The sequence below is a fragment of the Prunus avium genome, chromosome 1 (genome assembly GCF_965620075.1).
Source record: "Prunus avium chromosome 1, drPruAviu1.hap1.1, whole genome shotgun sequence".
NCBI classification, from domain to species: Eukaryota; Viridiplantae; Streptophyta; class Magnoliopsida; order Rosales; family Rosaceae; genus Prunus; species Prunus avium.
Window position 1 is genome coordinate 16816605 of NC_142284.1, and position 70516 is coordinate 16887120.

At 37.7% G+C, this 70516-nt stretch overlaps 7 protein-coding genes across 12 annotated transcripts in view; 4 read left to right on the forward strand and 3 right to left on the reverse strand.

The window, feature by feature from the left end:
• The first annotated feature begins 21730 nt into the window (after window positions 1-21730).
• On the forward strand, window positions 21731-26326 carry LOC110769284 (mitochondrial import inner membrane translocase subunit PAM16 like 2). Its single transcript, XM_021973226.2, has 4 exons — window positions 21731-21889; window positions 23662-23749; window positions 25767-25900; window positions 25989-26326. The coding sequence occupies exons 1-4, from the start codon at window positions 21887-21889 to the stop codon at window positions 26118-26120; spliced, it is 357 nt and encodes a 118-aa protein (XP_021828918.1). The 5' UTR covers window positions 21731-21886; the 3' UTR covers window positions 26121-26326.
• An 823-nt stretch (window positions 26327-27149) lies between these two features.
• On the reverse strand, window positions 27150-29318 carry LOC110769285 (uncharacterized). Of its 2 annotated transcripts, none has more exons than XM_021973228.2 (3): window positions 29036-29318; window positions 28371-28758; window positions 27150-27595 (listed from the first exon to the last, which is right to left on the reverse strand). In XM_021973228.2, exons 2-3 carry the CDS (start codon window positions 28725-28727, stop codon window positions 27566-27568), a joined length of 387 nt encoding a protein of 128 aa, XP_021828920.1. In that variant the 5' UTR covers window positions 28728-28758; window positions 29036-29318; the 3' UTR covers window positions 27150-27565. The 2 variants fall into 2 exon arrangements, with proteins under 2 accessions (XP_021828920.1, XP_021828919.1); XM_021973227.2 differs by having other exon boundaries at window positions 28371-28744; window positions 29036-29314.
• A 5219-nt stretch (window positions 29319-34537) lies between these two features.
• On the forward strand, window positions 34538-43458 carry LOC110769281 (ENTH/VHS family protein). 3 transcript variants are annotated; one of them, XM_021973224.2, is made up of 14 exons: window positions 34538-34764; window positions 35256-35382; window positions 35645-35696; window positions 35863-35942; window positions 36024-36102; window positions 36341-36424; window positions 36604-36749; window positions 37798-38181; window positions 38622-38663; window positions 39326-39418; window positions 39511-39695; window positions 40621-40841; window positions 41532-42477; window positions 42603-43458. In XM_021973224.2, the coding sequence occupies exons 2-14, from the start codon at window positions 35348-35350 to the stop codon at window positions 43088-43090; spliced, it is 2835 nt and encodes a 944-aa protein (XP_021828916.2). In that variant the 5' UTR covers window positions 34538-34764; window positions 35256-35347; the 3' UTR covers window positions 43091-43458. The 3 variants fall into 3 exon arrangements, with proteins under 3 accessions (XP_021828916.2, XP_021828915.2, XP_021828917.2); XM_021973223.2 differs by having other exon boundaries at window positions 34538-34760; XM_021973225.2 differs by having other exon boundaries at window positions 34539-34760; window positions 40624-40841.
• Window positions 43459-43874: 416 nt separating this feature from the next.
• Window positions 43875-50514, reverse strand: LOC110769286 (uncharacterized). Of its 3 annotated transcripts, none has more exons than XM_021973232.2 (8): window positions 50031-50514; window positions 48765-48976; window positions 48190-48459; window positions 47089-47211; window positions 46098-46248; window positions 45529-45749; window positions 44446-44482; window positions 43875-44350 (listed from the first exon to the last, which is right to left on the reverse strand). In XM_021973232.2, exons 1-8 carry the CDS (start codon window positions 50386-50388, stop codon window positions 44232-44234), a joined length of 1491 nt encoding a protein of 496 aa, XP_021828924.2. In that variant the 5' UTR covers window positions 50389-50514; the 3' UTR covers window positions 43875-44231. The 3 variants fall into 3 exon arrangements, with proteins under 3 accessions (XP_021828924.2, XP_021828925.2, XP_021828923.2); XM_021973233.2 differs by having other exon boundaries at window positions 45529-45626; window positions 48190-48471; XM_021973231.2 differs by having other exon boundaries at window positions 48190-48471; window positions 50031-50512.
• Window positions 50515-58594: 8080 nt separating this feature from the next.
• Window positions 58595-60933, forward strand: LOC148297428 (protein FAR1-RELATED SEQUENCE 5-like). Its single transcript, XM_088247008.1, has 2 exons — window positions 58595-60714; window positions 60795-60933. The coding sequence occupies exons 1-2, from the start codon at window positions 58595-58597 to the stop codon at window positions 60931-60933; spliced, it is 2259 nt and encodes a 752-aa protein (XP_088103134.1).
• Window positions 60934-66936: 6003 nt separating this feature from the next.
• LOC148297429 (uncharacterized) lies at window positions 66937-67302 on the reverse strand. The gene has a single exon (XM_088247010.1). The coding sequence runs from the start codon at window positions 67300-67302 to the stop codon at window positions 66937-66939; it is 366 nt and encodes a 121-aa protein (XP_088103136.1).
• A 2543-nt stretch (window positions 67303-69845) lies between these two features.
• Window positions 69846-70516, forward strand: part of LOC148297430 (putative F-box protein At1g67623) — a 714-nt gene continuing 43 nt past the window's right edge. The window contains exon 1 of the mRNA XM_088247011.1: window positions 69846-70516. This exon is cut by the window's right edge and continues 43 nt beyond it. Coding sequence (XP_088103137.1) covers window positions 69846-70516 — 671 coding nt within the window.

The window sequence follows — 70516 nt, forward strand, 5'->3', positions numbered from 1 at the left end:
ACGTTTGTTATTATTATTATTATTATTATTATTTTAAATAAAATGAAACTTGAATTGGGAGCACAAAGGCGGGATTTCTGAAAAGAAAGTGTGTGGTCCCTGATGCCTTGGTTCCTGGGAAGTCACGGGTGAAAGGGGTGATGTTTCAAAGTCTTTTAGTCAACGATTATATGCTCTTACATTGTGAGTTCCTTGGACTTTGTTGTATCCATATCCTTCATTTCTTACTCACCTTACACCCTTAGCCCCATTACAACCTATAATAAAGACCTAAATTGATCCTAAATGTCATGTGGTTGATTTGCACACATTTTTCAGCTTTTAAGTGTTTAGCATCCTTCTTGAGATCATATTCATGCATGTTTTTCATCTTGCTAATTTTGAGTTAAGTCCCGTATGGTTTAACTCTATTCTCATATTTATTATTGAGTGATGCATTGTAACCCTCTTCCGAGTGATTCATTTGTGAGAGGACAACTTTGGTGAGATTTGAAGTTACATTTGTGCTTGGTATGATTTTTGAAGTTGTGTGAAAACTGAAATTGGAGAATGAGTTCCATTTGGCCATCACACTACTACACTTGAGCATGTTGTGTTATGAATTTTGCCGCCTTGTGAATAATGTGTAAACTGAGTTTTTCTTGTGAAAACTTTTGAGTCGTTTGCATGAGTTGCTCTCTCCTTAGAAAGTGTTCGGAAAGTTTTGTTTCGAGTCTTGTTTTAATTTCTGTTTTGCTCGAGGACTAGCAAAAGATAAGTTTGGGAAGTTTGTTCGGTTCATTTTTACACATGATTTTTCATGTTATTCACCCACTATTTTGAGTTAGTTCTTGACATTTTATAGCTTTTTACTTCTTTTTTGTGTTTTAATAGGTTTTACCTTGGTTTGTATGAAAATGAGCTAAAAGTGCATTATTTGATATAAATTCTGTTTTTGTTCATTTTCGTAGGTCAACTTCGTGGCCTTGGATCAGCATGTTCCGGTCCTTGGATGAGGTGATGATCTTCATAAGACTTGTTCCAATGGATGTTAACTACAACATATCCAAATTTGAGCTCCATTGGGCAAGTGTAGCCTATCCAGCTGATCGGACAATTGACGCTGGCTCTGGATGTTTGTTTTGGCCCAGTTTTCACCCCCACTTAATAGCATTTTATTTCTACTTGTTACCACACCTTTTGGTAACAATGGATTGCATTTGAGTGGCATTTCCTGAGTCAATTGGAGCCTTGGATTATACCTTAAAACAAGGTTTCATCATTTGCAAGGGGACAATGGGCAATAGCTTTAGAGAAAGAATAAGTTTTATACTAAAAGAAAAGCTGGAAAGGAGGAGAGAGGGAAGTCAAAAGGGATTGCAATCAGATTTGGGGGAGTTTTTGCAACGGGAGAGAGGGTATTCCACCATTCTACACAATTGAGAGCAGATTTTGGAGCTTGGAGCTAGGAGAAAGACAAGGTGCAGTCAAGAAAAGTGGAGAAGAAGACTTCCACCATTGATGATCTTGAAGCTTTCATCATTTTCTGAAAATCTGTAAACTCTTTCTAATTTCATTTTGAATTTGTGTTTGAAATGATTATGAGGAACTAAACTCCATAGCTAGGGCTTAGGTTGAAGCCCTAAACATGATTACCTTATTGTTTTGATGCTTGAGTGTATGAATTTCTAGATGTTGTTGATGAACCCCATTCACTAATTGAATTTTATGATATGTGTTTGCTTCCTTTGCTTAATCACCTTAGGTTGTATGCATGTAGCTAAAGTTGAGAAGTTGTGTAAGATAACCAAGAACACAATTTCTAATTAGCAACAAATGATTGAACTTGTTTAAGTGAGCATCATGTGAATTGGTTTCTTGACAACAATTGATGAATTCCAATTCACCAAATTAATCTATCCTTGATGTGTGTTTTCCTTGATTGATTACCTTTGAAAGCATGCTTCTTGAGGTTGTTGGGATTATGTGTATCTTCATGTTTTCCTAAGCAATAGATGGATGGAGTAAGAACCATCCATGTGAATTGGTTTCTTGAATACCTAATGTAAACACCATGCTATTAGGGTTCTTGTGATGTTCATATTCTCTTTGAACTTAATGGGTTTTCCTTGCAATCGAATCGAAGTACGAACCATACCTAGGTTCGGTTATGAGGAGGGCACAAGTATTGTAGCACGAACCATGCACTTTACGTATATTAGAGAGAATCAATGCGTCTTGAGCCACGACCCATGGTCTTGATTGCGAACATCTTCATCAATACATTTAGAGTTCATCACTTGAGTATCCATGAACATGGGTAGAATTGTTTAGGGTGGATTCCGAAACCCTAGTGTTTGTTACATTTTAATTTCACATTTTGATAATTCATCTCTGCCATTCACATTTAAATTCAAAGTCCATTTACTTTCATGCAATAGAAATAGGTCACTTGAACCAAATCAAAAAACCCCCCCAATGTGTGTGTGAGTTGCGTGTTTGACACGTTTTGTGTCTTTGTCACTGAATTTTGTTTGTTTTGTAATTGTTTTGGACTTTTGGTCCGCGTTGTGTTCTTGCATTTTCTGTGCTGATTCCAACCGTATAAAGAACGTGAATTTTGGATAAACGGTTGGAAAGTTATAGGTCAAAAACTGGACAGAGGTCGAAACTGAAAAACAGAGAAACGAATCTGTCCAAATGGTGATAAACGGGTGATAGAAAGTGCTGTTTGTGTTTTTCTTTATTTTCTTGTGTTGTTTCATTTCTTTTATCTTCCTTACTTCATTTTTAGTTTCCAATTTGTATTGTGTTTGTGTGTTGTGTAAAATTAGTGTTCTTTACGTACTCAAATTAGAACTTATAGGAAACCGACAAGTTCTTCGTGGGATCGACCCCGTACTTACATAATCTATACTTCATTAGATTCGTGCACTTGCGGGTATTTTTAATTGGTTGTTTGCACATTAATTTGTGTCCTTTTAGGAATGCAACAATTTTTGGCGCCGTTGCCGGGGAACTGGCACGGTTGCTTATTTGTTTTGTTTGAGTATGTTTAGAGTACTTAGTTTTATTTTTGTTTATTGATTGTTGTTTCATTTTATCTTGATTTATTTTTGTTTCTTTTTCTTACAGGAACATCCGAGGAGTCACCTCCACCATCTCCAATGGCAGCCGCAACTGAAATTGTGGAACTTACTATGTAAGAATACTCCAATAAATTTGTGATGGAAGAAGCAAATGTTTTTGGCTCATTTCATAATGAATTGCCTATGAATGAATATTTCCGACAAACATACAATTCGGAGTGGAGAAATAATTCAAACTTCTGGTGGACCGACAATCCAAATTTTCAACAAGGGTCATATCAACCATATCAAGGCCAACATAATACTTGTCCACCTTATGGTCAACCCCAATATTATAATCCACCACCACTTAGTCAATCTCACCAACCACCTCAAGGACCAACTTTGGAAGAAATTGTTGCTTCAATGGTTAGACACACAGATAGTTTCATCATGCAGAGGAATGACACCCATATGCAGAGGAATGATACCCACATGCAGAAAATGGTTAAGGCCATTGCCAATCTAGAAAATCAAGTGGGGCAAATTGTCACATCTTTGAGTCAAAGGGAAGCTAGGATAATGTCTAGCCAAACAGTGATACAAAATGGGCGTGAGCATGTTCAAGCAGTTACCTTGAGAACTGGTAAGGTAATTGGTGAAATTGATGATTCTAAAAATTTGATTCACAATGTTGATGAAATGCAGGTTGAGCAAGTGATTGGGCCTAAGGAAAATGATGAAATCAACAAGGGGGAAGATAAACAAGCAGCATCTTCACCTGAGTGGATCCCAAAGCATGAACTTGCAAGAAGGGCAAGAAAGGAGAAGGTAAGTCGTGAACCTACTGATGAAGATATCTTACATGCTCCTTTTCCTCACAGGTTGATGAGTTCTAGGAAAAATCAACATGCCAAGGACATATTGGAAACTTTCAAGCAAGTGCAAGTCAATATTCCTTCCTTGGATGCAAACAAGCTCAAGGAATGCGAAACTGTTGCATTAACGGAAGAGGTTTCTGCTGTTTTGCAAAGGAAGCTTCCTCCCAATTTGCAAGATCCAGGAAGTTTCACAATTCCTTGTATAGTTGGTGATAAATTATTTGAGGAACCTTTAATTGATTTCGGTGCTTCAATTAATCTAATGCCATATTCTGTTTTTGAAGTACTAAAGGAAGACAAGCTGAACATCCATGTTCCAAGCACCAATCATATGTTCAATGTCACTCCTTCTACTCAAATGAGAAGGCCACCCGACCCTAAATTTGTGCCTCCTCCATCTAATCCACGTATTGAAGAGCGCTTAAAATTGCTTTTGAAACCTACTCATGTGCATAAAAAGAAAAGAATACGAAATGGGTTGATTAGATGGCAAAGGGATTTGAAGAAACTTCATGTTCGGCACAAGGAGGCGATTGAGCCAAAACCCCCCAAGTGACCCAAGTATGTTGGAAGTCCGGCAAAAGACTTTAAACTTAGCGCTTCTTGGGAGGCAACCCAAGGTGAATAGAAGAAGTTTGTTGTCGTCCTAATCGCTTCAAAGTGGAGTTTCTCTAGACTCAAACTTACTTTTATTTTACTTTATTTATTTATTTTCCTTTTGAGTTAGGATTTCAATCTCCAACCAAGGTAATTTCGATTTTCTTGTTGTTTCTCTTTGTTTTTCTTACTTTTACTTTCCTTTACTTGTTTGTGTTTCTATTTTGTTGTTAAGTTTGGGAAGTAAATTGCTTCATGATTGCACACACTGAACTTTGGCTCAAATGTTTATTTCATTCCATACATGTGATTCCAAACACAAACTTGAAAAAAAAAAAAAAAAAAAAACATAAATTTCTCAATCACATGTTCATTGTTGCATTTTGCACCACCTGAGGCTTCTGCTAATTGCCTCTGTCTGTTCTTGCTTGTAGAACCTGCAAAAGCTCTACATGATCTTCATTCCTCTTTTGCAGCATCTCTACATGCTGGCTGGCACTGTAGAGCCGCTTCTGCAGGTCCGCCACCAGAGCTTTCAGGGCCGCCACCTCCTCACTCAGTGCCCCACACTCTCGTGTTCTCGCCAGTAGGCGCATGCCCAAATTTGTGGCCGAGACCGCGTTGAGCACGGTTAGATTGTGGGACTCGTCCACTGCCATCTGGTCAGACCTCTGCGCCACATGCAGGTGATCTGCAACTGTCAGTCTGCTGACAGTCATGCCCTCCGGCATTACTGCCCTTCGCGGCACCACCTCAGAGAAGTTTGAGGCCGAGCCATGGTGGTATGAGGAGTTTGGGAAGATAGGGTTTGGAGGAGCCCTTATCTGGGAATTTGGTGGTGCTAGTGACAGCTCAAGGTTGAGATCATCAAGGTGAGTACATGTGGATGCCATTGTTTTGTTTTTGGATGTTTTTGATGGTTTTCCTTGAGTTTGCAGAAAGAATTGCAGGGTACTCTTCCGCTTGCAGAGGCGTGGCTTAAATAGACATATGCAGATGAGAGGGAGAGCCAACGCCATTTCGGATTTCCCGGGCATGCTCGACCTAATCGCTTCAAGGGGGAGCACATTAACTTTCACTTTACTTTTCTTTTTTCCGTGTTTTTCTAGTGTTTTGTGTTTTTGCCTTTCCCTTTCGGCTATCACCTTTGTCTTATTTTAGTTAGGGAAGTGTGTTTTCCCTTTCGGCTGTCGTCTTTGTTTTGTTTGGGAAGTGTGCTTCTTTTTCTTTTGCAACTTCATTTTCTTTTATTTCTGAAAAAAAAAAAAAAAAACAAAAACAACAACAACAAACAAATACACGGAAAGGGCAAAGACAACCAGGCACACCACTAATACATTAGAAATTATTCTTTCACAGTGCTCGGTGTCTCGGCCATTGGACCTTTGAGTTTAGCCCTATGGCTATCCTCTTCCGGGGCTTCACGCACAGCCTCTTGGGGCTCATCACTCGAGCTCCCAAAGATCGCACTCTTAGCTTGAGCATACCTACTCTCGCGATCGGTTTTCTTGCGTTTACCCGGTTGGTCCAGGTCCTCCAGCTGCTTTCTCATGTCATGGGCGTAAACACTTACCATCTTTGAGAGATTTTGGTTCTCTTCCCGCAACGCCTCTAGCTGGTGTCGATTCGCCTCCACTATCCTTGCCCTTTCCCTTTTTAAACTTTTAATAATACTCTGGCACTCTTCCACCATACTTCGCTCCGCCGCCAACTGACCTCTTAGCACCTCCACTTCATGGGACTTCGCAAGTAGGCGATGACCCACACTTGCGACTGTTGCGGTGCTTTGCACGCTTAGTGCCAGAGCATCGCTCACGACCCGGTTGTCATCCCTTGATCCCAGCACCCGTATATCCTTGGGAGTTACTAGATTTCTAGCAACTCCAAGGGCAACATCGTTGTCCAGCAGTATCGAGTCATTCACTGTCACGTGCCCCCGTGCAGAGGCAAAGTAGGGCATCCACACTGGTGCCACTGCTTGGCCCCGAGTCTGAGTCGGTGGAGCTAGGTTGAGATCCAGCGAGAATGGGTAGGAAGAAGCCATTTGAACTTTCTTTTCTTTTGTTCTTTCTTTTCTCTGTTGTGTGTTTCTGCGTTTGTGTGTTTTTCCCCAACTCTTTCTCTTCTTCTTTTATAGAGTTAGTTTCTACGTAACCCTAGACACGGCGCTTCTGCGTTTTGCGCGGCCCTTACGGCCTATCCCCTTAGGTCACCTCACCTGGTCCCCAACCCCTTTAATTACAGTTCTGCCTTTCAGCACTTTTGAGAAACAAAAGTCGTCACACCTTCCTATGAAGCCAATAATTCTGGCTTGGGACCGAGAGAGAGACCGCTGCTTGTCGACACGTCTCTCACTTTGTTTCCCGTGACTCACAGGTGCCGAGACTTCAGGGCCCACTTTTTTCTATTTTACTGAGTCCTCGCTCTTTGTGCTTCTGACTTGGTTTCTCTGTTTTTTATTTTTTTTATTTTTTTATTTACTTTCTTCGCTTTTGGGCTTTCGTTTGGGTTGGGCTTTCATTTGGTTTGTGCATTTCATTGGGCTGGATTTCTGCATGTGTAAGATTGTTGTTAGGGCTTACTGTTTGGTTTTGTTTGGTGTTGTTTTGTTTTGTTTTGTTTTGCAACCGTGTTGTAGTTGTTTTTCTTTTTTGTTTTTGTATTTACTTGCTCTTTCCCTTTATTTCTTGTTATAACGTTGTTAATGCCTGAATTCTTTAACATTGAGGACAATGTTTATTTCTAAGTTTGGGAAGGGATAGCAAGTCTTTTTCGTTTCGCTTAAATTCTTGCTTTAATTTGTTCTGTTTTCTTTTCAGTTTTGAGTCTTTTTTGTTTTCAAGTCACTTTCCGGACATATATGATGAGATTGTGATGAATGTTTACATGACTTGATTGAAGATGTTAAAAAAATAAAAAAAATAAAAAAATAATAATTTGTTATTCACTAAATGGCATCGTTCTAGCATGATATGTTTGAAACCCTCTATGCACTTGCCATTTGTTTCATAATTCTCCAGTTGAGGGACTTGCATGATCCAAAGAATTGTATCAAGCATGAATTAGACTTGTATAACCATATAATGTGAGCTTTGAGCCTTGTGCTTCAATTCATGAGTGTTATACACATATTCTTACTTTTCTTGTCATCTGAGTTGTTGTCTGATCTCATTATTCATTGATTTGGTTGAGCACTTAAAAGTTACTCATTTTTGTGCAATTTGATTACATGACATTTGAGAAATGATATTAAGGCCCTCTTTGGACCGTTTGTGCCTTTCAAGCTAACCCTATGCATGCTTAAGCATGATTTTCCATTGTTAACCACCTTGAGCCTATATGTATGCCTTTTCTTTCAAGTAACCAATTATTACTTCTAGCCTTAGCCTGAAAAACAAGAATTCACCTTTCTAAGGAACTCGTGAGCTTTAATTTAGATGTGTTTTTCATGCTAAGTTTGGGAAGGGTTATTACATTCTTTAAAAAAAAAAAAAAAAAAAAAAAAAAGTACTTCACTCAAAGGGTGAAAGAAAAGAGAAAAGTCGTGGTTAAGTGGCAATGGTTTCAATTTCAATTCCATGTTTCTTGGTTGTTCAAATGGAAGGAAGGAGTGTGAATCATAATTAGTGGAGGTATAAGGCTTTGTGGTCTATTTGATCACCAAAAACTGAGTGAAAATCTCAAGCGTGATGTTTCAAAGTCTTTTAGTCAACGATTATATGCTCTTACATTGTGAGTTCCTTGGACTTTGTTGTATCCATATCCTTCATTTCTTACTCACCTTACACCCTTAGCCCCATTACAACCTATAATAAAGACCTAAATTGATCCTAAATGTCATGTGGTTGATTTGCACACATTTTTCAGCTTTTAAGTGTTTAGCATCCTTCTTGAGATCATATTCATGCATGTTTTTCATCTTGCTAATTTTGAGTTAAGTCCCGTATGGTTTAACTCTATTCTCATATTTATTATTGAGTGATGCATTGTAACCCTCTTCCGAGTGATTCATTTGTGAGAGGACAACTTTGGTGAGATTTGAAGTTACATTTGTGCTTGGTATGATTTTTGAAGTTGTGTGAAAACTGAAATTGGAGAATGAGTTCCATTTGGCCATCACACTACTACACTTGAGCATGTTGTGTTATGAATTTTGCCGCCTTGTGAATAATGTGTAAACTGAGTTTTTCTTGTGAAAACTTTTGAGTCGTTTGCATGAGTTGCTCTCTCCTTAGAAAGTGTTCGGAAAGTTTTGTTTCGAGTCTTGTTTTAATTTCTGTTTTGCTCGAGGACTAGCAAAAGATAAGTTTGGGAAGTTTGTTCGGTTCATTTTTACACATGATTTTTCATGTTATTCACCCACTATTTTGAGTTAGTTCTTGACATTTTATAGCTTTTTACTTCTTTTTTGTGTTTTAATAGGTTTTACCTTGGTTTGTATGAAAATGAGCTAAAAGTGCATTATTTGATATAAATTCTGTTTTTGTTCATTTTCGTAGGTCAACTTCGTGGCCTTGGATCAGCATGTTCCGGTCCTTGGATGAGGTGATGATCTTCATAAGACTTGTTCCAATGGATGTTAACTACAACATATCCAAATTTGAGCTCCATTGGGCAAGTGTAGCCTATCCAGCTGATCGGACAATTGACGCTGGCTCTGGATGTTTGTTTTGGCCCAGTTTTCACCCCCACTTAATAGCATTTTATTTCTACTTGTTACCACACCTTTTGGTAACAATGGATTGCATTTGAGTGGCATTTCCTGAGTCAATTGGAGCCTTGGATTATACCTTAAAACAAGGTTTCATCATTTGCAAGGGGACAATGGGCAATAGCTTTAGAGAAAGAATAAGTTTTATACTAAAAGAAAAGCTGGAAAGGAGGAGAGAGGGAAGTCAAAAGGGATTGCAATCAGATTTGGGGGAGTTTTTGCAACGGGAGAGAGGGTATTCCACCATTCTACACAATTGAGAGCAGATTTTGGAGCTTGGAGCTAGGAGAAAGACAAGGTGCAGTCAAGAAAAGTGGAGAAGAAGACTTCCACCATTGATGATCTTGAAGCTTTCATCATTTTCTGAAAATCTGTAAACTCTTTCTAATTTCATTTTGAATTTGTGTTTGAAATGATTATGAGGAACTAAACTCCATAGCTAGGGCTTAGGTTGAAGCCCTAAACATGATTACCTTATTGTTTTGATGCTTGAGTGTATGAATTTCTAGATGTTGTTGATGAACCCCATTCACTAATTGAATTTTATGATATGTGTTTGCTTCCTTTGCTTAATCACCTTAGGTTGTATGCATGTAGCTAAAGTTGAGAAGTTGTGTAAGATAACCAAGAACACAATTTCTAATTAGCAACAAATGATTGAACTTGTTTAAGTGAGCATCATGTGAATTGGTTTCTTGACAACAATTGATGAATTCCAATTCACCAAATTAATCTATCCTTGATGTGTGTTTTCCTTGATTGATTACCTTTGAAAGCATGCTTCTTGAGGTTGTTGGGATTATGTGTATCTTCATGTTTTCCTAAGCAATAGATGGATGGAGTAAGAACCATCCATGTGAATTGGTTTCTTGAATACCTAATGTAAACACCATGCTATTAGGGTTCTTGTGATGTTCATATTCTCTTTGAACTTAATGGGTTTTCCTTGCAATCGAATCGAAGTACGAACCATACCTAGGTTCGGTTATGAGGAGGGCACAAGTATTGTAGCACGAACCATGCACTTTACGTATATTAGAGAGAATCAATGCGTCTTGAGCCACGACCCATGGTCTTGATTGCGAACATCTTCATCAATACATTTAGAGTTCATCACTTGAGTATCCATGAACATGGGTAGAATTGTTTAGGGTGGATTCCGAAACCCTAGTGTTTGTTACATTTTAATTTCACATTTTGATAATTCATCTCTGCCATTCACATTTAAATTCAAAGTCCATTTACTTTCATGCAATAGAAATAGGTCACTTGAACCAAATCAAAAAACCCCCCCAATGTGTGTGTGAGTTGCGTGTTTGACACGTTTTGTGTCTTTGTCACTGAATTTTGTTTGTTTTGTAATTGTTTTGGACTTTTGGTCCGCGTTGTGTTCTTGCATTTTCTGTGCTGATTCCAACCGTATAAAGAACGTGAATTTTGGATAAACGGTTGGAAAGTTATAGGTCAAAAACTGGACAGAGGTCGAAACTGAAAAACAGAGAAACGAATCTGTCCAAATGGTGATAAACGGGTGATAGAAAGTGCTGTTTGTGTTTTTCTTTATTTTCTTGTGTTGTTTCATTTCTTTTATCTTCCTTACTTCATTTTTAGTTTCCAATTTGTATTGTGTTTGTGTGTTGTGTAAAATTAGTGTTCTTTACGTACTCAAATTAGAACTTATAGGAAACCGACAAGTTCTTCGTGGGATCGACCCCGTACTTACATAATCTATACTTCATTAGATTCGTGCACTTGCGGGTATTTTTAATTGGTTGTTTGCACATTAATTTGTGTCCTTTTAGGAATGCAACAACCAGCTAGAAGTATTGCGGGACGAGAATAAAAACCTATCAAAGATGGTAGAGTTGTATTCTCGCGACATGCGAAAGCAGCTGGAGGACCTAGACCGACCGGGTAAACGCAAGCAAGCAGATCGTGAGAGTAGTTACGCTCAAGCTAAGATTGCGATCTTTGGGAGCTCAAGTGATGAGCCCCAAGAAGCTGTGCGTGAAGCCCCGGAAGAGGACAGCCAGAGGGCCAAACTCAAAGCTCCAATGGTCGAGACACCAAGCACCGAGAAGAAATGATTTCCTACTGCATTATTGTTGTTTTTATTTTATTTTGTTGTTTTTGTATTTTCGTTATTTTGTTTCGGAAATAAAAGAGTAAGGTTGCAGAAAGAAAAAGAAAAAGAAAAAGAAAACACACTTCCCAACTAAAATAAAACAAAGACGACAAACGGAAAAGAAAACACATTTCCCTAACTAAAATAAGACAAAGATGATAGCCGAAAGGGAAAGGCAAAAACACAAAACACTAGAAAATGAAAGTAACGGGCAAAAACATAAAACACCAGAAAACACGGAGAAAAGAAAAGTAAAGTAAAGTAAAGGTGCTCCCCCTTGAAGCGATTAGGTCGAGCATGCCCGAGAAATCCGAAATGGTGTTGGTTCTCTCTCATCAGCATATGTCTATTTAAACCACACTTCTGCAAGCGGATGATACCCAGCATTTCTTCCTGCAAACTCAAGGAAAAACATCAAAAAATTCAGAAGCAAAACAAATGGCATCCTCATGCACTCACCTTGATGATCTCAACCTTGAGCTCTCACTTGCACTACCGAATGCCCAGACAAGGGCTCCTCCAACTCCTGTCTTCCCAAACTCCACATATCATCACGGCACGACCTCAAACTTTGCTGAGGCAATACCGAACTTTTCTGAGGCATTGTCGAACAGAGCAGTGCGGCTAGGAGGCATGATTAGCAGCAAGCTCACTCCGACAGATCATCTGCATGTGGCACAGAGGTCTGATAAGGCAGCGGTTGAGGAGTCCCACAATTTAACTGTGCTCCACGCGGTCTCCGCTACCAATTTGGGCATGCGATTACTGGCGAGGACACGGGAGTGTGCCGCGATGAGCGAGGAAATAGCTTCCTTGAAGGCTATGGTGGCGGACTTGCAGAAGCGGCTCTACTGTGCCAATCAGCACGTGGAAGCACTGCAGAGAAAAAATGAGGACCATGTGGAGCTGCTGCAGATTCTACAAGTGCGAGAAAATAGAGGCAAGCCATGATGATGATGGAGATGAAGAAGATGAAGAAGATGATGAAGAAGATGATGATGATGATGTTTTTTTTGTTTTTATTGTTTTTTTTTATTGTTTTTTTTTTTTTTTTAATGCAATGTTTGAAATAAAAATGTGTTTTAACACTAAGAAATAAACTAACTAACCATACCACGTAAATAAATAAATAAACTAACATAACAACACAAAAACAGAAACAAAACAAAAACAAAGACTCAACAGAAAAGAAAACAAAGAAAATAAAAAAAACTTAATTTAAAAAACACAATATACAAGCAACTCACGGCTAACCAGTTTAGGGCCTCAGAAAACACAGCCAGGGGATCCGGGAAGGTTGGAGGGGTCACAATGGTCCCGCTTAAAACCCAAACTTCTTAGACACCGAAGGTGTCGCCTAAAGAACTCCTAGACACTGTATTAACGGAAGTGCTCACTGGGGTTACCATAAGTCGGCTCATATGAAAAATCTTTTTTTTTTTTTTTTTAAAAAAAATTTTAAGATAAGAAACAAAAACAAATTAAGATAAAATGAAACAACAAACCATAAATGAAAATGAACTAAGTACTGTAAACAAATTCAAACAAACAACATAAATTGTTGTACTAAAAGAAACAAACCAAGAAACCAAAGAAAAAAAAAACAAACAGCACTTTCTATCACCCTTTTATCACCATTTGGACAGATTCGTTTCTATGTTTTTCAGCTTCGACCTCTGTTCAGTTTTTAGGCTATAACTTTCCAACCGTAAGTCCAAATTTTACGTTCTTTATATGGTTGGATTCAGCATAGAAAAACAAAGAACTCAGCGTGGACCAAAAGGCAAAAACAACTACGGAAATAAACAGAATTCAAAAAAGAGAAAGGATTGAAATGCTCCCCCTTGAAGCGATTAGGTCGAATGTGATGCACTTGGAGGTCGCGACTTCTCCCATTGCTCCACACTTCCCATTCTTATGATTGAGGTTGCCATCTCTCTCCATTTTTATTAAGCTGTCATAAATTGCTTAAAACAAATATAGAAAACTTGAAACAGAGTTAAAAGATTAGGAAATAAAAACTAAAATGAAAAGGAAAATCAACACACATCCAATTTCGTGCTTCAAAGTAACAAGCACCAATGGGTTGTGTAAGCTGGGACTTAAACCCAGTTCTCTTGCTTGTTGGGCAATTGTCCTTTTCTGTTGGACTACAAACACAACTTGTCCATTAACGTCATTAACTTAAAAACTTGAAATTGTCTAGAAAAACATGAAAATGAAAAATAAAAATAAAACAAGTAGGGAAAAGAAATAGAACCAAACTATGTTGCCAATCCCCGGCAACGGCGCCAAAAACTTGTTGTGTGGATACAGCTGCACCAAAATGGATTAAGCTGCATCCTCAACTTGTGATATTCGCAAGTGCACGAACCGTTGGTAGTTTAGCGTATGTAAGTGCGAGGTCGATCCCACGAGGATTGGTGATTGAATGATTCAATTCATTTTCCCTACACAAAACAGAAATGAAAAAGAAGGGAAATAAATAAAACAAGAAAGAAAGAAAATAACTAACTCAAGTAGATAAGTTCCCAAGTTCAATTAGATTAACGGATTGATTCTAGCTAAAGTATGATTAAGCCATGGTGTTTGGTCATAACCTTGTGTTCCTAATTCCCTAATTTGATCATTTGTTGTCTAACCTAAAATTAAGCATTAGGAACCCATTAAGCATAGAAGAACAATTTAAACAACCAAGCATGTATCTAATCCCTGTTGTCGAATGTCCATACATACTCTTCCTATTCATAGTTCAATTCGAATTAAAGCATGGTGTATACTCTTAATTCAAACCAAGATAGCTAACATGCAAGCCTAAATGGTGATCAATCATTCAAACTAGCATATTAACTTATAAGCATAATGAATAAGAACATGAACCATAATTGAAACTTGGAAACTAATCAAACTTGAAACTAAAGAAAAGAATTTACATAACAATGAAAATTAAAGTAGAACTTGGAAAGACTTAAAGGAAAATTTCAGCACAAAGATCTCATTATAACAATTGAAAACTAGAAAGAGAAACTAAGAGAATTTGAGGGAGAGAAGGGAAGGGAGCTCTAGAGAAGTGTTTGAGAGCTCCCCCCCTTGGGGTGTGTTTACAAGCTTAGAGAACTTCCCTATTTATAGGCCTAGGGGAAGTGAAAATCTGAATTCAATATGGCTAATGCATACAACACTTGTTTTATAAAATCTGAAATGGTTGATGCACTTGTATTAGAAAATCTAAATTGGGTGATGCACTTGTATTAGAAAATCTTGAATTGGTTGATGCACTTCACCAATAGATCCCACCAGCAGCCCTAGCTCATCTTCATGTCACCATGACCAAGCTTCCAACCAGAAATGATAGCTCATACCTAGCTCACCATGACCAAGCATCCAACCAGCACATGCTGAGGTCAGCATGACCAGCAACTTCAAGGGCTTACAACTTGGGCTTCCCTTAAGCAAATTAAGACTTTAAGCACTCAAACTTGAAGTTCAGAATGTCTTCTTTCCAGCCATATATCATTTGGGCCAATCCAAGGTCGGAGGAGGAAGTTAAGGCCAAAACAAATTGCTAACTCATTTTCCGCGCTGATAAGATCCATCCTGAGCATGGTTCTGTGTTTGCTAGGTAACAGACTCCACAATTATCCAATGGGGCTGAATTTTGGATATGTTATAGTACACACCCATTGGAACAACTTTCATGAAGAATGTTGCCTCATCCGAGCTATGTAGGTTGCTGAAACAAGGCTTGACATATGACCTACGAAACTGGACTGGCAGGGGGCTGTAGCCAAAATGAGTTTGTCTTTAAGCTCTTCTTCCCTTTATCCAAATCAGGCTTTAACATGCATGGATTGCATCATTTCCTATCCAAAGCCATCATTGTTCCCTAAAGCTGAAAGATAAACACAAAAAGGATTAAAAGTACAAGTTTAACTCAAAAACATAACCAAATCATAAGCTAGAAGGGTACAAAATGATATACAATTATGAACCGATCATCTACCAGACAGGGTATTATCTAGCTGACGGCATCTACCCGAGGTGGACCACATTTGTCGAATCCATTCCGAATCCCCGATCCCAGAAGCAAAAATTATTTGCTACCTATCAAGAAAAATACAGGAAAGATGTCGAAAGGTGTTTTGGCATCCTTCAAGCTCGGTGGTTGATTATTCAAGGTGCAGCCCGTATGTTTGATGAGGAGGTCCTCAGAAGCATTATGATGACTTGCATCATCCTCCATAATATGATTGTGGAGGATGAGTATGATTATGAAGCTGAAGAGGTCTACGAATCGGATCCCATGAACACGGCCTTGACACGAATTTATGAAAGGCCCATGGGGCCAAGTGGAGAACCGTTTGAACCGGAGCCGTTGGTTAGGGATGGTCGTTTCATGACCCGTATGATAGATCGATATACAGAGATGCAATCTTCGTATATTCATGAAAGGCATCAACGTGACTTGATGGCGCATCTTTGGGCGGTGATAGGCAATGAAGATGAATGATGGAGCATAGATGCTTTGGTTATGTTTTATTTAGTTATGGTTTGGTTGTGTTGTTTTTTATTTATTACGGTTTGGTTGTGGTTTATTATTTATTATGGTTTGGTTGTGGTTTGTTATTATTATTGTGGTTTGTAGTTTTTTTTTATTTCAATTATGTTTTGTTTGATGTATGGAATATGTTGAATAAAAAGGTCTTTTATTGAATGCTTTGTTTATTAAATAAAGAAATCCAATACAAGTCATTAAGAATTACTACTACTAAAATAAAAAAACATGAATTACAACAACTTTAATAGAAAACATGAAAAATACAAATACATAAAAGGTATGCCAACTAATTTAATGATTTTCATCATTTAACCAATCCGTGTTGCTAGGCCCATCATCTTGGAAAAGTCTTTTTCTTCTCATAACATCCCTGCGTTCTAGCTTCCAAAATTGTTTTGTTTCAGGGGACATATGGCTTGTATCCATCGCCATGGTTTCCCGATCCGTCTTCTCCGTATCTTTTTTGAGCAAATACTCCCTTTCTCGTGAAAACTCGGCTTGAATTGCCATCTCGTTATCTTGGCGTTTCTGCTCCAGTTCAATTCTTATGGCATTTTGCCTTGCAATTTCCTCCAAAAACTTTGAATTGCTATTACTTGAATTACCCGCTTTTTTTGCCTTTGCAGCCTTTCGGCCAATGGGCCTCGGCTCCTTTTCGATGGGTGAGTCTTCACTCATAGGGGAATCGAGAGGTGACTCTGATGTCATTGAATCACGGAGTGGCGTCTCGTTTAACACAACGGCGGGACCCTTGGGAATAATTATGAAGCGTTTGCAATATTTCACCACCTCCCAACATTCATGATGGTTGAAACTTTTTTTGCCACCCCCGGTTGCACCGAACCACATATGTGCTTGAATGATCTATTTAACAAAAAAAAATGGAAATGCAAGAAATATTTAAAATATATTGGATATGCAAGTAACCAAAAAAAAAACAAATGGAAATGCAATTAACCTTACAAATAAATTGGAAGTGCAAGAAATATTAAGAAACAATTGGAAATGCAAGAAATATTAACAACATATTAAAAATGCAAGAAATATTAACAACATATTGAAAATGCAAGAAATATTAACAAAATATTTAAAATGCAAGAAATATGAACAAAATATTTAATTTGCAAGAAATATTAACAAAATATTGAAAATGCAATAAATATTAACAAAATATATAAATTAGGACATTAAACTTAATGAAACGAAAATTACAAAATACTTACCTCGTTAGTACGATTTTCCCCGCTTCTACAGTTTTCCATCGCTTTTGACAACGCATCTCTCCATTTTCCCAACTCTTTATTCAGAATTTTCTACCTACTAGATAATGTCATTTCCGTATGAGTCGACCCCGGAATTTTTTCACAAAATTCGGCATGAATTTTTTTCCACATATGAAAAAATTTCATCTCATTGCCTGTCACGGGACAATGACAAACTTGGAGCCAAGCCTCACACAAGGAAACATCTTCCATGGTGCTCCACGCCCCTCCGGTTTCGATAGAAGAAGCCATAAAAATAAGAAAAAAAAAATACAAGGTGAAAGAGAGGAAAATGTTGAATAAAGAGTGAATAATAGTAGAAGTAGAATAAAATGTATAAGGATTGGTGTTGAAAGTGAAGGGTATTGATAGGTATTTATAGAAAAAAAAAATCAGAATTTTTTAGTATTTTTTTTCATAATTTTATTGCCAAAAAAATGCCAGCCGTTGGATTGGAGGAGAGAAGCAGATTGGAGCGCCCAGGTTACGACACCTGTCTTCTAGCCGTCGGTGCTCGCGTAGGGCTGACGTCAGCACGACGTTAGCACAAGCTAATTCAAATTTTTTTACCGTTGGCGCGTGCATTGCACGCACCAACGTTAAAAAAAATTGATTCCGCTCGCTGACGTCAGCGCTTACGTCACCCAACCCGCGAGTTGGAACTCAGGCTAAACTGGCCTTCGGGCCAGCCCGAGTTGGTGGGACCCCCAGGTTGCCCGGGCTTGGGCTGACCGCTGGAGCTTCATTTTTTTTCCACTCCCCCCCCAGCCTTGGGCTCAGCCCCTCGCTGGACATGCTCTAATGAGTGTATCTCTCCCTCTTGCTTAGCTACTTCATAGCGGTTACAAGCATAGAAACCACCTGTCCTCGCACCATGATCTGACCATGCACCAAGGCATAGCGTGCATGATACATATAATTCATTTAGAACAAGATGTACCAAAGTTAACTATATAAGAGCAAAAGCAATAGAAAAGTTCCCTCAAACAATATTCATTTTCGTCATTAATCAGATCTGTTTTCAAACTACTATCAATTTCCATGAAAGAAAAAAATATGCAAGCAAGAAGCATACAATTCAAATTTGCTAGGTGGTGTGCATGTCATGTGTATGCACCGTTGGTTTTTTTCAATAGGTCGCTTACACTTTGAACATGGCTTCGAATTGGCTACTATCCTGAGTGTCATAACCAAAAGTTAGGACAGCAGAAGACGATATATGAAGTACCATCGCTAATAGATGCTCTAATGTAGCCTACCACAAGAACAAAATAATTATATCCGGAAAACCATAAAGCATGGCAATGGAAAGAAAGATAAAACATCTAGCAACAGATCATAGAAAGAAACATATTAGCATGGGATTAAAATACTATGGATGTTCAGAAAATGGTGGAAAGAATGGCGAAAAAGTAGTTGTAAAAAATAGTTTGTTTATACAAAATGATCGGTGTTACATTCTGTGGAGGGGGGGGGGGGGGGCGGAGGGGGGGGGGATCAAGGGAAATTAGCTTTAAACGTTAAAGAGACTTGCAATTCCAAGCTCTTACATTCTTCATATTCAAAACAAGAGCTTAAGATGCAAGTTTCTTGTATCTCAGTCAGAAACTAGGTGAAAAACAACCCATTTACTTTGGCAATAAATAAATAAAGTAGGACATTTTGGCAGAAATTAAAGAATTGTATTATAATCTTTTGGTGTAAACAATCTTGGACATACAAAATGAATACTGATCAGCCAGTTAGTCACTTGACTGTTCACCAACTCCAAAAAATCAGAATTTACAAAACTAACTACATGTGTACATAAGTGGGAAGAATAGGACTATGAATGAGACGAGAACCATAGACATGAGTGTTGGTGGAACAATAGAAAATATGAATTTGAAGATGATAATAATTCTCAACAAAATTGTAATAACCAAATACAATAACAAATTTACATGAAATTAATGTAAATCAACAAACACAAGTAGAAATACTAACAACTTTAGTGATTGAGGCTTGCAAGAATTGCAATGTCCTAAAGACAAATTTCGCCCCTGCCCTTGTGCTTGCAGTTCTATAGGCGTCCATCTCCCAGGATTCAACAATCAATAATCCTAAATTGAAGCACTTCAATTTAAAACTCTGGCGAACCAATTATATATTTGTACTCTCAAGACACTTAGGAAGGAAACTTGAAGACTGATACTCTAACATAGCACGAGTGGGGAAAACTCCTTATTTGTGAAGAAGAAGGTAATGGGTTTATATAGAACCCATCAGGTATCCATCAATAGACACAACTTTTGATAGCAAAAGATGCTTCTATATTTGATAACCGCATTCAACAAAGCAATTGCTTTTGAATGCTAACAAATAATATCAATTGCATTTGAAATAATGCAATTGTTCGAGCAAAACTGACTCTTGTATCTTTTCACTCAACCATAAATTTAAATATTATAATATTTAATTAATATTATAATTATTAAATTTACAACAACGAGGTGCTGCAACAGGAAAGCAAGGGCGACGGAGGATCATAGGAGCAACAACCACACAGTGGCAGTCAACAAGTTGTCCGAACCAGCTTGATGAGCTTCACCAGAACGCTCAACATCAAGAAACTTGGCTACCCTTGCCAATCCAATTTCACCGCCAAAGAATCCTTGGCAGTAGCGAGCCATGAATTTCACATCATAAATGGTGCCAAAAACTACACCAAGAGCCTTAGCAAACATCTCCACTGAACCTGGCAGAGGCTTTTGGGTCAAGAGAGAAAAGTTTCAGTCATTGCCCCCTTAAGGGTTGGTGGCTTCCATCCCTCCCTTCCTTAACCTCCTAGACCTTCCATCCCATCTCACCTCTGCTCCTCGCCCATGCCCCCCAACCCTTTCTTCATGGTTGAGTTTGATTGTTGCGTGGCTGTCTTGGTGATGACATGGTGGTAGATAGGGGTGGGCACTCAAACCGGCGAACCTGAAATCCGAGCCGAATCAAACCGGAAAAAAATCGAGTTGACCAAAAAGTCAACAACCGGTCAAAATCGAACTGGATCGGTTTGGACCGGTTTTGGATCCGATTTCATGTCTTCAAAAATCGGACCGGGCCAAACCGAACCGGTCAAATAAAAAAAAATATAATTTCAATATTTATTTATATTTAATGCTATATTTTTAATCTAATAATTAATATTTATTCAAGTTCAATTTCAAAATATCTCTCTTTTCTAACTTTAATATTTATTTTTATATGAAATTGAATACTTTGTTAATTTTCAAGTAAAAATAAATAAATTTTCAGTTGAAAATTGTATTAAAAAATAAGTTTTATAATCTAGTTCAACTCGAACCGAATCGAAACTGATTCAACCCAAACCAGACAGTTTTTGAAATTTTTTAATTAAAATCGAACCGATCCAAACCGGATGAATAGTATTTGATCGGTTCTAATTTGAGGCAAAAATCGGTCCAACCTGAACCGTGCCCACCCCTAGTGGTAGATCGACTTTTATTTACTTGTTGTGTGTTGCAATTTTTTATGTGTACTAAATGCATCAACTCATTTTTAGTTTGTTGCGTATTTGTTTTCTCTACTTGTAGGTTTACTTGTGAGAGTTTAAACGTTGTAGTTGCAGTTGTAGTTTTGGGTGCTGAGACTTTTGGCTTATGACTTTCATGTTTGAATTTACTTGGCATGTGTGGCTATGAGGGGAGGTACACATTGTGCGATTGTTGTTAATTAGGGTTTAGGGCAGACTCCTCCATATTTGGATTAACCATTTGTTGTTATTGTGCTTATGTATTTGTATTAACCCTATGTCATTATTTGTATTTGTATTGGCCCTTGTGTCTGACGGCCTTTAGGCCTAAATTATAAATACAATCTATCACATTTCTCTCAAAAATAAAAATAAAAATAAAAAACTAGATGAGGAAAGGTTATAATTCCAATGGTAAATAGCATTTACTCATGCGAGAGGTCATGTATTCAATTTCTACCACTTGTATAAAAAGATTTTTAAAAAATCATCTCAAAATTTTATGTGTGCATTATTTTATATATATAAATAGCAAGACTATTCAGATTTCGTGAAGAGAACACATTTCCCTTATCACCTCAAAATCACCTCATATACTTAACAAGACTTTAACACTGTTAATTATAAACAAATAATTAAGTAAAAACCTCTCTCTTCTTTTAAGTAGGAGCAGTAGGGAGCCGTTTTTATTGAAAATATTTTTGCTCACCACTTTAACTGAACATGTACCTTTATCATCCTTCTCAACACTTGACACGTGTCTATGAGCATAATCATAATTAACTTTGTATTTGTGGAACCGTGGTTATTCCTACGGGCACGTGTCAAGTGTTAAGAAGAGTGGTGGTGAGACACCCTGTGTTAAAGTAGTGAGCAAAAACACTCTCGTTTTTATCTGATATAATAATTTTTATTTTTATAAGTCTTAACAGTGTTAAGGCTCTGTTAAGTAAAGGTGCACGTGTCAAAATGGTAGATAGGAGACAGAGAGGGCAAAGTATATTTGGCTACAGGAGATCCGAAGCCTCGCGAAGTTTTTCGCTTCCTATGCGCAAAACCCATCAACCAAACATCAATAAAACAACATATGCGAAATTCTGAAGAACAAGAAGAAATTGGAAACCCTAATTTGTACGGAAAAGAAGACAGATAGAGTGATCGATTTGATACTATTCAGCTATGGTATGCTCCATTTCCTCTTCTCTTCTTTGTTATTTCGCGGTTCTCGCCTGGAAATGCAAACTTGTTGTGAGACTTGTCAAATTTTTGATATGGTTATACGTTAATTCAAACATGAAGTTAGGCCACTAACAATTCAAGATTGTCTACGGTGTTTTGGGACGATATTTCATGTGTGCAAATATGTTGATGTTTTTTCTTCCTGTAAAGGTAGAGCATTGAGGTGCTTGATATGCTTATTGTAGATGTTAAATCGACAAAAATTTATCTTTTAATGTAAAGGAGAGTATATTTGTTTCCCAATTTAATTTTAATACTGGCTGGTTGATGGCTGGGTTGAATTCAAACTGAGTTCTATCCGAACATTAAGGTTTAATAATAATCCAAAAATTTGTCTACTTTTTATTTCTAGGACATCTTGAATTGTTAGTGGCCTAACTTCTTTTGCAATGGTAGAATAATAAACAGCATTTTGACTCTCTCTTTAGACCCCTTGGGAAAATTTCCAGAATCAACATATATGCCCATCCAGCCAAATGCAGTGTCTAGATGGGGAATTGTTTGTCTGAATGGAGTTTATGTATTTAGAATGTCATGATTCATTCTTAAGATCATTAATCAGGTTACCAGTCTGAGATGTATGGTTCAAGGTCAATTATAGAGAAAAAACAATAGAAATGTGGTAAAAGGTTGTTGGTTTGTGATCTGCCCATAAAATGGGGCGTTTTAAAATAAATGGTTTTCATGATTGTATAACAGGCGTTTTAAAATAAATGGGTAAAAATTTATGAGTGTAAAGTATCAATACTGAAGTCCATTAGTGATTCAAAGTTCTGACCAGTTCTCTCTTTTGAAGTATTTGGTTGTGATATATTTTTTATTTTCTTTGAAGTCCTACCCAAATTGTGCCTTTCTTTGTTTGTTGAGAAACATTTTGTTTTTGGAGGACGGGTTGGGGGGAAAGCCAAAAGCCTTGTGGAGTTGTGTGATGGCTACCGTGTGGGTAGTGTGGATGGAATGAGATAAATGGATTTTCGAAAATAATAGGGTGGAAGTTAAAGGGCTCTGGGGTAGAATTAGCTTTTCTGCTTCTTGGTGTGCTTAGCTGAACTTTTGGGATATAAAATTTGTACTCATTGATGCAGTTTGGAATTTGGAAGCCACCTGCCTCTTAGACTCTCTTTTATTTTGGCTTGGCATTTTGGGATTGCACCTCAGGTTTATTTGGTCACTGTGTGCTGTTTTGGTTACACACCTGGTTTGCTTTCCAGTGGAAAGCTTGTTCGCTATGGCATGTTTTATAGATATACAGAAGATTAGTAAAATCTGTGATGCTCATTAAAGAAACAAAATTATTATTTTTTGGTAGCATTGACCATTTTTGTTGTTTTACTTGATGCACTGTCTAGAATAAATAGTTTCATAGATGAGCATGGTTAAGGTGAAAATGTCACTGGTTGATTTTGAACTTCCTTTTTCCTCCGAGAAGCATTTTTGTTGAGTGTTTAGTGACATGATGATAGGAATAGATGGAACAAGGTCAGAGAGTTCACTATCACAAATTGATTTCATTTCATTGTGTTCATCAAGTTTAGTGCGTGCATGCTTGCATGAACATGTGTGTGTGTGTGTGTGTGTGTGTGTGTGAGAGAGAGAGAGAGAGAGAGAGAGAGAGTCAATGCTGGAAGCATTGATTTTAAAATGACATTAATTTCTCTTGACTTCATGTTCATTAGATTGTCTTCTTTATGTCATTTGCTCATGCATTTGTGCAGGCTGCAAAGATTCTTGCTAACTTAATTGTGATGGGTTCTAGTATAGTGGCAAGGGCTCTAGTTCAAGCATATCGTCAGGCGCTTCAAAGTAAGTTTTCTTTGGTCATGGTAACTCAATGTGTGGCTTGTAATTCTAGCATAGTTTTTTGGGTTAATGACCGAAATGGTCCCCCAACTATTGCTCCAGTATCATTTTGGTCCACCAACTAAAATTTTCATTTGAACCGTCCTTAAACTCTTTATTTTGTATCAAATTGGTCCTACCGTCAAAGTCTGTCAATTTTGTTGTTAAATTGAGGGGTAAAACTGTCCATATAATCCCTCACCTCATCACCACAAAACCACCCAACTCCCTGCCTTCTTCTGGTTCTTCGCACAACAGATCAAATCAAACTAAGAAAATCAACATCCAAGAAATAAAATCAGAAAACCAAACCAAGTAATCAATCAAAAGAATCACATCAAAAACCAACCCACCACCAAACCAAATCATTCCCAACCATTCTTCAGCCACCCAACTTCCTCTACACACCCAACATCAGTTTCACCGCGGCCCCCACCCCTAGTTCAACCGCAACATCCTTCCAACCACCATCGAAGCCACCCCCATCACCCCAAATCCACCCAAGATTTATCTCCCCATCCAAACCCCCACTGTGATAACTAATCAAAATCAATCAAAAAATTGAAAAACAAACCCAAATCTCAAAGAGAGAGATGGAGAGATTGATGGGTATGTGGATTGGATATTTGGGAGATGTGTGTTAATTCAAAGGTGTGGGTAGTTTGGCCATATGGGTTTGGATCTGGTATCAGATGATGTAAGTTGTTATGGAGTGGGGGCTGTGGCTGGTGAGTGGACTACAGTAGGTGGCTGGTGAGATTCAATTTTTTAAATTTTCTAAGTTTTATAATAGTTTCCTTTAATTTTTAATTATTTATTAATATTTTAATTCATATGGACAGTTTTACCCTTCAATTTAACTGCAAAATTGACAGACTTTAACGGTATGACCAATTTGATACAAAATAAAGAGTTTAAGGACGGTTCAAATGAAAATTTTAGTTGGTGGACCAAAATGATACTGGAGCAATAGTTGGGGGACCATTTCGGTCATTAACCCATAATTTTTTCTTTTTTGCAACATTATGTAGCTGATTTGGTAATCATGCTTTTATACTGATTCGGTAAGTTACTGTTGACTGTTGTGGCTCATGTAGTTATGTTTGTTTAAGGTTCTAGCTCATCTAACAGAATGGTCCCAAAATAGAACAAATTAAAATAGTACTAGTTTCAGTTATCTATTGAATTTTGAAAAAATTTAGTATATATTCGTCTGGTAGTCCTATCCCACAGGTAAATCAAGAGGTTTCTGTTCTATCAGGAAATTAAAATTGCCAAATGGTCTAAACTTTCTTGAATTGGGCTGGCCTATTTTATCTAGTTTTGACAATGCGAAAGCTATTTTTTGCATTTGTTTATATTATTATGATCTCTTTCCGATTCTTTGTTTTAGTTGAGCATGACATGATGATAGAGGAGGAAGGTGAAATGGGTTGTTAATGCTGTGAGAAAAAATATGTGGTGGCCTATAATAATGGATTCAAATGGAGATTTTGTATTTCTGATTACAAACTCTGATTCAGATATGCTTTAATAAGTTCACTATCTGTTGGTCACAAAGTTGCCTGTGATGTTGGGGAGAAATAGAGGCCAAACTGTTTTGCAAGGATTTGCTGGAACTTCAGAAAATTCATTGTTTAAGATTTGACCTCCATCCTTAAGGAGAAATAAGGTGCAGCTCAAATAACCACATAGCCAAGGAAATTGTTCCTGTACAGATTACAGGTCAATGTTGGAAAAAAAAAATATATATATATATATTCAAACGGTGCATTTAGGTACTATTGGTCCCCTTCTGCCCTTTGCTGTCGTGACCTAGTATAGATGTATGCACATATTTAAGTACTCGAACATAATCTCAGGAGACTATTTATTTGGCAGAGCTTAGATCTAATTTGTTTTTCTTTTCCTTGCCCCTGCTAAATTTCATACCAACTTTAGATGTACTGGCCCTTATTTAATTATCTGTGGTATCTTGTAGATGCCTCAAAATCGGGTGTGGCTCAAGAAACATTACAGAATGCTGTTCGTAGAAGCAGCAAGGTCATGACAGAGCAAGAAGCTAGGCAGATTCTTAATGTCTCAGAGACAACCACTTGGGAGGAAGTTATGAAGGTAAATACTTTCCACATTTATATCTTGTTTACCGTCTCATATATGCATTTTGAACGGGTTCTAAAAATTCTTTCTTAAACCTGTGCAGAGATACGACACTTTATTCGAAAATAATGCCAAGAACGGGACCTTTTACCTTCAGTCAAAAGTTCACAGGGCCAAGGAATGCTTAGAGGCTGCATATCGAGACAAAGGTCAGGGTACGGGTACCCCTAGCTGAGAGTATGGTTGTAATTCCTCCAATTTTTTCCCCTTTTCATTTATTGTATAATTAGTGTTCAGGCCTAATGGCCCGAAAGATTGAAACTGTATACACATGTTCGTTTATCTCACCCCCCTTGAAATGCCAGAGTTTGTTGAAGTTGTTGTGTTCACATCTCATGTTTGATCAATAATAATAATAGTAGTTGGGTTGGGATTTGCAAAGTGGTCTTAGACGGAGGGCTGGCTGAGGCCATCAAGCTTTTTTGTTTCGTGCTTTGGCCAAGCTAAGCTGTCTAAAAGGACAGAAATTATACTCTCTCCCAATCCAACTGTGTGTTTTGTTCCTTTTTTGTACAATAGACAAGCATCTGTTGGCCTACTTTGATTGACAAGTCACAAGTTTGATCAGTTGTGCTCTATGATTATGCTTTAGCACCATTACTTGTGTTGCTATTTAGATCCCTTTATTTATTTAGTACCCTCTCATTTTTTGTCTTTGTAAATTTACCGTTCGCTTTACTGTTGCGATAAAATTGAGAAACAAAAACGGAATATGAAAAATTATGGGGCCGTTAGGTACCATTTTCAGTCGTCATTTCCCCGTTTTCTAAAATCAGAAACAATGAAAATATTCTTTCGGTGAGTTATTTTGAAAAACACAGAAAATCAATTTCATAAAATTGATTCATAATTGTGCCTTGAGTTTGAAAACGTCAAAATGTTGTTTCTGTGTTTTCAAGAATGGGGGATTCACTATCACTAATCCAAAAAGGGTCAAAATTGGGGGCTGGGATGTCATGCTACGGTTTTTTAAGTTTAGTACCCAAAGTTCCAAAAAAGGGTCAAAATATAACGGGAAATTTTGAAATTTACTATATCTTTGAAGTTCAATGAAGCAACTTACACTAAAAACTAAAATTCAAATTCCTCATGTTAAAAAACTTCCATTCCAAATGAATTTCAAGATTAAAAATAAAAATCTCATGTTAAACTAACAACTACGTTTGTTGTGACTAAACATATATTTGATAAAAATTGAAACAAATAAAGGAGAAAAATGAGGACTTGAGACTAGCTTTATCAATTATCGAGTATGATTACAAAAATAATATAGAGACACTTAGCCGTCCATCTATTCAAATTACTTGCCCCAATTTTACTTGCTCTCTCACATGCAGGCGAGAACAATGTTATAATGGCTGTAAGCTCCAACAAAAGTGTCAAAAAAACGAAGAAGAAAACATGGCTCCTAGCATCCACAATTCCTACTCCGAGGATTCAACATCAGCTAAATATATCAAATGCTTCTACAATGAAGCAAACCTGCAACAAGACGGAATTGTCTAAATTTTGCAACTCCAATACAGCATTCTCTTTTCCCAATGAAACGCCGAACTGAAATCTAGCAGACTTGACTATACAAGCGCTCCCCAGTAATCTGTTTGATCAAATGAGAACAGGTTACTGCTTTTTCTCTTCTGCTTTCCTCGGCTGAAAGAACAACGCATGGCACCGTGAGAGAAACAATAGATAACAAAAAAATCCTTCTAGGGCTTAAGCAGAAAGAGCATTTAGTAATAAGATAGTGGTATTCAATCAATCCCCCTATCTAAAAGCAATGCAAAAGGCTACAGAATCGTCTTTCAATAGCCACAGAAGCACACAGACACATACAAAACACAAGAAACATAACAAGCAAGAGGATTCTGATATGATTCGATATGGCTTTTGATATGAACAGGTGAGGCAACTACTAAAATTCGATATGATTCTTTTTAGTTAACAAATCCCAATATCCCCATTTCCCAACTTCTTGCTTCATCTTAAAAATATTTGCAGGCTAAAATATTCAGTAATCGTAATGGTATTTGGTGCATAAGACGCTTATAAAACCAATTGCAAAATATGAAAATTGTGACAGTTTTATCTGTATAATAAACTTTACCTCAAAAAGGAGAAAGAAAAAAGAGTGAATTGGGATTTGGGAGGAATAAAAAATGATAGCAAAGGGATAATTGTGCACATAGCAAGCACAGCAATAGCAACAATGGTAATTACACCAATAATAAAAAGTTTCAACAGTCCAATGATTCAAAGCATGTAGTTACTATCAAGTCAACAAGAAACAGTGCTAGTATGTACTGAACCAACCACCTTTTCATTCATTGCATGTTTAGATGTTCGACGGAGTGCCACACTGACAGTTCACCCAAAAGAAACCAGCAAAAGCAAAAAACGATCAGAGAAATGTAAAACCTTTACGCACCTTGGTACCAGGGGCCGGTTGGTGGAGCTCCTCGGCGGGGATAACAACAGGCCAAGGCTCACCAGCGTCTCGGAACATCTGCTCAGTCTCGAGGCTCTGACCCTTTTCAAGAATCATGTTCCTGATGTCCTGGGCGGGAGTGGCGGTGGCGTCGAACACCTCCTCAACTCCATTGACGAAGGTGACGGTGATCTTGGGCGGCTCATCATCGGTTCGGCGCTTGACTTGGACAGCGCAGGAGGGGTTGGACTCCTTGGCCTTGCGGGCATTGCACTGTGCCAAGAACTCCAGACACGAGGCCGTACGTGGGTCCAAGGCATTGAATTCAATCCTCACCCTTGACAGGAACTTCAGCATTGTGTTTGTTTCTTACACTGATAGAGAGACTCTAACTCAGCATTCCATGGATATACAAACAGATTGCGCCACTTAGAAAATATATAAACAGATTCAATGAACATACAATTTGAAGCCTATGCGGTTCAGAAAACAGATTCAGTGGATACACAAACAGAGCAATGCAATTGGAATTCAATCATATTACAAATATAACCCAGAAAATCCACAGAAGCACAGAATATAGTCATCACATGAAATTCCCGAACAAAAGTCATGAAATAAAACCCAAACAGAACTGAAAACTGAGAACGAGTCGACGAGTTTACCTGAGAACGTGGTCGGGGGCAGCGGCGCACGAAGATTCACCTGAAGTTTCGAGACTACAGAACTGAAAACTGAGAACGAGTCGACGAGTTTACCTGAGAACGTGGTCGGGGGCAGCGGCGCACGAAGATTCACCTGAAGTTTCGAGACTGGCCATGCGGGTTAGTCTAGTATTTACTAATTAATACCCGTCGGAGGTGAAATCGTTACTAGATAAAGAGTGGTGAACAGAAAAGGTTTTATCCATCTCCTTTTCACTTTCGGGATTACTTACTTACTGGTGCCCGAAAATATGAATTTCATGACATATTTACTTATCAAGAATAGAAAAGGGGAATCAGATAAATAACTCTCTCTAGTTAATTTCAATTCTGATTTTGAGGGTATTTAATTACGGAATTTATCGTCTAACAGAAGAAATCTGAAAATCAAAATTATTCTAATACTCATATATTAGTAAACACACGAAAAGTTGAAATTAGAATCATTCCAATATACATTACTATATTATATGTCATCGATATTTTGGTATTAGATGCATCGGCATTCAACAAATTCGATCGTGATATAACCATGTCTTTTCAACTTTCAAAATTTGATTAGAATAACTATTTTCTCCTAGGATCCGGATCCTCTGCTCTGATTTTCTCTGCCATGATCTGCTATACTTTTGTTCTCCATACGCCACATCATTAAAATTTAATCTAACGGATTTAAAAGTTGACACATCAAAAACTCAATTTACTCCTAATTAAAAAAGAATAAAAAAACCCTAACACCCAACTAACTGTAGTTAACGTCCTCCTCTTTTTTCTTTTTTTTTTCTCCTTCTTGCTTCAGGTTCTGTGCTCCTCTCCTTCTTGCTTCAGGTTTTGTCCTCTTCTCTTTATTCAATAGTTAACATCCAAAGCTCTTTTTTTTTCTTCTTCTTCTTTGTTCTGTCCTCCTCTCTTTTTTTTTTCTCCCATACATATTAATTAGGAAGAAAAGGATAGAATTCTTGTCCCGAGGACCCAATACATATTAAAGCTAGATTCGATACACTTACACGGGGGTGAAAAAAACAATTAAGAAAAATGTATTAACCAATAACCTCATGCTGGGTTCGGGGGTGAAAAAAAATAGAAGGGATGAGGGGTCTGTTGGGTGGGGGATTGGCCTGGGAGTGGGGGGTGGTTGTCATGGGGGAATGGGTGGAGAAGAAAACGGCAGGTGGTGGGGAGGGGTGGGTTTTGGGAGAAGAACAGAAAGTGAATAAGGAGAAGAGAAAAAAAAAAAAGCTGGAGGACAGAACGAAGCAAGAAGGAGAAAAAAGAAAAAAAAAAGAAGAAGAGGGTTTAGGACGTTAACTACAGTTAGTTGGGTGTTAGGGTTTTTTTATTCTTTTTTAATTAGGAGTAAATTGAGTTTTTGATGTGTCAACTTTTAAATCCGTTAGATTAAATTTTAATGATGTGGCGTATGGGGAACAAAAGTATAGCAGATCATGGCAGAGAAAATTAAAGCAGAGGATCCGAATCCTTTCTCCTATTACTAAAGCATACAGATAGTCATCTAAGACCATCTCAAGGCATAGTGTCCCAAACCCAAATTTTAGGACCCTAAATAGTGACATGGATGGTCCTAAATGGTTTTTTCTTCCGATCCCTAGTCCTAAAAATTTGGGACCCTAGCTTTAGTAATTGTTTAAAAAGGGTTTTACTTTGATTTTGTTTTTTTTTATTAACTTGTTTTTAGTTAATTTAAGTTTAGTCCATTGTTATTTATTTTTAAGAACATTTTAACTTACAAAACATTCATGAAAACAAGTAGAACACTTAAATGAAAATGGTTTTAGGACTGTCTTCCAAAGAAATGCTAGTGATTGAAAATTAAACCCATAGCCACTTATTGGGCCACTTGGATGACCCAAATCAAACTAAACTACTAAAATGACTTTAAAAGAACTCTAAACTTCCAACGTGGGACAAATTTCAACTCAAACAATGCTTCTAAAGCCAACAATTGTTCTTGTACAAATTACAGATAATAGTGATTAATACTCATAAATCGATGCCCCCAAAAGAATCAAATATTCTATTTGGGTGCTATTGGTTCTATATTGCTAATATGTTTTATGTCACACTTTTCTGCTCTTTCCTTCCTTACGCTCATATTTAAGTACTTGAACATAATCTCAGGAGTATCTATTTAGTAGAGTTTAAATCTTATTGGTTTTCTTTTCCTTGCCCCTGCTACAAATCATACCAACTTTAGATGCCTACACGGGCTATTACATAAATCTGCATTATTTTGTACATGCCTCAAAATCGGGTGTGGCTCAAGAAACATTACAGAATTCAGTTCATAGAAGTACTAAGGAAGCTAGGCAGATTCTTAATGTCTCAGAGAGAACCACTTGGGAGGAAATTTATCATGGTCTCATCATGTATGTATTTTGAACGGGTTCAGAAAAATCTTTCTTAAATCCAAGTCCGAGCCCTCCTCTTCACAAAGTATATTAATTTAGAGTAATTTAAACTATCGTTTGTATAACCAGTGCAGATATACAACACTTCATTCGAAAATAATGCCAAGAACGGGACCTTTTACCTCGAGTCAAAAGTTCACAGGGCCAAGGAATGAGGCTGCATATCGAGACAAATGGCCTGAAAGATTGAAAGTGTACGTGTATGTTTAAAAAAGGAGGGCTGGGATTTGCAAAATGGTCTTAAACGGATGGCTGAATTCAAGCTTTTTGTTTCGTGCGTTGGCCGAGTGAAGCCATCTCCAATAGAAAAAAAAAAGCATCTCTTGGCCTACTTTGATTGACAAGTCACAAGTTTAAAAAAGCACATGTGCCTTTGATCACTTGTGCTATATGATTATGCTTACCACCATTACAGATTTTCACTATATAAAATACATTTCTTAGTTGTGTTGCTTTTTAGACCCCCTTTATTTATTTAGTAGCATCTCTTTTTCTTTTTCTTTTTCTATGTAAATTTCATAATTTGCTTTTACCTTGAGAAAAATTTGAAGAACAAAAATAGAATATAAAACATCACTCTTTTCCCTCCCCAACTTTTTCTAAAAGTACATTTGCCTCCTGTTATAGAGACATCTTGTGCGCACCTCGGCAAAAAGCGGCAAGTGTGCTTTGGCATTATTTTATATATACAATTGATACTGGGTAAAGGGGATTCGAACACAAGATCTCTCTAAAGAGCACTTCCACCCATTTGTCATGGCAAAAGGCAAGAGCTGTTACTATTCATGTGAATAGTGGCAGAGTGGCAGCTATTGCAAAAGGTTGTGGTGTTTACACCCATTGTCATGGCAACCACTATTCACATGAGATATGAGGAGATGAATTTGTATAGAGTTTTGGTATGAGAAGTGAAGAATATGACTAAGTTTAAAAAAAATCTGAAATTTTTAGTACTTTTTTAGATTTTTTTTAGTTGCTGACGTAAGCAAACCCCGGCAACAGCCCAAGCTATTCTTGCCTTTGGGTTGGCCTAGTTTGGTGGGACCCATGATTTGCCAGGGCCGTAGAAGCCCGCTGAAACTACAAATTGGAGCTTCGGCCCCCTGTTGCGCGGGCTGGGGGCACCGCTGGAAGCGCCCTAACCACTTGAGCTACAAACCACTTTGCAATGCCTTTGGTATCTTTCAACTATGTCCGCCATTGGCTTTTATTTTTTGGAGTTTTCAACAAATTTTAATTTGTAAAGAAAAATGATGATTTTAGGGAAAATTGTAGTTTTATGACTAAAATCCTTTCTTAATTTTCATTAAAATAAGAAATATTTAAGTTTTAATGTCTTCCATTAAAAAATTGTGGAGATATATTCTATACGAAAGTTTAAGAATGTTCCTAGAAACACTTTGTTTCACCTGTCTTCCATTCAATATGTGCAAGCAAACCGCGTTAGCAATATAATAAAATTTGTGTGTTGATGATACGATGCTTCGCAATCGCAAGGGATTCTATTTTGGAAAATGGGGGACATCACAAAATAGCACTGGCATACATAAAATATGAGCTGTAATTTCACCCGGAATAATTTCATTAATTATGAGCTGTGACAGCTCTCTCTCTCTCTCTCATCATCAATTCTTAATCATTTCTTTTTATTTATTTATTTATTTATTTATACAAGCGATATTAAAGAGAATGAGAATATGTTTATATTTTCGGGTCGATGTTATTTAGGCATGTAAAGATGCTGAATAGTTGAAGCAAAGAAGAATGGGTGCTGGCTGTGTAATGGTTTCTCTTTTTTGCCACTTTTCATTTCAAGTAAACATTGTAGAATATACTAGAAAGAGGCTTTTATGCCGGTTGCTTATCAAATCAAGTTTTGAGCAGTAATTGACCAAAAAGGAAAAAAACAAAACAAAAAACATTAAAGAAAAATAACGTAGGGCGGGCATAATAACCGGTCCGCCGAAATATCCAAGAAACCAAACCGACAACTGGTGTGATTTTGTTTGATTACCAACACAATTTTTCTCCATAAATGTGTCCATCCGAACGGACATCGACTTAACTTAAAACATAATGTCTTTTTATTTATCATGAAACTCCAATAATTGTTAACAAGTGGACGATGGGAGCATTTTTGTTCACCACTTTAACCATAGGTGTACCTTCACCACCATCCTCAATGTTTGACACGTGTCCATAGGCGTGTAATCATGATTCCATAAATACAAAGCAAAAGTTAACTATGGTTATGTCTATGGACACGTGTCAAGCATTGAGGATGGTGGTGAGGGTACACCTATAGTTAAAGTGGTGAGCAAAAATGCACCCGTGGACGATAAGTGTTTATGCGAAAATTTTGATTATTTTATAATAAAAAATTGAAAAAGTTCAAAATCATAAGTAACATAGAATTCGAACCTGAGAGGTTTTTCACACACACATGTACACTACCGAAGTGACATGAGAATTCGAACCTGAGATCATCAGTATACTCCTTAAATAATAGACTAGTGATATATCATATTCTAGTTTTGAGCTATATCGGTGACATTTCAACATAAAATAGTGAAAAATTGTCAATAACATTTCAACATAAAATTGGTTGAATTGTCTAAGGACAACAAGATAGAGACATTTTAGCAGTCCAGCTATTCAAACACTCTTTCACTATTGTTTTTTGGTGAGAAAGGGGGGACCCCTCCTTCACTGTTATTACAACTCTAAATGGAAGAAAAGTATAAAATCTTCACACAAAAAAGGTTTAATCATAATTAAGAATTATTAAAAAATGGTTAATTACAATTAAGAAAAATAAAAAATAAAAGAATAAGATCATAAGAAAGAGAGGGTTGTTTTCCTTAAATCGCTGCGTGTAAGGTGCGCTGTCTTTCTCGTGATTTTGCCATTTAAATAAATTATTAATTTCATTTTTTCAAAACGAAATTTTATAGTCAAAATGGATAGAGATTAGAGAAAAATAAAATTAAAAAATAAACAAATTAACCCAATAAACCAAAAAAAACCCAAAATCCAAAAGCCAAGGACCTCTTCTCTCTGTCTGTCTGTCTCTCTTTGCTATTCTTATTTTGTTCACAGAAGAAGACAATGACCAAAATAACAGCTTAGGGAATTCAGGAGCACTTCTCTCTATCTGCTCCTCCTCCTTCCCCTCCCTTTGTCTGTAACAGATCCAATTCTTATTCTTTTTTCACAATTTTTTTTCTGGTTCCCAATAATCGCTTCATTTGGATCAGGTAGGTAGGTTTCGTTTCATTTAGATCTGGGTATTTCTCATTTTGCTTCAGTTTTCTCTGTTTCAGATCTAATCCATCCAAGTGTTCTTATTTTATTTGATTCAGCTCTGCTGATTGCCTACCTTTGCATTTTTCTTCTTGTAATGGCTCATTTGAATTCAAATTCGATTTCCCAATTGATATGGGTCAAATTAGATATAGATGGTATCTGGGTTGTCAATACTTGATTCAAAAGATTCATTCTATATTTATATGTAAATTGGTTGAAACATTACATTTGGCTGCCTCTTCCATTTACAACATGTAGCATATTCCTCAAGTTTTCCAACCAATTTTGAATTCGATGACATTTGGGTTTCCATTCAATTGAAGTGTTGCATTTTTTTAACAATTTTTTTTTTTTTTTGTGATTTAATCAATGAACATTCTGTTCTGTTATTGGGTCCAAAGATCTTCAACCTTGTCTTGTATTAATTGAATTGATGATTCTTATAGGTAAAGTTTTCCTTAGAGGCGATATTCATTTGAATTGGATCGTGGAATTTGCTGCCGTTATTGATTTCTGTTAATTCGGAAAACGAGCTACGATGAAGAAAGTCTTTGACCAAACTGTTAGGGACATGTAAGTATTGAATTGTGTTCGTCAGATTAAATTGCTTACTGTTTTTTTTCTTTCTCAATTTAGTGCTTAGATAATGTTCTTCCTACCTAGCATTTGATTGTTGCTTGTTACTTTAAGATTATTGCGAAAAAACTGATATTGAATTGTACTTTTGACAAATTTCGAGTTTTTATGTCCCTCTGTTGATAAAATAACTTCTTCTTTTTCCCTATATTTTGCAACCACAACTGCGTAACTGTAGTTCTTTATTGTGTTCTTGCAGCAAGAGAGAGGTGAATAAGAAAGTGCTTAAAGTTCCTGGAATAGAACAGAAGGTAACCTTCTTCTCTGTTAGTTGTGCTATGTCAATATGCAAAAGTAAGTTGGTTGATAGTCATCAATGCCTAGGTTCAGTGGTCGTGAGGTAGAACTCTAATAGCCTTTGGATTTATATTCTCTTTCTTACTCAATTACTCACTCTCTCTCCCATTTCCTTTCAAGGTTCTTGATGCTACTAGTAATGAGCCCTGGGGTCCTCATGGATCACTTCTTGCTGATATTGCACAGGCAACCAGAAACTAGTAAGCTTCGTAGTTTCCTTTTGTGGGTTCTTTGAATCTCTTACTATCTTCGAAATAATTCATTTTGGAACAATTGTGCAGCCATGAATACCAAATGATCATGTCCGTAATTTGGAAGCGGCTAAGTGATACTGGCAAGAATTGGAGGCATGTTTACAAGGTTTGTCATGTTGTTGTGCTTTTTTGTAGTAACTGGCAGATACACATTGTTTAGCTTGCTCTCTTTCTCTCTCTCTCTCTCTCACACCCCCGGTCCCCTCCATCTCCATGTACTGTATGAGTAACTCCTATTATCACCGTCATGAGATTTCCTATTTTTATTTTTATGATGCAGCAATATGGTAATGTTTTGTTTACTATATGTGTTGGTTTATAAAATATTTTGTTCTTAACTGCAGGCATTAATTGTTTTGGAATACATGGTGGCTCATGGGTCAGAGCGTGTCATCGATGATATCAAGGAGCATGCGTATCAAATATCGGTAATTTCTGCCTCAATGCTGTTTCCAAGATTCATATTAAGTCTTTGGTTTTTTTTTTTTTAAAGGAGAATTGCAAAGAAAATGTATCTGCTACCCTTACCACTTGTGCTAGCCCCAATGGCTTAGCAATCTGCTTTATTTATTGAGCTAACTGAACTAGTATTTTTTCTATGATACAGACATTATCCGATTTTCAATACATTGATTCGAGTGGAAGGGACCAGGGAAGTAATGTCAGAAAGAAGTCTCAGAGTCTTGTGGCCCTTGTCAATGATAAAGAAAGGATAATTGAGGTTAGACAGAAAGCAGCTGCTAACAGGGACAAGTAAGCATGCTCTCAGAAAGGGTTGTTAAAAATACTGCCATGTTATTCTCGGACATTGCTATATAGCATATAATGCATAAATTACATACAATTGTTTGTACCTATGGTATCAGGCTTAATAATTTTTATTCTTCATTTATGTGGGGTTCACAATGGTCTGAAAGCCTGAAGTAGTTTGGTATGCTGCTTTGTTTTATTTATTTGTTTATTTATACTATAAGAAACATAGTTTCATTAATAAAAATAAAAATACAATACTATATAATCTAATATAAGGGTGAAGATGTCCACTTGTCTAGCTAGACTACTCAACTACAACTTCAAAAGAGAGCTAAAAATCATAATATTACATAGCAGCAAACAAGTAGCACAGTAAAATACAGCAGCACTCCAACAATAAAACATAATTTCTGCCTTGCTTCGACATCCATTTTTTATTTTTAAAAAGCAGCCCATGCAATTAAGAACAGGAAAAGTTTCTTCAGTAGAAATATGTGAGGGCGTTAATTTTCTTAAGTCTCATATTGAAGTTTCTTTATTGCTGCACAGTATTAATTTGAGTAGTGGCTGTAACTTGTCTCTTGTTTTTGAGTTATTGCATCTACATTAAATTATTAAGGCAGTTTAAGAATATTTCATTGATTTTAATTTGTCTTCATTTGATGAGTTATGAATTAATTGTAATGCTTTTCCTGTAATATTCTCTTTTGTATTTTTAAACATAAATGGGCACCTTGTCCTTTTCTTGCGCCTTCTATTTCAATTTTGTTAAATTCAAATGTTTCCTATGATAGACCCTTAAAATTTTCCATATTTATTGTGAGAAACATCTCACTAGCTAATTGTGGCTTATCATGCTCATCATCTTATGTGCAGTTCAGATAATAGTTCAAAACAATGATTTACTTATGTTTTTCCTTTTATAAATGTTTTAGCTAGTCGTAAGAGAGAGAAGTCGAAGGAGTAGTATTGTAAAACTACCCCTGGTTCTTCCTTTACAGGAAACCATAACGGAACAGGTTTATGACTGTTTTCTGTATCGCAACAGGTTTCGTAATACATCATCACCAGGCGGAATGTATAGGCCCGGTTCCTATTCAAGTACAGGAGGATACGGTGACAAATATGATGATGATCGTTATGAAGGCCGCTATGGAGGTAGGGATGAGGATAGAAATGGTTCTGGTTATGGGAGGGAAAGAGAATTGGGCTATAGGGATGACGACCGGTATGGAAAACAAGGGGATTCATATAGTCGTGACGGAGATCGTTATGGCAGAGAATATGATGAACGCAACGGCAGAGAAGGTTTTAGGGATGATGATTACCGAGGAAGAAGTCGAAGTGTTGATGATTACCATGACTCTAGAAGTAGAAGCTCTGATAGAGAGAGAGAGCGCTCATTGGATGATGATGGCCAATATTCATCTCGGTAATTGCCTACTTCTATTGATAATCTTGAATCACTAGCATGATTAAGAACCATTTTCATTTTATTGGTGTCGTTATTGATTTTGTTTTGGCTTATCATGCTCAACTCTCTAATTTAAGAATGTCCACTTAGTTTTTCACTTGAACATTAAGAAGGGAAAGTTGTTATGAACAATTTTGTTTTATTTTTTTTATATATAATTTTTGTGATGGTTCCCTGATGAAGGATAAGAAAATCTTTAAAAAAAAATTATTTTGAACAGGGACTAAACACATTTTCCATCTTAATGCTTGAAAACTGGAAGTTATCTTCGTAACATGCCAAATTATTTTGTTTAAAAGAAAATATCTGTCACAATTTAGGCTACAATTGATGCCTTCATTGTATACTTGACCTAGATTGTAAACTTATTTTTTGTCCTTTATTTGTCCTCACTGCAGTGGTAGTGGCGCTAGAGCTGATGACCAATCTCAGGATGGAAGGTAAATCTTCAGTTGATTTGTGCTCGATATATATCTAAAAATCTGTGTGCGTGTTAGACATTTATTGGACATGACTATATGTGATTAAAGTTGGACAGGAATCAAGTGATACAATTATGATCCTAATCTTATCACTCTTCTAAATCACATAATACATATGAAGAAATTCAAATTTTTTACACTAAATATTTTGTTGTACGAGGAACATTATGATTTCTAGTATAAAGATCTTCTTTTAAGATTGGTAGTACCTTTACTTTTTTTTTTAAGATCTCTAGGTTTCTTTACTTACTCATATCAAGGAAATTTCTATATATTCCAATTAAGAAGGGTTCTATGTTTTTTGGTCACTAAAATAGGTGGATGGAGATAGCATGACATGAAAAAGAATTAACTAATTTAATTTATAGGCTTTTTTAGAAAAACAATGTTTACCCACACTGGCATCCATATTTTTTTATATGTTATTTTATTGGTGGTATATATGTACATAAATTAATATATGATATATTCAAGAAATATTAAAGATTTTGGTAAGAAAAACAAAGTAATGATAATATGTTTGAAGTTCAGTGATAATGTTGTTTCATAAATATTCATCACGTTCAAAGCATTCCAGAATATTGCTAGTTCCCCTTAAGAATATTAGTCATTATCCGCAGGCTAAGTAGGAAATTTTCGGAACAAAACATTGGCGCTCCTCCTAGTTATGAAGAGGTTGTAAGTGAATCTCGAAGTCCTGTTCACAGTGAAAGGTAGTTTTTTCTTTATAAAGATATATAATTCACATTTTATTTATATTTGTTCTATTATAACAGTAGCTCAATCATTTAATATTTCTTTACAGGGGTGGAGAAACTCCAACAGTTTCTGCTCCTAGAGCTTCTTCTCCCCCTACAAGCACTAATCCAGGCCAAGCAACCAGTGCTCAAGTTGCTTCTGCATCGCCTGTAAAGCAGGAAGTGGAGCCTTCTGATGAATTTTTTGATCCACGTGGTTCTGTTTCAGGCGTTCCATTTGGTTCTGTTTCAGGTTAGTAAGTCCTGTGTACATGTTTGTGCTTTATTCAAGCTTGAAGTGCGGAATAATGAGCTATCACTGTATCATCAATTATTTTAACTCATTGGTTCTGATTGTGAAATGTTGCACACATCAGGATGGGGGTATTTGAACGGCAGATGGTCCCATTCAAACGACATGGGACATCTGCTACTAAACGGTCCCTACTCGATATGCACTTTACTTTTGCATGAATTCTTTATTTTCTTTTATCTTGATTGTTAATCATGTTAGCACATTCAGACATGATTTTCCCTGATTAACAGTCTAAAACATAATATACCAGGCTATTTGAGAAGTATTACCCGTTTCATATATATTTCTTCTGATAATATAGAACCAGAAGTTCCTTTATACATGTGAAAGTTGCATGTTTTCTTTATATGAGAAAAATGCCCACAGAATGTCTTATAAAGTTAGTGACTATAAATTATAATGGTGAGATCAGTAGGAGCTGTGGAGGTTGAGGTAACGACATAATAGTTTGTGATGGAATGATAGGTGATGGTGGTTGTGTAGGTTATGGTTCTGATTAGGCATGGTAGTTGCAGTTGTGGTAACTTTGGGCAGTGTAGATTTATTGTTGGCAGCCTCCACTTAGTTTGATCCTTTTATCAGGCTTGGATGCTATTTTTACCGGTTGTGTTCAACATCATAATACTGTTTAGGCAAAGGTAGTTTAGTTTTGGATGTGTATAGTGAACCAAGATCTCGTGTAACTATAGTGTTTTTATGTTGGTTTCCTGAATATAGAACCAGATCATTAACTATTTTGGTTACCTTTGCAAGCAGGTTTCGTTTTGATATAGTTGTTTTGTGGCCCTTTAGGTATATTATTTTGTTTACAGTAAGAAAAAAAATGCAGCACTATGAAAAACTCATACTGTCTTTCCTTTAGCAGCTGCCCAAACTGCCCAAGCTGCTTCAGCTGCCCCAGCTACCTCAAACAATGTTGAGATGGACTTACTCGGCTCCCTATCAGACTCATTCTCTTCAAATGCATTGGCCATTGTGCCAACTACATCTCCTACCACTACATTTGAACCTGATGCCCATGCAAACTCTGGTTCTGCGACCACATTTGTGGCAACTCCATCAGCGTCTAATGTTATGAGCCAGGTAGGCATTTTTTATGTCATAAAAAAATTTGAAGGGCCGTACTTCTTGAGTTGAGTTATGACAGGATAATCGTTTAGGAGATCTTTCAATTTGACCCTTGATGTATTTAACATGTCCATTTTTTGGTTAGAGTAATATGTCTCATTTATGACCCACTTTTACAGGTTATATGCACATCACACAACAAATTTCCCCTGGACACATTCATTATCCTGTTTGTTTTTAAATGGGTTATCTTCCTTAGGAATAAATTTATGGATCATTTAGTATGAGTAAAATGGTCAAATGTAATGTTGGTATGCAAAAGGCTTCTCTTTACAATTATAGGAACGGAATTTATAATTTGAAAATTTTGAAATATTAAAAGGTATTTCTCATCGCATCTCATATTAATAATGGTTTCAATAGCTAACATGTTCAGAGTAGTTGACATTAGAGAATCTGTGACCCCTGCTTTCTCTGCTGTATCTTCATCAATTTTTTTGTCATTTTCCATGGAATTAAAATGGCAACATTAAACTTTGGCCCCTGTAGATTGAGGTGTTTTCCACTTAGGTCCCCGTAGTTTTAAATTTTCCAATCACGTCCTTTTTAACTGCAAGTCAAAAAAGTATTTCCGCCTAAACTTTGGGGACAAAATTGTAAATCCAATTATAATTATTGGATTAAAAGTGTTCTCCTTTGATGCAGTCATTTGATGATCCATTTGGCGACTCTCCCTTCAGAGCTCTCCCTTCCGGTGAGACTGTCCAACCTCAGCCACAGACTTCCACACCCACGGACTCTTTCCCTCCAACCATGAACCAGGATGCAGCTAACTTTCCCTTTGGGGACTCATTTTCTGCCGTAACTTATTCTGCACCTGGGGTTTCCAGTGTTCAAACTCCGCCAACAAACTCACAATTTTTGCCTCAAGAGCAGTCTGCTGAACACAACACTGATATTCTCGCAGATATTCTCCCACCTCCTGGACCTTCACCTGTCATGACTTCACAGCCACCCTTTTCAGGTCCAACAGGTCAACCTTCACAGCCAAGTGCTAATATGTATGGGAATTTTCATGCGCAGCCTGGAGCTATTGTGCCTCATAATCAAACTGGATTTGCTGGACAAAACAGCAGTGGGGGGTTTTCCCCACAGGGAGGACCTACAGCTCCCATCACTTCACATGTGGCTCCCCAAACTCCGACAGGACCAATTGCGCAGTTTAACAGTGGGAATTTCATTTCACAACAAGGTGGATTTTCCGCTCCCAATAGCGGAAACTACTTCTCACAACAAGGAGGTTCTACAGCTCCCATCACCTCATACATAGCTCCTCAAACTCATACTGGACCAGCTGCACAACTTAATGGTGGGAACTTTCATCCACAACAGGGTTCTGTCGGCCCAGTAGCTTCACAGGCTGTTCATCAAGCTCCAACCGGACCAGGTTTGCAGCACAACAGTGATGTTCTTGGCAACCTTTTTCCACAAACAGGGCCAAACACTTCAATGGGTTCACATCAAGCACTGTCATCTTCAACAGGGGCACTTTCTTTAGTTGCTCAACCACCTAAAGACAAGTTTGAGCCCAAGTCAGCAGTTTGGGCTGATACACTGAGCAGAGGACTAGTTAATTTTAATATATCTGGAGGTGAGTGCCATATGTGCCTCTTTTTTTCCTCTTTTGGCAGTAGGACAAGCCTCTTCAACTTGTTTATTGACTGTCTATGTTTTTTGTGGGTCTTGTAACGGCTTTTGTTTTATTTTCACCTGCAGCTAAAATTAATCCGTTGAATGATATTGGAATTGATTTTGATTCCATTAACCGGAAAGAAAAGAGGATGGAGAGGCAGCCAGCAACTCCTGCAGCATCTACTGTTACCATGGGTAAAGCTATGGGATCTGGTTCTGGTATTGGCCGTGCAGGTGCAAGCGTTCTTAGGGGTCAACCAAACCCTATGATAGGTTCTGGTATGGGCATGGGTATGGGTCCAGGTCCAGGTCCGGCTATGGGTATGGGTATGGGTATGGGTATGGGTGGTGGTCCGGGTGGAGGCATGGGCATGGGTGGTTATGGAGGCATGAATCAACCCATGGGTATGGGAATGGGTATGGGGATGAACATGGGAATGGGAATGAATATGGGCGTGGGGATGCAAGGGCCAACTGGATTGCCTCCTGGGTCAAACATGCCTGCCGGTTATAACCCCATGATGGGGGCAGGTGGTTATCCTCAGCAGCCATATGGCGGTGGCTACCGATGAAATTCACGGAAATAATCAATACATGTTTGATTTGAGGTCGATAAGACTGCAATGCCAAGCTGGGTTTTTACTATAAAATTCTATCACAATTCACATCTAGACCAATATTTGGTATAGAAGGTTGTATTTTAAAACAAAAAGTGGTGTAATTTTATGTGGCCCCCATGTGATGTATTTTTTATCCGTCCCCTTTGTAACTCTCCTGGTTTCTCAAGGGGTCACTAGAGAGTTATATAGGTGCATTGCCTTAGCTGGTTTTTGCTGTTGTCTTGTTTGTGTAGTAGTGGAGATAACCGTTCTCAGGTTATCATTTCTGTTTTTATCTTTTTTATATTTTTTTTAATATCAGATATATATTCTTTTTGTCAGTTGGCTAAATAAGTGTTGATTCATTCAACTCTCTCATCTTTTATTTTTTCTCTAATGGAATCAGAATATGTTGTGTGTTTGGCGAGAAGGTATGAGAACGGGACGGAGTAGGGCTGGGTTTGTCATTCCCATCCCGGTCCGGCCAGATAAATGGTGATTCCGTCAGGCATGTGGTGTGAGCGGTACCTCTTTCCTTATTAGGAATGATAAAATTTGAACATTGATAAAATAGCACTAAATCTGAAAGGTAGGCAAATTAAATTAGAAATTCGAAAAATCTGTTACGGGTTGACGACACAAGCGTATACACTCCCAACTGCGAAATTGAATGTTAGTAATGTCATCCAAACTGTATAATTTTTTTTCCAGCAAATTGTACTTGTTTGATCGAAATGTAGTATAAGCACACGACATCTAGAAAGCAATCACAATCAAGAATATTTATCCACCATCTCTTGAAAAGAAAGTTTTATCAAACTTTGTACATACTTTTTTCTATCATTTCTTCCTTAATGTGCTAATATTTATGACAATATTTCTTCTAAACCTGACATTGTTCTCACCACCAGTTTCTTTTGCCAAGTATGAGTGTGTAGGTCTTACCCCTGCACCAATCATAGAAGTTAAACACTTGCATCTGCATTTGGTATTTTTCTACCCAATTTGAGAAATTGTCTCTTAAGAGAACACCCAATAAACAAAGCGTCTTGGAGGACTGTTCATATTATATAGAGAATTCCTTTAGCATTAAACTGGTAAAACCTCTTTGGATTTACTCTAGAAAAACTTGAATCCTATCACCAATTGTGTCATTAAAATCTAACAGCACTTTCCCTCCCATTTCATCAGCTGCCTCATTCAACAGTTCTTTGATGTTTACACCGCCGAGAGCTGTTGGAAAAATATGTGGACTTTTAGTTATACTAGCGACTACCAGACTGAAGTAATTACCCGTTTTCAATAAGTATAGAGAAGATGAATAATACCTGGAACTATATTTGTGATTCCATCCAAGAATCCAGCCTGTAAAATGTATTTAACCAAAAAAAGAAAGCAGTTTTTCATAAGACAATCTGAAATATCATAACTAGCATGCAGGAGATTGGTGTATGAAATAATTTCAAAGATTTAAGAGACAGGAAAAATGGGGTGGGATTACAAAGAAAACTTCCTAGACCTTCACCCTTCTTCCCTCCATTAAAAACCTTCTGCCTTTTACAAAACACCGCAGTACAGGATGTGGGAATCACCCAACTCAAAGTAGTTTCCTTGAAAAACCTTGATACAATTAGGCAAACTTCTCTTTTCCAAGAAAGTTTGAAGCCTTCTCTTGTTCTTCAAGCTTCCATAGCTGCACCCACTCCTGCTCCTTTACATTTTTCTTGATAAGCACCTCCTTGTACATCTACTATCAATTTTCTAGAGTAGGAAAATGTTCCCTCGGGAGTCGGGATGAAGCCAAAATTGCAAAGTCTTCACAACTTCCATCCATTAAAGTTGATGGCAGATCGCACCCTGGCACTCAAGTGTTCACCTAATATCACAACACCTTAGGGATTCTAATGATATAAGAGTGAAGACCAACTTGGGATTATCAATAAGGTTGATGGTGAACCTTTTCCGAGAAGTGCATGAAAGTGGTGTGCTTGGACCAAGAACTTCAAGAAAAGGTTATATAGGTTTTGCCATAACAAGGACTGACTCCTAGAGGTTTCAGCTATTGTGCGAGGCCCTTAAAAGTGACAGTTTTACTCTTTCTGAATACCAGAAATAGTTGAGGTTATAAATGTAATTAGTACATCACCTAAACTTTAGGCACTACAGAAAGATGCCATGATAAATGTTTAAAAGAATAATCAAACATAAACTACATAATGAAAAGTAAAATATAGTTGAAAGTTATTTTAAATAAAAGAGTTAAAGCTTCATCATTAAACTACTAGGTTTTGTTTTCTCTATTTTTCTTTTTCTATAATAGTTTGGTTCTAACAACAAAAGCACTATGAAGGGAATGCTATGCAATAAGAAAACTATATGATATCTGTGCCCATAAAGAATAGATGACTTACAGGAATCCTAACATCAAGTTTCTCAAATCCATCTCTTCCAGTTATTTTGACCCTCAACGTCCGAGACCAGATCCCAGAAAATGAACCCCTGGAACCATCTGCACCATAGTTATTGTACACGTCAGGTGTTATAACTTCAACAATGGGATCTTGAGGACTCTGATCTTTCTGCTCTGCATCATCTTTAACCCTCCTTTGGAGACTGTACACATTACTGGTCACTGGAAAATAACCTTCATGTATAAGCACTAAGAAACAGAAAATGCCCATCTATATCTATAGAACTTTGGGTGGGATGGTAACTGGTATAGGAAAAATTGGCCAATCTTGGATATTTCCTTTAATGGAAACAAGTTGAAATTTATCTTCTAATGAGCCATTCATACTGTGATGTTAATCCAGTTTTAACCCAGTTAACTTCTGATGAAAGTAATCAACCTCAATTGGATTTCCAGTTAATAATATACAACTTCACGTTACAGGCCATGTGATAACAAATTATCATCATTCAGAAGTGGGTAAGCAGTAATGACATTGATATGAGTCATGTGAATTTACAAGGTACTCACATCTTTCTGAAGATTGTGGAGTGATGCTGGCAGAATACCGCTTTTCTTCGTCATAATAATTGTAGAAACCTACAATTTCCTTAATCTCTTCGAAGGATGGCATGCTTCCAGGAGGAGGGATACGACCTCCTCTGATACCAGCTAGTGCTTCCTGCAATTGATTCAATAAGTTCCTTAACCCTAAGTAATATTCTAAATTAGTGAATTCTAGACGAGTACCACGTCTTAAAAGCATAGAAAAATGCATGGCCTTTTCTGAAAATTAGTTTGTTGACAGATTTGGTGATAATGCCTTTAATATTCTTAACCAGATTATGTATTCATATAATAAGTGAATTACTTGCAGTGGAATCTAACAGAATCATGTTACAAGATAATTTAAAAATTGAATTTAGTGCAAAGTACCTTACATAACATCGTAAGTTGTTACGATTTCACTTTATAGATCTGTAGCAGCCATTATTAATTGAAAAAACTACGTTATACCTCAAATTGATTCCATGTGAAAGATAATGGAACAAAATTGCCTTTTTGTTCATTAATATATAGAAAATAATTCCATTTCCAAGGAAATGGATAACAGAGCTCTAAAGATACAGAACCTTTAAAATTCTTGTGGAACTTAGACACTTCCAGATTGTATTGTAATGGCCAAGAATTCAAGGTGTAATCATTTGAGGATTTTCTTTAGCCAAGAATACTCCTAAACCATCTATATCAGAGATTGTAACCCACAAATCTGTTACTACTATTTTGTACACAGTTTCTTGTCCATTTAATTTTCAGGAAATTCATGTTTATGTTTTTCTTAGCTGCTCAAATGTTTTGGGTTTTGAACAACATCATTAATTCACGTAAGAAAATCAGAGAGATCAAGAGTCATAACTATTTCAAACCTTTTTATAGTAGCACAGTTATTGGATTTCCAAGACAATTGAACTTTTCTTTTGTCCATGAACTGGACTCAAATGAAAAGGTATAGGCATGTTACCTGCATTGCTTGAATAGAAACCCCAATCAAGGAAAGTGGATAAACCACAAGTTTATATCCAACATCCTCAAGTTCAAGGGGATTGAGTATTGGTGTTTTGCCCCCTCCTTCAAGCATATTGGCCTGATAGAACATAGAGCTTTATCAATCTCTGCAAATCATTTTCATTTTTGTACAACGCTTCTGATGTTACAAATTTGAGAGATGATTTTTTCTTAGATTAATGATTGACATATCTTGACATGTATAAATCACATATTTCCATATGGATGCAGTGCAGCTAAAATACCCGAAACTAAATGTAATTTATCGTTCATGCAACAGCAAATATCTCATACAATACCCACATGTTAACTAACCTAAATATCTCTGTTAAGAATGTCCAAATATGTTCTTGTAAACAGAAATTAAAAATGATAATGAACCAAAAAAAGTAATGAAAGGTGCATGTAGTCAGATGTTTATTCCTAAACCAGAACTTAAAACTACAGCAGTATCACACCTTGTAGACATAACATGCCCCATCAAGTTTGACACTCCCTAAACAACTAAAAACAAAAACCAAAGGACCAAATAATAAATATCCCAGGCAGCAGAGTGATGCCATAGTAAATGAACAACAAATTCTGTATCTTCCTTACACATTTAGCACCAGGTGACAGATATCCTTCAGAGTTGAGCTTTTACCACTTTGTTGAGTGCTCTAGTCAGAACATAATTTGGAGTCGTGCTACAACATATTTCTCAACTTACATGGTACAGATATATTCAACTTTGTTGGATAGAAAGAACAGTTTTTCAACAGCCAGTATGACAGGAGAGAATAAAAGCTGAAACTTTTTATGTTTACTTTTTTAATTTTCAATTATAGATATCATTCAGGTTTATCTTCTGCTTCCAACACATGGGTTATAGTCAAACCCAATTGTTTTTGGGATGAAGGGTTAGTTGGGTTGGGTTGGGTTTTGGGAGCATGTGTGTGTATACACATGCATTTAAAAGGGTTTACTAAACAACTTAGGAGAAATGTAATAAATGCCAAGTCTTCAACAACATTAGATGTTTGTTACTTTTTAATGTACCATGAAAAATGAAAGGTACCATTTTTGGAACTGGGGAAGATATTCCACAAAAAGCCTTCATCTCTTCTTTAGAAGTTAGTGCATCAATGAAAAGAACATCTGCTCCAGCATCAGCAAATGCCCTTGACCTCCAGAGTGCTTCATCCAAAGACACTGCTTGACGAGAATCAGTTCGTGCAACAATGACAATGTCAGAGCCACTCTCTTTCCGAGCATCAACAGCTGCTCTTATCCGTATCACAGCCTCCTCTCTTGAGACCACTTTCCTGCCTTTCGTATGACCACAAGCCTTTGGAGAGAGCTAAAGAGGATAGCTTTGTAAGCAATAAGTGTCTCATACAGGCACAAAATAACAGAATGCACAATGCTTAACAAAACAAGGAACTTTTTTACAAAAGGATTGTTAGAAAGTGTTTCACATCAACTTATCAAACCAACCACAAAGTCATACGAAGGTATACCAGGAGGACACTCAGAAATTACTTCACCTTACAATACGAAATCACACCATGCAACAGCCAGTGCATGAGAGAGTGAGTAAGAAGACGAAAACAGGAAGATTCATGGATGAAAAATTATATTTTAATATTATACCTGATCTTCAAGCATAATCCCAGCAAAACCGGCTTTAATATATCCCTTGACAGTTCTCTTAACATTCACTGCATTCCCGTATCCATTATCCCCATCCCCGATAACAGGAATTGACACAGCTTGGGTAATTTGTTGCCCCTGATCCACCATTTCTCCATAGGATATCAAACCTGTATCTGGCAATCCTAATCTAGCAGCCGATATCGAAAATCCTAATTGAAGAACAAAATGGCATTAATAAACTTGTTTCTCTGTTTATACACTTACACAAGAAAATATACCACAAAATGACCAAGAACTCAGATCCATATGCAGTAACTCAACTTCAGTTACTTGCTTTCAGGTGTCATGATTTTTTATAAAAGAATTAAAAGGGTTTAATTAAACATACATGAAAGCAAGTGCATACACAGTGAACAAATTTCCCACTTAAAATTCAGTTAAAGGCATTAAAATCTAATTACTGGACAGCTAAATATATATATATATATATATCTCACAATACAGAACATCGAGAATAGATAATATATAAAAAGAACAACCAGTAAACTCACATGAATAAAGAAGGACGCTAACATATGACTTTTACGTTTGACTGCTTTAGAGTTCATTCAGATAACAAGCAATACTCTACTTTGATTGAACAATTTCTATTTCAATTACTTCCTGTTTGTCTGGTTGACAATGTAACGATAGTTTGTTCAACAATGATGTCACCAACAATGGAAAAGCTGCAGCAGCAGCTTGTAGATCAGATATAACTGTTAGAATATAGAACATGTAAATTCCATATTCTAATAGCTTAAGCTTTTGTGGAACCGCATTAAACCAATAAACTTTATTAGGATATCAGAACAAGATATCTTGAGTTAGAATCCCTGCAATTGCACCCTCCCAATATAATTTGAATTCCCCATGTTGGGCTAATGAGGGAGAGAGATGCACAAGTGAATTGTGGGCTCACATCCCAACAGTTCAATCTTTTGGAAATAGGGGTATCAATAACAATGAGTATATAATCAAGACAACTCCCATATTCCCACAACAAGAAACAACACACTGGCAGCATGAGCATCAATAATCAACCACATATCTATTACAAAGAAAACCAATCAACCCCTTATCTAAAAATGCTCAATACCAAAGTACCAATAATCAATCCTGAATCAAAAACCATAGTCTGATACCACCCCATATACCAAATCATGCAATTATGCCAATATCTACAAACAAGATAGAAAACCCACATCAAAGAAATTCACATACCACTGGTGAAGCAGCACTGGAAGCCAGCTCTTTCAACCAACTTGGCACTTAGAGCATCAAAACAAGCAGGGGCTTGATGAACCCCTGGCAAGTCAAGAATTCGGCGGAGCGCTTTGGCCGGAGACTCAGGCGCTGATTCTCTGCCTCTTGAGTAAGCAGCGACGAGTTGAAGGACACCCATTTTCGCAGGAGAGGCGGAAGGGGTATGGTTTAACTTGTAGGGCAGTGAAAGTGGGCGTTGATGGAGGGACGATCCAAATGTGAGATTTGAAGATGGTGGTATTTTTGTGCTGAGATTGAAAGACGAGGTGTGAGGAAGAGAGACAGTGCAGTATCTGCTAAGCACCTGCAGATTCATTCTCTCCTCTTCAATTCAATGGCTGTGTTCAAATTGATGGAAGGCGTTATGACTTACGACAAATACAAGGACTGAGCTGAGTTCAGTCTGTTCTGTGTTTTGGGAGAAGAAGGTCACACAAGTGCTGACTTGGCGACACATTCCACGTACGTCTCTTGCCTTGTGGCAATTTTCCGCCAATAGTTTTGTTTTAGTTTTTTAAATTTCTTTTTAAATTTAAAACTTTTATGCAAGCTATATATTTGGGGAGGGGGTTTTATCCCACACTGTTAAGGTGTCATGGGGGTTCGACCACACTGTTAAAGTACTATGAGGGTTGACGACGGGTCGGGGTGGGTGTTGGCTCTTTTCTTTTTTGATTTTCTTAGTTTTATTCATAAGATAGATTCCAAGTCCAGCTATAAAAAAAGTTTAAATTATTATTCTCAAATGACACATGACATATTTTTAATGAAAGTATTACTTGCTGAGGTGGTAGTACATTCTTACTTTATAATTTCTTGAATACCAGGCATAGTCTAAAATACCGATATTATCGTTTTTTTAGGTCACAGATATTTCGGAACGTATCCATACACATATCGTATAAATATCGATAATATCGGAAAATATCGATGTCGATAATTTCTCTCACACTCCAGCAATATTTTGTCAAAATATCGCTATAATATCGAAAATATCAAAAATATCAATGTAATGGAAAAAAAGAAGAAGGAAAAACACAAAATGGATTCAAACCCTTGCCATTTCACTCCTCCAACACCTTAACCACCATGTTGCTTATGTTTTTGTGATAATAAAATATTTAAATTTATATTGTTTTGTTTTGAATTGTTTTTGCAAGAATGATATTTTCACATGAGAATGTGAGTCTTTGACATTTCCTTTTGGGATGGAATCAAGCGGCTCATGGAAAGAATCGGAGACCTAATCTTCAAATGATTTTGCTTATAGACAACGTTGTAAACCGCATATCCCTCTCGTGCAAATGACCTTGACTTTAGGCAGAGGCCTGGTCTTGTATCCGATCTCGCGAATAGCCAATCTCCAAAGGAGAATATGCACACTTAGAACAATATCAGAACAAGAGCGAACTGGGGCTAATCCCAATTGAGCCCACTCCGATGGTTAAGTCAGAAACTATCTTAGCTAGAGAGAATGGATGTAGGGTTTTCACAATGAGAGTATTTATTAGGTTAAGAACTTATTACCTTTGTGTAGAGATAGGTGAGGGGTATTTATAGGGGGGAGAAGGAGAGACCAAGATATTTATGGGAGATATCTTCTCTCCTATCCCCTTGGCCTGAGTCACATTTAATGTTCCACTTCCAATCACCTTACTTCTTGACAGGGGTCAGGTCGCGAAGTGACAGGCAAGCTAGGATGGGAGATGTATTAAATGATCCCGCTCCATCACCAGCTTGTTCACCTAGGGAATGAAGGGTAAGGCAACACCTGGCCAAGGACGGGACATGCATCCACCGACCTTTCCTTCTTGCTAGGCTGTTTCATTAATGCTCCTTTGGTTTGGGACATGGTGCGCAGTGGTCAGGTCGGCGACCAAAACACCCGATCATTGGCCTAGCTCTGTCCTAGTATGCTTGAGGAGCCTACTGCTGAGGGTATCGTATGTGGTCGGGTTGGTATATAAGTGATCTGGTCCATTAGCCACGTGGTCTCCTCTGGTGGGCTCGGCTCACAGTGATGGTATGAGCTATTAACAAACGTCAACCAATCTTAGATCCATATGGGTGGCATGTTAACAATTAAATAGAAAACTATTTTGGGGATTTATCATTTGATGACTACTCACAACACACTTACTCTACGCATAGAGATGATGAAGATACTAAATTTTTTTGAACCTCATAGTCGCTTATGTATCTTACCATGCAATGTATAAAGTGTAAAATATTGTAGTAAATCATTATATATAAATGATTATGGTGTGTTTAATCTTCTTTCATTAATTACTACATATTTTCTACACTCACAATGTTTGTTAACTCTTTATATAATCAACTTAAATCAGTTAAACCCATCATGCAATGAATTTCCTTCCAATTTTTTGTGATAAACTAATAGATAATTGACTAAATAAACATCCTCCAAAGTTTCAATAAAATTTTTCAAGTTTTTCTTACAATTTCCATGGTTTTTATTCAATTTTTATCGATATCGATAATATCCCGATATTTCCATCGAAATTTCCGTGTTTTTTCCGATACCATCGATATTTTAGACCTTGATACTAGTTGAACTTTTAGATATGTATATAATTACTATATGAATTTTGACATATCAATATTATACATGACTCGTTAACACGATATGAATTTGCACGAAATAATTAGTATTCACATCAACTTTTAGAGGTATGTGCCTATTTACTATTTGAACTTTTAATTTTGATATTAACCACCTGAATTTTTGGGGATGTATATTTTAGTCAATTTATATATTATGGCCAAGGACTGAAATATCGATAATATCGAGGATATTATCATTTTTTTAGGTCGAGGATATTTTGGAACATATCCATACACAGGATCCCAAGCCTTTGCATTTAGCCATGATGCATTTACTCGCATTTCATAAAATATGGACCATTCAATTGATCCAATGCTTGTGAGTATGCCACACCAACTACAATAAGTTTGTTTCCTTTTTTTTTTTTCTAACAAAATAAACATCCGACAAAGTTTCAAGAAAAATTTCCAAGTTTTTCTTACCAATTCGGTGGTTTTTATTCAACTATTATCGATATCGATTATTTCCTGATATTTCCATTGAAATTTATGTATTTTTGGACCGCCGATATTTCTGAAACCATCGATATTTTAGACCTTAATTATGGCTCACATAAATCGATTTCCCTCCTTACCCATACCTAATCAGCCATTATAATGCCAAAATTGGAGCCTAACAATAACCCAATTCCCTTGCAAATCAATTTCTCTCCATACTAAACCCTAAATAATTTTGTAATGCAATCATCATTGAAGTCTAAATGTAGATGGACTAAACTATTCATTCAAATGAGGGCATGTGATATATTTTGATGAAAAAGTGGACGAAATATATCTTGGTTGGTAAATTGTAACTCTTTATCAAGTACAGATGAGTAATAGTAAAAATTAAAAGTTCAGATAGTAATCGCGCACATGCCTGGACAGATGGTACTCTTGCAAATTGAGAATAAGCTGTTGGAAGATTGCCACAAGGCAAGGCATACGTGTGTTTGCCCAAATTGGGAAATATAAGAATTTTGGGGCTTCACTTCACACATGTATAGTGTTGCATCGTAATTGGCGTAAAATTAATACGCTAACTATCCAATTAAAAATACTCCCAAATGTACGAATGTATTGGAGTATAGATTTGTAACTATGAGGTCGTTCCCACGAGGACTTGATAGTTTATAAGCAAATCTAGTTTGAGTATGTTAAGAATACTTAATTTAAACACAATCACAAGAGATGAAACAAGAAAAGTGAAAGGAAATGAAAGGCAAAACAAGGGAAAAGCGACTAGTCGTTTTGTATAGAGACGAAATGTCTCGGGAGAGAAAAAAAGCGACCGATCGTTTTTATCAAAGCGACCAGTTGTTTTACACAAAGGCTAATTTCCTCAGATTTCCAACTTCGACCCCTGTTCCGTTTTTGACATGTACCTTTCAAATCGTTAGGCCGTATTTTATGTTCTTTATATGGTTAGATTAAGCACGAACAAATGAAGAACCCAACATAGACCAAATGTCGAAATAAGCTATAGAAGTGAGCAGGATTCAGTAAAAAGAACACTCAATGTTTCAAACAATAAACACAATGGGGGAGGGGTTTGTGATTCAAGTTACCTAATTCTAATGCTTAGAATGTAATCGAACTCTAATTTTAACAAGATTAACAAATGTGATTATCAAAATGTAATTCAATGGTGACAAACACTAGAGCATTTAGATCCACCCTAAATAATCATACTCATGTCCATGGATACTCAAGTTATGAATTCTAGATATATTGATGAAAATGTTTGCAATCAAGACAGGGTTTAGTGGCTCAAGACGCATGATTCTCTCTAAAATAAGTAAGGTGCGTGTATAGTACTACAATACTCGTGCTTCCCATATAATAAATCTAGGTGTGCTTAGTACTTCAATTTAACCATATGAAGAAACCCATTAAGATTGAAGAGAATATGAACATCACAAGAACCCTAATAGTATGGTGTTTACATTAGGCATTCAAGAAACCAATTCACATGAAGCTCATTTAGAAAGGATTAAATCGTTTGTTGCTAAGTAGAAGTTGTGTTCTTGGGTATCTTACACAACTTCTCAACTATAGCTAGATGCATACAACCTAAGGTGATCAACACAACTTCTCAACTATAGCTAGATGCATACAACCTAAGGTGATCAATCAAAGGAAGCAAACACATAATATATGATTAATTTAGTGAAAGAGAATTCATGAACAACATCTAGAAATCCATAAACTTAAAACATCAAAACAACAGAGTAATCATATTTAGGGCTTCTACCTAAGCCCTAGTTATGAGGTTTAGTTCCTCATATTCATTACAAAAACAACTTAAAATAAACTCAAATAGAGTTTAGAAATTTTGGATGAATGGGGAAGGCTAAAGGCCTTCAATGGTGGAAAGAGCTTCTCCCTCTAATTGTGTAGAGATTTTCCTTGATATTTCTTGATAGCTTAACCCTCTATGTGAATGGCATTTAATGGAGAGAAGCTAGATATTTTCCTCAGCTTTATGTGGAAGTATTCCTCATGCATTGTATGCAAGTAATCCCTTGCATTACGTGCAAGTAATTCCCTTGTGCAGTCTCTAAGTCTCCTTTCCTGTGTCAGGCTCAATTCTAGATTGGTTGGGAGAGTTGTGATCTTCTAATGGAGCTCAATTTCGGATATGCTACAGTCGACACCCTTTGGAACAAGTTCCATGAAGAGCTCCACCTCATCCGAGCACTGGGACATGATGAAATAAGGTTAAGAAGTTGACCTACGAAAATGAGTAAAACGTAGTTTAAATTCAATAGTGCATTTTTAGCTCAAATTCATTCCAACTAGATTAAAACCTATAAAAACACAAAAAATAAGTAAATGCTATAAAATATCAAGAACTAACTCAAAACATTGGATGAATATCATGATAAATCATGTACAAAAATGAACCCAACATATAGTTCCTTAATATAACATGTAGCTTTTTCTGTATGTAGGAGTCTACTTGCGCTACGGAAATCCTAGTGGCATAATAATACGCACAGTTTGATATGAACTAAAGTAGGATTGTGAAATGTGGGAAGCAAGCAGGCTTGCGCCTATATAAGTACCAAAGACAAAACTGATTAGAGGTTCAAATTAAATCTATGAATAATTAGTCTCTCTTTTTCTATTGTTTTCAATGTCGTTTGGCTTTTCCTCTTTTGTTGGTTTTGCTTACTCACCGTTAATATACGGCAGTAGCTAAATAAAAAAAGAGAAGAAGCTAGAACAAGAAGAAACAATACTTATGGCATGTAGACAAGAAGAAATAATACTTACTCAAAATAATATACTTATGGCATGCAGAAGAAGAAAGAAATATATAGAAATAAGATTCAGATTCAGAGAAAAGATTTGGAAAGAAAAGCTCGAGTGTATAGGAGCTCTGCATGGCCATGCATCTCCAGATCCTTCCGTTGCGGAACAGTTGGATATCATCTCTTATTTTCACATTTTGTAATACATAAATTAACAAAACCACGTAATTAAGAACAGTTGAGTAACTAATCTGGAAAACTCTAGCCTGTTTATTCAACAACCTCCCTTCCTTTCTCTTATTTATTTTTACCAAAGCTTATACCATGGCTTCTTGCTCGTGCCTTCCTTTTCACTAGAGCCGCCTGCTTTGTCCTTCCTCCTTGAGCTGCCGCCTGCTTTGAAGGAAGTTGAGGTTTCACCCCAAAACCAATTGGCAATGGAGGGAGTAGCCCAACTCCTTATAAGCCCTTGCTAGGTTTTTCAACTTTCCAATGTGGGACTCTTTACCTTCACATTCTCACACGCCCCCGCACGTGTGGGGAATTTTCAAGCCTAACACGTGGACAACACATATTGGGTGACGTGAAGCACGTGCGGCCATTGGGCTTTCACACGTGGGCTAACCCGCTCTGATACCATGAAGGAAGTTGAGGTTTCACCCCAAAACCAATTGGCAATGGAGGGAGTAGCCCAACTCCTTATAAGCCCTTGCTAGGTTTTTCAACTTTCCAATGTGGGACTCTTTACCTTCACATTCTCACATGCTTCGCCTTTGCTGGACTTGTAGTAATGGTACCAATTTGGCTAATCCCAACACGCTCGCCTTTGTTTGACCCAATTATATTGTCCTCAACTTTGCAATCAAGTGTATTTGGAGCGTTCCTCTTCCTCAGGGGGGGAGCCACATACAGACCTGCAGTGGCTGTGGCCCCCAAGCTTTATAAAAAAGCCAATAACTCTTAAATACCTGCTGTTATATCAATTGAAATATAAGGCTATAAAACCTTGAAACTACAGTACTGCCCCCCCAAAGACAAGCTACTAGCTTTGCCACTACTCTTCCTTGATCATCATCAACAACACCTTCATAATATTTGTTCACGTCGAAAATCCCAACTTCTATGCCTTCATTACTACTTTCTGCCTCAATTTTTTTTGTTTTGAAGGAACTCTGCAGTTTCAGACATTGTTCTAGAGGCACCAGTAGAGGGTGTTGCTGCCATGTCATATATAGGTAAAGATGAACACGAAAAGTCTCTTCATATAAGTGGACTTTGAGCAAATATTCCAAGACAAATTGAAAGACAGTATTTGAATAAATTGAAGTTTCTATTATATTTGTGGATCTTTGAAATTAGTCTTCGTCTCATATCATGTTGATCTCTCCTCGAATACTCCAGATGATCAACTTGGACTTGTCTAGTCAGAACTCAAAAGGTACTATGTGTGGACAAAATATCGTTTCTCGTTTCATCAGTGTCCATTTTCCTTTTTTTTTTTTTTTTCGTGTGGTGAGGGAGACGATGCGGAACTTGCTGAGGGAGACGATGCGAGAGAAGAGAAGACAATAGCTAGTTTCCGCGTTAGTCTTTGAAACCCATGTCTTAGCGTGGGTTTTGAAAGCCAGCGTATGCTGGACTGTTATCCAGAAAAATGGGTCGGGATCTAGTGAGAACGCTTATGTGAGAACATAACATGAGAACACCGTTGGATCCAATCTAACGGCTGTATGAAAAGCAATTGAAAGTGTAAGTGTTGTATTAGAACGAGGCCTTCTTCTCTCTTCTCCCTCCAATACTCTCTTCTCCCTCCAAAACGTCCCCTCCAAAACATACGTCGCCTCCAAACACAAGTCCCCTCCAAACTAGCTGTTCGCTCAGTTCAATGAGGAGGCCATTTTTTTATCAGCTTTGATTGAGGAAGAACTGTAACATTGAAGAGAGAGCACCCTCATTTTTCTAGGTTTCCCATTCAGGCGAAACAAAGTAATCTTGGATTTTATAATTTCATCTTTGTGGTTGGGTTTTTGGGGTCGGGACATACGTCAATCCTTGAGGAACGTCGAAACTGGCGTTGAGTTGGAAAGTGCTGACCGTACCGTTGTGGTTCTGCTCTGTTGGTTTTGAAATCCTTGAGCGGGGGCGAAACAGGGGTTGAGGAAGAAGAAAAGTTTTTGGGGTTGACGTCCAGATCTAAAAGGGCTACGTTACGTTGTCATAGTTGTTGAAAATTTGAAGTTGGAAATCAGCTACGAGGTAAGCCATATACTGTATTTGTCACTTTCATTATTGGCCATCAGCATGAGTCACTTTAGGTTGTATGTATGACTTTAATGTTTCAGCGGAGAGTCATTTGCATGTCATATGTTAGTTCATATATATTGTAAAGCTGTTTGAAAGCATGTGCCAAATATTGGGCATCAGCATGAGTCAGATTAGGTTGTATGTATGTGTTTAATGTTTCACCAGAGAGTCATTTGGATGTCATATTTTAGTTGATATATATTTTAAAGCTGTTTGAAAGCCTGTGCCAAATATTGGGCATCAGCACGAGTTACGTTAGTGTGTATGTAGGTCTTTAATGTTTCACAGATAGTGATTTTAATGTCATATATGATGGTGGTGATGTGATATTCAGGGTTAAATTGCAAGAACTGTGAAATGGAGTGCGAAGGACAGGTGACATCGGAAGTTAGTTCGGAATTGAAACCAAAATTGGGACTTGAATTTGATTGCTGTGAGGATGTGTTCAATTTCTATAATATGTATGCTGCGAAAGCCGGATTTGGCATTCGGTGTTCTACAACGAGAACGTGCACATTCACTGAAGAGGTAACAAGGAAAGAATATGTATGCTGTAAACAAGGGTATGCGTTGACAAGCACTGTTAGTCGTAAGAGAAGACAGCGAGGTTGTACTCGAACTGGGTGCAAGGCTAAACTTGCGATTTTGAAGGTAAACGAGAAGAATAAGTACACTGTTGTAGGATTCAATGAGGTACACAACCATGACATGACCACAGTTGATAAAGTCCATCTATTGAGATCTCACCGTAACTTAACAGAGTCTACAAAGGCCTATAGTGCACATATGAGCAAAGTTAATATCCCTGTACATAAACAGGTAAGCCTTCTTGAGGTGCAAGTAGGGGGATTGGAAAATGTTGGGTTTGTTAGGAGAGATGTCTATAATTATGCAAGGGACGTGCGTGGGGAGGTGATTGGGCATGATGCAGAGCTGCTGAAGGAGCATTTTTTGGCTGAGCAAGGAAAAAATGAATCATTTTATTTCAATATGGAGGTAGATTCGGAAGGAAGGATGAGAAATGTTTTTTGGGCAGATGCAAGGTCAAGACGAGCTTATGGGTTTTTTGGGGATGTGGTGGTATTTGATACGACGTTCAACACGAACTGCTATGGGATGGTCTTTGCGCCTTTGTTAGGCGTTAATAACCATAGGCAGACAGTGTTGTTTGGTTGTGCATTCCTAAGTAGTGAAACCACGGATTCATTTGTATGGTTGTTCGAAGAATTCAAGAAAGCCATGCCAGGTGAGCCACCCAAAATGATCATCACTGATCAAGATGCAGCCATGTCAAAGGCAATTGCTTTAACTCTCCCAACAACATTCCATAGATATTGCATATGGCATATCTTGAATAAGTTTATGGAGAAACCCGGCATTGGGGAATGTTTTTCAGAAATGTGCAAATGCATATGGGGTATGGACACTAGAGAAGAATTTGATGCGAAATGGGATGAAATTATCACAAGCAATGGGCTGAAAGACCATCCGTGGCTGAGCTTGATTCATGCTTTGCGGGAGAATTGGGTTCCATCTTATGTAAAACATGTGTTTTCGGCTGGGATGTCCAGTAGTCAACGGGCTGAAAGCTGTCATGCATTTTTCAAACAATATATTAACCGGAAAAACACATTGATGGAATTCATTGTACGTTTTGAAAGAGCTCTTGGTTCACAGAGGCACAAGGAGTTAATGGCTGATCATGTTGATACCAATGAAAAACCTTCATTGCCGTTTCGAACACCAATGCAACATCAAATGGCACGCATTTACACTCGGGAAATTCTTGAAATGTTTGAGAGGGAAGACTTCCAAAGCCTTTTATGCTTGTTCGAACTTGTAGAGCAAGATGAGACCCAGTGCAGGTACAAAGTAAGTGAGCGGGTAAATCCGGGGGTGACACGGATGAAGGAGCTTGTGCATGATAAAGATGCCGATAAAGCTTATTGTAGCTGCAAAGGATTTGAATTTTGGGGTATTCCGTGCCGACACATCCTAGCATTTTTAAGAATGAAGCAGGTGGAGCACTTGCCAGACAATTACATAGTGAAACGATGGCTTCAAAGTGCAAAGTGCGGTGTAGTATATGATAAGAATGACAAAGAAGTTAAAGATTGCGTGGACGGTTTGGTTTTGGTTAAGAGATCGAAACTTGGCAAAGTTGCAGGTGAGTTGATAGATTCTGCTTTGTTGTGTGATGAAGGTTTTGAGTTGCTGGAAAATTCATTTGACGACATTCGTGGGAAGCTTACAAAGTTGTTGTCATCAAGAGCTCGTGTCGAAGAAGAACCCAATGGAGAGGTCGGAACTAGTTCTTCCCAAGTCAGAATAAAGGATCCCCATCGAGTAAAAGCAAAAGGGCGTGCGAGAAGAGTGAAAGGACAAAAAGAGAAGGCAGCGGAAGGACATAAACGGCGGTGCAGTGAATGTAGGAAGACTGATCATGATAGACGGAGTTGTCCAAAACTTGTGAGCGGGTAAGTGAATATGTAATTGTCTGGGTTTGAATTTTATACAAGAAATGCTGTTGACTTGTTTCTTTGTTTCGATGTTGCAGCTCTTCATCTTCCGACGCAGAAGTTGGTGCTGCAGTTGATGAGAATTTGCAGCGCAGTCAGAGCACGCAGGACAGGGAAGCTACTATGACAGAGTCATTTCTGCAGGAGTTTGATTTCCTTTACGGTCCCGGAGTTTGAATATTTGTTGATACCAATTTGCGTCTTTTTGGAAACCATCTGGAACCATTAGTGAATCTTATGTAAGTGCCTCATGTTGATACTGAACTAAGGTATGTGAAAAGCAACAGTGAAACCGCCCAAAAACAAAGTAACTTTTGTATTCGATAATTATTAAGTGTCACACACGTATCGCATGACTTACATTCGACCCCCTGTAAAAATAAAAAAAATAAAATTACATTAAAGTCAACAATAAGTTATTTGAAGAGCCACTTAGTTATCAACATCAGAGTCATCACTTGACTCAAAGCGGCCGCGTTCCTCCCAATCTAGAATGCGTTTGTCATTGTAACAATCCTCGCACCACTGTCGGGGTAATGCAAACAATGGGAGATGGGGGCTTTGGGGGAGAAGGGGTCGGGGACCGATAGTATTGAACATTGTGTGGACCTACCTCGAATAGATCCCTGCACGTCCCACAAGGATGGTCGTGAACGTCACCATGCTTGCAATAATTATGCGCAACTCGAACTTTCGGATCCATCTTTGGTTGAAGGTGGATGTCCATCCTGGGGTTTTGGTGTTTTCAGAACGTGGAGCCAATGTTTGAAAGGATTCGTTTGGGATTCGTGCAATGTGGGTAACGTTTTATCACCTTTGCAACGGTTGCAAGGAAAATGAAATATGTAGGTAAGCGAATCTTGAAACCATCACGGTGTGTCAGCAAGGGAATCTTGAAACCATCACTATGTGCCAGTAATGTGTCAAAGAACCGAATATCTGTGTCAGATAATGTTGAAAAAATTTATCGACCCACCGACAATTTTTGAAACGAAAAATTTGAGCACTATTAGTAACTGAACTCTACTAATCCAGTAGTTATAATAAGATTGAACTCTGGTAAGAACATAGAACCCAATAGCAGATTTAAACCCGAATAAGCTGCACGTAAGTCAGATCGGGCATAAACATGTAAACACAAACCCAGATCTGGCATTAACAAAAAACAAACAAGTGAATAACGATTGCCTAGCGATTGATATGGCTACCAGCCGTCATTATTGTTGGCTTTTGCTGGTTGGTGGCCTAGCTCTGGTGGGTGTACACCGCCGGAGATGATTTGCTGTGCAGCAGACGGAGTTATGGCGTCCCAGTCAATATGTTTGTGGACATCTGCAGCGAACCGTCGGAATTGCTCAAAACCTTCGTTGAAAGCCACAGACATTGCCTGCCCATGCTTGTCGCCTCCTTTGTGGATGCTCAAAGATTCGTACGTAGCATCGTCCAGGGTCATTTGCAAATCCTCTGCTTTGTGCTTTCTTCTTTGGCCACGAATTCTGTGCTTCTCTTTTCTGTAACGCGCTTTGTTCACTTGGCGCGTCAAATACGCCAACTTCTGCTCAGCTCCGACACACTTTTGAGTCCAATAATGGACCAATGAGGAGTCGTGTTCCAGTTTGTTCTTCATATCATTTATTTCCACAGCAGGATCATCGGAGTCGCCCTCGCTTGCCGAGGAGGTTGGAAGTGGCAGCGGTGGTAGAGGGGACCTTGGATAATCGGGGGCATATTCCCATGACCCATCGGAGTCCCCCTGATTTGCATTACCGTCTGAACTGGTTGACATGTTCAAGTTTCTTCAGATTGGGGGATTCGTTATGCACAAAACACAACTCCAAAGAAGAGTCAGGAAGATAAGAAGATGTTGATGTAAGGCAATGAGTATACCATAGGCATACGACACCGTTTATATATGATGTCCTGGAGTATTCCGCAGTTTGTTTTATCTGTTTTCCCCATCTGTCACATCAGTTTTGTTTTTTTTGTTCAGTAATGAGAGTATTTGATTTGAATTCAGATTAAAGCCTCGTATGTTTCACAGATAGCATACACAAGAAATTTGAATTTTCAACTTTCAATGAGGTGGTAGCATTTGTCGAATTATTATCCCGATGTTTGCAAAGGAAGGGTGAGAGAATGGTCACTGCCGTGCACGTGTGCACCTACCCAAGGTTGATGCGGTCAGGTCCCGCCATGTGTTGTATTTCGTTATTTTCATTACAATTTACACAACTGGGGGAAAATTATTGAAGACATGGTAAGAACAAGGAGAAAAATGGGAAAAAATGCCCCAAAATTGATACCAGCTCCTTGTGGCATTACACAACTGGGGGAAGCTATAAATCGTGGAATGTGTTTTTTGAACTCACTTTCGTACTCAATTTCATAAGATGTGATAATACAGAGTGTACACTTCATCTTCGAAATATGGTTTGAACTCGCTTTCGTTTCAACCGTAACATTATGTTTTGCAAACCTTTTCCGTCTATTTCCTTCATGTTGATTATGTAATTTAAAATAACACAACTATTGGTTACATTTGCTTCATATGTAATTTTTGTGAAAAATTAGTCTTATTTTCTCCTTTCAAATGACACACTGAATATTATTATTGTTATTTTCTTGGTCAAATTATATATTTCACATGAATAAGCAAACCTCATATTACCATTTTAGGAACAACAAGTCCTGTGACGGAGATCCAATCAATGCTAAAAACAATCCCATTCCTTGTAGGCATTTTGTAAAGAGAAATTAAATATGTTGACAGAAAATCATGTAAACATACTTCAATTAAAGCATACCCATTTTGCCTTACAACAGTACGCATAATCAACCAAAAGCAGTTTCCCATATTTTTTCCTTAATTTTCTTCACATCTTACAGCTTGGATACATATAAGATACCATATGAAGTGTCCAAAGCTAAATGGTTATACCTTCAGGAGCGCACACAAAGTTGGAACAAACGCAGTCAAAATGAACTTTTAGGCATGTTTTTCCAAACAAACTGACTGAAAATAACGAAAATGAACGTTGTCCAGCGAAGGTTTACTCCATGGTGATTCCGTCCCAGTTGTAGCTTGGGACAACACATTTTGCATACTCTCGGAATAGGTCAAATCCTTTACGTGCTTCTGCTTCCCTCATCTGCACTGCCTCATTCGACCCCTTGAACCTTCGACAACCTTTTCCTTTCGCAAGCCTAACCCTCAGTTTCATTACTTTGACTGATCGAAGGTGTAATTTCGCTTGACTTTTCTCCTTCCCCAATGTTTCTTCATACCATCTTAGACGTATCTTCCGACGTTTTATGTCTGTCAACAACGCATCGTACCGCATCTGGCCGGTACGACCTGCATCATCGTGGTCCTCAGATGAAAAGTTGATGGATTTCGTAGGTCCTACAGGAACATCTTATTCAATTCTTATTCTTCTGTGGCACCATTTACGGTTTATGGTTCAGCATAGTTCAGGGTTTATGCTGAATGATTAATTCATTATAGTAGATTTGCAAACACTTCTTCATATTTCATAGGTGTCCGGATTAGAAAATTACAACATACATACTTGAAAAGCCAAAACAGCACAAAATTGATAAATATATACTTGAAATAGCTGGAAGATTTCCAGACGCAAAAAGTTTCTTACTTTTTCATCACTTGAACTGCCAAATTCAGAAATGATAGAACTAACAACAGTAGGAGGATCTTTTTAATGCCCTTCACTATACGGATGACTTCAGCATACACATTAAGTTGCTTCACATCCAGCTGGTTTTCAATTTCATATTCAGTTGGCATGTTGCCTCCAGTCACCCATTCATAGCCGCTACACCTTGTAGCTCCCTAAAAAAACATAAGAAAGTTACATTTTTCATTTTCGGATTACAATGTCAGACCCAATTCATCTACTCTGTAGCAGTTTTCGTTGGTTTAGGCAATGGCCGATCTGAGTTAGTGTTATTGGCTTAGGGAAGATAATACTTACATATGATGTGAAGCACTTCCAATACGGTCTGCCCATATTCCTTTCAGATTTCGAAATTAGCATAACCATCTCAGCATTGCAGTGCCGACACCTCTTTGCTTGAGTGTTTGTTGAAGAATTCGACATGGCTTTGCCAGAAGGGAAAATGAAGATAACAGAAGATGACAACCCTTCAAACAATTTGCTCAAAACCCCCAATTAATTTTCCTTAAAATCAGAAAAGGAATGGTTTTTTCTTTTTTGGGGAGAACTAATATGGAGTTTCAAGTTTCAATTGTCCTGTTTTGGTCGTAACAATCCGTGACTGTGAGCGGCAAATTCAAAATTTGCAGGAATGTTTTTTTTTTGGTTAACCCTAACCCATGAGCGGGAAAGAAAAGAATTGGTTTAATATTTTTTAACCCTAAGCATTCGACAATAAACCCTAAACCTTGGGGGGCAAGCCCCTACACCCTTGAAGTCGTTTACAAATTGAATATTTAAGTGGAAACGATTAGAAAATATTAAAACTGGCGTGTGGCGGCATGGGAGCGCGCTGCGTGGCAGTCAGGCTTGCAGCTCCCCACTCCAGCGCCTCCACTTGGCATTTCTTGTATATTTTATTCAGTTTTTTCCCCGAAAATCGTTAAAAATACAGGAAAATTAAGGAAAAAATAGGGAAATTTCCTAACTCTGTGTGGGGATGAATACTTCATACGGAAAGTACAAACCCTGGTTTAGGAGCGAGTGAAAAATAAAATTTGGGAACCAACCCTACATTCGAATGATGCAAATGAAAACCCCAGTACACTTTGTAAACACCACACTCTCATATGTTCGATCACATTAATCCCGTATCCAATTTTGTTTGTCCTTCCCTTTTTCCGGATATGTCATCGAAGGAAATACCGTCCCGATCGCTGAGGAATTTTTCGGGATTTTTTCACCTTCAATTTCGATTTTTAATTGAATATTGAAGTGGAAACGATTAAAAAATATTAAAACTGGCGTGTGGCGGCATGGGAGCGCGCCGCGTGGCGGTCAGGCTTGCAGCTCCCCACTCCAGCACCTCCACTTGGCATTTCTTGTATATTTTATTCAGTTTTGTCCCCAATAATCGTTAAAAATACAGGAAAATTAAGGAAAAAATTGGGAAATTTCCTAACTCTATGTGGGGGATGAATACTTCGTCTGGAGTTTTGAGTTAATATTTGGCAAAATGTTTGTTGTGAAAATTGATATGTAATTCTTGATGTTAGTGAACAGGGATTTCCGTACTATGGGATTCAATATATTTTTTTTTGGGTGCATAAATCCTAAAAATTGCTGGACAATTCCGAAAATAATGGGGAAATGTCGTAGATGGTTATAATCAAATTGGGAAAAACCCTCCACTTATTTCGTAGATCCACATTGCAATACTTAAATAATTATGTTAGTGAAAAGGGATAACCGCATGACTTAATTATTGTCGCAAATATAGTTTCAAATGCAGGACAAATCAGGAAATGAGGGAGATTTTTTTGGGGTATTTATGGAATCATTAGAGTATCTTAGAAGATCAAGGATGTGTCAGACATCCACTTGTCAACGAAGTGAGTGAAAGGATAATCCCTTTCTGGGTTGACAACACGCAACCTCCCTCCCATATGCCTGTCTGTCTTCTTTAACGAATGACTGCTTGGGGGATATCAACTAGCAATTCCACATCTGAGACCACTTACTGAAACGATATAGGACCCAAAACCAGAAACAGACTTCAAATAAAAACAATACAAAGTTCAGACAGTTTTACCTTTACATAAAAACACTAAAAACCAAAACAACAATTTATTAATAAAACACCTATCATACCATGTATATACACCTTAAACCCACCCAGTGATCAACTGGAGTTCGCGCTGGATGCAGAACAGCTCCCTCTTCCATTTGCAGGGTTCACAGCAGTTCCAAGCATCTACGTTGTGCCAGTCGTTGCCCCAGCGGGCCCATAACTGATACCACTCTCGATTACCCTCACAGTGAATGCAGTCTTGTAAAAATCCTTTGTCTGCAGTAAATTTTTTAAGCATAGGAGGACTGACGGTGCCACACATTGTATAGCGACGCAGTCGATTGCTTATTGAATCCCTGCAAGCTTGCCTGTTCAGTTTCTTCGTTTTGCTGAGATGGCACAAAAACTCCATCGTATTCTCCTTGCCCTCGCTAGGGTTCAATAGCCTAGCAAGCCAGCAAGGTAGGAGGCTTCCTCATGCCCTGCCATAGCCACCACCCTCAGGTTCTTCATGCCCTCATCATCATTCTTCACGAAAAAGTCATGAATAGCTTCTCTGTAAATGATTTCTGGATTGTTATGTTGTTTGCACTTTTGCAAGAACTCAACAATTTTCCCTTCATCTTCACCGTACCAGTCCTGATGCCACTGGTACTTATCCACTGACACCGTTGTCCAAACCTCAGGATCGTTGAGCATTTGTTTAAATAACTTGCAGGTTGCCGCCATGTTGTACAAATCTTCAGAGGACTGCTTTGCAACCACGAGCAGCACCTTAAACCATGCTAAATGTGGAATATCCATCTTGGTTGTTGGAGAAGAGGGACTGAAAAGGGTCTGTGGAGAAGAGGACTGAAAAGGGTGTGTGGAGGTTTTAATAATAAAGGTGTCGTTTGGGGACAAAGAAGGAAGTGCCGTATATATCTTCAGAGGCGTGACCCACTTCACAAAGGACGAAGACAAGGGTTTAGATCAGTTTCAATTATATTATTCGTTTCCCAAGCGCTGTGACTGAAACGACAATTGACAGTAGTGGCTGAAGCTGGAGGGACTCAATTGGTTTCGCGCGCTCCCATATTGAGAGCATTTATGATACCATTTGTCACCGGCAGCAGTCACAAAATTATAAATGCTTTTCGTCATTATTATTTTGCTTAAATCACATCACCACTTTTGAAGCAAATGACTTAGTTACATTTGAACATGACCAAGTACTCAGTTTCATTTTGCCAACCTTGACCACATAATATCAACGCACCATTAACAGTAAAGTAAAGATCACATTGTATATGATACTAATAATGCAAAAATGACATCAGAACGAGTGAAGGTAACTTGCATTTTAAAATAAACAACTTAGCAGTTGCTTCTTGCCAAATATGGAACTAAATATGAACGCGTATCACCAGTACAGAAAATGAAAACTGTGTTTATGATACTCATAATGCAAATATGACAGCACACGTTCTCAAGGTAACTTACATTTCAACCACGCCGCACGAACACTTAAATCTCCGCAAATATGATACTTAATTTGTCTGATTATCACCTTTACAGAAAATGAAACTAGTGGCACCATTTACGGTTTATGGCTCAGCATAGTATCTACAACATTTGGTGACGGTTTCGTACAGGTTGTATTTGAACCCACTAAAAGTAACTTTGTATTCAATTTTAAGTCAAAAGGGGGAGTTGCATCATAAACAAGAGTTTGTTCATTGGGAAAATTAACTTATGCTTCGTATGTAATTTTTGGGAAAAATTAGTCTTATTTTCTCCTTTCAAATGACACACTGAATATTATTATTGTTATTTCCTTGGTCAAATTATATATTTCACACGAATAAGCAAACCTCATATTACCATTTTAGGAACAACAAGTCCTGTGAGGGAGATCCAATCAATGCTAAAAACAATCCCATTCCTTGTAGGCATTTTGTAAAGAGAAATTAAATATGTTGACAGAAAATCATGTAAACATACTTCAATTAAAGCATACCCATTTTGCCTTACAACAGTACGCATAATCAACCAAAAGCAGTTTCCCATATTTTTTCTTTAATTTTCTTCACATCTTACAGCTTGGATACATATAAGATACCATATGAAGTGTCCAAAGCTAAATGGTTATACCTTCAGGAGCGCACACAAAGTTGGAACAAACGCAGTCAAAATGAACTTTTAGGCATGTTTTTCCAAACAAACTGACTGAAAATAACGAAAATGAACGTTGTCCAGCGACGGTTTACTCCATGGTGATTCCGTCCCAGTTGTAGCTTGGGACAACACATTTTGCATACTCTCGGAACAGGTCAAATCCTTTACGTGCTTCTGCTTCCCTCATCTGCACTACCTCATTCGACCCCCTGAACCTTCGACAACCTTTTCCTTTCGCAAGCCTAACCCTCAGTTTCATTACTTTGACTGATCGAAGGTGTAATTTCGCTTGACTTTTCTCCTTCCCCAATGTTTCTTCATACCATCTTAGACGTATCTTCTGACGTTTTATTTCTGTCAACAACGCATCGTATCGCATCTGGCCGATACGACCTGCATCATCGTGGTCCTCAGATGAAAAGTTGATGGATTTCGCAGGTCCAACAGGAACATCTTCAGCGTTCTTATTCTTCTGTGAGATAGGGTCTGGATTTTTTGGTGGAGTTGTTATAAGTATGGGGGGGATTTTCGTAGGTGAACCCATGGTGAGTTGAGGGTTTTTTGGACCAAATGGTGGTGCAATGTGAGGTAGAATATATAACTTTTTTATTTATACAGCAGTCCCCTTACTAATTTTCCTGCCAACATGAATTTGTTCACTTGGACTGGGGAGCCGCCACTTGAGATACCTAAATTCCGTGGTGATGTCATATTTGCATTATTAGTATCATACACAGTTGTTTAATTTTCTTTACAGGTGATAAGCACACAAATTAACTAAGTCATTTGCTTCAAAAGTGGTGGTGTGATTTAAGCAAAATAATAATGACGAAAAGCATTTATAATTTTGTGACTGCTGCCGGTGACAAATGGTATCATAAATGCTCTCAATATGGGAGCGCGCGAAACCAATTGAGTCCCTCCAGCTTCAGCCACTACTGTCAATTGTCGTTTCAGTCACAGTGCTTGGGAAACGAATAATATAATTGAAACTGATCTAAACCCTTGTATTCGTCCTTTGTGAAGTGGGTCACGCCTCTGAAGATATATACGGCACTTCCTTCTTTGTCCCCAAACGACACCTTTATTATTAAAACCTCCACACACCCTTTTCAGTCCTCTTCTCCACACACCCTTTTCAGTCCTCTTCTCCACAGACCCTTTTCAGTCCCTCTTCTCCAACAACCAAGATGGATATTCCACATTTAGCATGGTTTAAGGTGCTGCTCGTGGTTGCAAAGCAGTCCTCTGAAGATTTGTACAACATGGCGGCAACCTGCAAGTTATTTAAACAAATGCTCAACGATCCTGAGGTTTGGACAACGGTGTCAGTGGATAAGTACCAGTGGCATCAGGACTGGTACGGTGAAGATGAAGGGAAAATTGTTGAGTTCTTGCAAAAGTGCAAACAACATAACAATCCAGAAATCATTTACAGAGAAGCTATTCATGACTTCTTCGTGAAGAATGATGATGAGGGCATGAAGAACCTGCGGGTGGCGACTATGGCAGGGCATGAGGAAGCCTCCTACCTTGTTGGCTTGCTAGGGCTGTTGAACCCTAGCGACGGCAAGGAGAATGGGCTGGAGTTTTTGTGCCATCTCAGCAAAACGAAGAAACTGAACATAAAAGCTTGCAGGGATTCAATAACCTTGCGACTGGGTCGGTATACAATGTCTGGCACCAAAACTCCTCCTCTGCTTGAAAAGTTTACTGCAGGCGAAGATTTTTTTCAAGACTGCATTGACTGTGAGGGTAATCGGAAGTGGTATCAGTTCAGGGACCGCAATGCCCAAGACTGGGACAACGTAGATGCTTGGAACTGCTGTGAACCCTGCAAATGGAAGAGGGAGCTGTTCTG

Excerpts from the sequence above, each read along its gene's own strand:
- LOC110769285 (XM_021973228.2), bottom strand. The coding sequence starts at position 28,727 with ATGCTGAAGTTCCTGTCAAGGGTGAGGATTGAATTCAATGCCTTGGAC. Across the intron at positions 27,596-28,370 it reads AACCGGCCCCTGGTACCAAG|CCGAGGAAAGCAGAAGAGAA; the intron begins GTGCGTAAAGGT and ends TTGTTCTTTCAG.
- LOC110769284 (XM_021973226.2), top strand. Across the intron at positions 23,750-25,766 it reads ATATCGTCAGGCGCTTCAAA|ATGCCTCAAAATCGGGTGTG; the intron begins GTAAGTTTTCTT and ends GGTATCTTGTAG. Across the intron at positions 25,901-25,988 it reads CTTGGGAGGAAGTTATGAAG|AGATACGACACTTTATTCGA; the intron begins GTAAATACTTTC and ends AAACCTGTGCAG.
- LOC110769281 (XM_021973224.2), top strand. The coding sequence starts at position 35,348 with ATGAAGAAAGTCTTTGACCAAACTGTTAGGGACAT. Across the intron at positions 38,182-38,621 it reads GATGGCCAATATTCATCTCG|TGGTAGTGGCGCTAGAGCTG; the intron begins GTAATTGCCTAC and ends TCCTCACTGCAG. Across the intron at positions 39,419-39,510 it reads AGTCCTGTTCACAGTGAAAG|GGGTGGAGAAACTCCAACAG; the intron begins GTAGTTTTTTCT and ends ATTTCTTTACAG.
- LOC148297429 (XM_088247010.1), bottom strand. The coding sequence starts at position 67,302 with ATGGATATTCCACATTTAGCATGGTTTAAGGTGCTGCTCGTGGTTGCA.
- LOC110769286 (XM_021973231.2), bottom strand. The coding sequence starts at position 50,388 with ATGAATCTGCAGGTGCTTAGCAGATACTGCACTGTCTCTCTTCCTCAC. Across the intron at positions 47,212-48,189 it reads CTTCCCCAGTTCCAAAAATG|GCCAATATGCTTGAAGGAGG; the intron begins GTACCTTTCATT and ends ATGTTCTATCAG. Across the intron at positions 44,483-45,528 it reads AACTTGATGTTAGGATTCCT|GCTGGATTCTTGGATGGAAT; the intron begins GTAAGTCATCTA and ends TACATTTTACAG.
- LOC148297428 (XM_088247008.1), top strand. The coding sequence starts at position 58,595 with ATGGAGTGCGAAGGACAGGTGACATCGGAAGTTAGTTCGGAATTGAAA. Across the intron at positions 60,715-60,794 it reads TGTCCAAAACTTGTGAGCGG|CTCTTCATCTTCCGACGCAG; the intron begins GTAAGTGAATAT and ends TCGATGTTGCAG.